At 47.4% G+C, this 71,460-nt stretch overlaps 1 protein-coding gene across 1 annotated transcript; it reads left to right on the plus strand.

Moving 5' to 3' along the window:
• The first annotated feature begins 6,364 nt into the window (after window positions 1-6,364).
• On the plus strand, window positions 6,365-59,250 carry TPRG1 (tumor protein p63 regulated 1). Its single transcript, XM_053390859.1, has 6 exons — window positions 6,365-6,488; window positions 15,851-16,066; window positions 16,978-17,069; window positions 24,966-25,142; window positions 47,003-47,156; window positions 57,985-59,250. Exons 2-6 carry the CDS (start codon window positions 15,860-15,862, stop codon window positions 58,177-58,179), a joined length of 825 nt encoding a protein of 274 aa, XP_053246834.1. The 5' UTR covers window positions 6,365-6,488; window positions 15,851-15,859; the 3' UTR covers window positions 58,180-59,250.
• The last annotated feature ends 12,210 nt before the right edge of the window (window positions 59,251-71,460 follow it).

Consider the following 71,460-nt stretch of genomic DNA (forward strand, 5'->3'; position numbering starts at 1 on the left):
ACCTTCGAGAACACTGCCCACCATCTCGTCCTCTGTCGTCCCCTTCTCCTTGCGCCCTCCATCTTTCCCAACATCAGGGTCTTTTCCAGGGAGTCTTCTCTTCTCCTGAGGTGGCCAAAGTCATAGAGCCTCAGCTTCAGGAGACATCACCTTGCCAACAAAGGTCCGTATAGTTAAAGCTATGGTTTCCCCAGTAGTGATGTATGGAAGTGAGAGCTGGACCATAAAGAAGGCTGATCACCAAAGAATGGGTGCTTTTGAATTCTGGTGCTGGAGGAGACTCTTGAGAGTCCCATGGACTGCAAGAAGGTCAAACCTCTCCATTCTGAAGGAAATCAGCCCTGAGTGCTCACTGGAAGGACAGATCCTGAAGCTGAGGCTCCAATACTTTGGCCACCTCAACAGAAGAGAAGACTCCCTGGAAAAGACCCTGATGTTGGGAAAGATGGAGGGCGCAAGGAGAAGGGGACGACAGAGGACGAGATGGTGGGACAGTGTTCTCGAAGCTACCAACATGAGTTTGACCAAACTGTGGGAGGCAGTGGAAGACAGAAGTGCCTGGCGTGCTCTGGTCCATGGGGTCACGAAGAGGCAGACACTACTAAACGACTAAACAACAACAATTTCCAACACACACACACACACACACACACAGCTTTTTTCCGCTCACACAGAACTGCAGGCCTGTTCGCAAGGTGCAAAACCTGGCCTCTTTCTCTGCAGGCTGCCCAGCAGCAGCTGAAACTGAGCAACTCACATCATTTATCCTTTCATTGATAAGTCAGCCCATCTCTCAAAATCTCCTTGCCAGAGTCCCAGACCTCTCCCTTTTGCCAGCAGCGATCGATAGTCATAAAGTTTCTGTCGGGCTGCCATCTGTTCTTTGGCTACAGGTTTTCAGTTTGGAAAAATCTAGATGCTTTGGAAGGAACAAGTGTTTGGGACGGGCAAGGAAGAGGACGGCTGAGGTGGGGAGGGGTCGGCCTGGAGGCCCAGTGGATCTAAATGGGGAAGGGATCCAGAACGCCTCTAACAGCACTACTCATTTTTTTATTATAAGGAAAAGAAATAAGAGGACAAGGAATGAAATATATCACCAGGTTCCCTTCCATATCCACACCAGCCACTGGGCAGCCGTCTGCTGCCATCTTCTGGACACATCGAGGTATTGAGACTTAAAGGAAAGGTCAATACAAAGACATTCAGCCAATTCACAAAAAGCCAGAGCTCAAGGCAGATGAGTCTTTTTCATTCACAGCAAAGCGGCCCAGCACTGCAGTGCTTTTAGCTGTGCAACTAGCAAGCACAGAGCTTGCATTCTGCAAGTCCTGGCCGAATAGTTCGAGTGCGAGTCCTGCATCGCAGCGGGTTGGGATAGATGACCCCCGGGAACCCTTGGCAACCTGATTCTAAGTCAGCTTGGTTGTTGTTGCTGCTGTTGTTCTTAAAAAGCCCTGCTAGTTAAACGCTGGGAACCCTTCACGATGTATATAGAGAAACAATGCACTGAAAAGAACTCCCTTGCAGGATTTGATTAAGACACTTACAGTCAATTAATATAAACAGAAAATATAAATATGAGGGGGGGGATGTTAAGAAAATGTTAATAAGGTATAATCTTAATTTCAATATATAAGGTATATCAAATTATAGGCAGAAGAAATGTATATGTGATAAACCAGAAAGGGAAGTTGGGGGAAGTTTATAGAAAATATAAAATATAATTTGTGGGGTTTTTTAAATTTAGTATTGAATATGCTAAACTTTGTTGGAAAACTTTAATAAAAACATTTTTTTTAAAAAAGCCCTGCTAGTTATACGCAAAATTATGCATGCAATGTAAATAAACGACTCAAGCCTCATTCTCTTCTGTATTCCTGCAGCATAAATTATAATTATTAATAGCTAAGTATTTTTATACGTTTATATATATATATATATTGCTGTATGTATCTGTTTATGTGCTGGTTGCTTTAGGAACCCGGGAGTGCAGATGCACCTAAAATTAGTGTCTATAAATGCATATAATGCGTGCAAATGCTTCCTATTGCTACATGCCGCCCCCAGTCTCTAAGTGGTGAGAGACCCCAGGGTCTCCAGGCAATTACTGAGATTCCAGTTTCCTTGGAATGAACCTTGGTGGAAACTGTGGAGTCTTTAGGATATCTGGTTTTATTTGCCCATATGTAGAACTTGAGCATAATATGGGGGGGGGGGCAGCCTCACAGGACGAACACCCCAGCAGATCTTGCTCCCCCTTTTACAACCTTTTCTCTAAACCGAAAACTCCCAAATTCTGCAACCGCTCCTCCATCCCCTTAGAGGGTTTCCTTAGAGGACAATCTATGCAGATCAGCCCCTGGCCACCCTAGAGGCAGTTGAGCCCTGTGTTTGGGGCAGGCCAAAGTTATCTGTTTATTTCACAATTCGTTTAGGCCACTGATCATGAAAATACTCAAGTGGTATAAAAAGAATACAAATAAATACATTACATAAACAGCAGCATCTATGCTTTAGTGTGGAGACACCTAAACTGTGGAACTCCCTGCCTCTTGATATCAGGTGCCTTCATTGCACTCTTTCCCGTCTGCTAAAAACATTTTGGTTTAGATCAAAATTCCCAGATATCTTGGAACACTGATGTGTTTTTAGTTCATTTCTGGTTAATTTTTTTAAAATGTTAACATTTTTATTCCTCTATTCTTTGAAGCTTTTTTTTATTAAAAAAATGCAAGTGGTATATAAATTTTATGAAATAAACAAAATATAAGAAAAGACTTCCGGGTTAGCGCCATCGCCTAATGGCGGATTCCCTCCGAGCTCCGGAGGGAATCGGCTCAGCAGGGGTCGGGTTCTGCCGCGGCGGCGACGCGGGGACCCTTAGAAACCACAGGCGCTGAAGCCTGTGGACCTGGTGACTCGGCGGGCACCATTTGCGCCCCCCCGACCCGCAAAGGAGCCTTTTTAAAGGCTCTGGAACGGGGGATGGAGAGCGGCGTGGTGCTGTGAGTCGACTGCTTCCCCTGCTGAGTGAAGCCGCATGCCATGGACGGAGAGCGCTGACTTCTTTCTCTGAACATTTGGATTAAAAGCAACAACCCGTGAGTAACACGGAAATTGGACTTAAAAGGGAAATTTTCTTTGGGAATTAGGCACGACCGGGTAAGGTGTAAAGAGGAAGTCCGCCTACCCGCCTTGTAAACATCGTAAAGCAAGGATTTTATTACTAAGGTTGTGAGAATACCTTTCTTCTTTGTGGAGAAAAGCAATTAACTCTACGTTGGGGCAATTTAAGTGATTGTGCTGGAGGATAAGAGCTAACATTGAGAACGGAATTCACCCCTCCCCCAAGACCCGGGAGCGATCGGTGAGAGAGCCTGCGGAAGAGACATAAAGACTTTGACAGCTGTTAAACTAGCTGTCAAAGTTGGGAAAAAAAGGAGAACTTTGTTTCTGCTGTCTTTGCTGGTTATATTCGTTACAATTTGGTAACAAATTGTTAAAAATAAAGAAGAAAAGGCTAACTTGACTTTTGGGTTGGAACTGGAAGACATTAAGAAACTAGAATCCCTCTAGAGGGGGTTTAGGACATTACAAAAATGGCTGTAAGTGGAAAAATACTGGCTGAACTGGAGAAGACTTTTTCTCTCTTGGGAAAATTGCAGGAACAGACGGATGTTTTGACCATAAACGTCACAATACTGAAGGGAACAGTAAATAAAGTTGCTGAGCCTGGAAGAGACTTGACTCAAGTTCCTGCAGATGAACAGGGAAGCGTTGGTGTTGATCTAAAAATCCTTACAGCCAAACAAGAAAAGAAATTTGAGAAATCTGAGAATGTGATTAAAGAGGAACATGATGATTTGAAGGAAAAAGAAGGAGGAGCTATAATGCCACGGATGAGTGAGGAGAGCCAGAGGCCGATTAAGATGGATATAAAGGAAAACAAGATCAGGATGATGGAAATTTGGTTTGAATTGAAGAATGGAAAATGGAGAGATCTCCCTATATGGAGATCTGAAGACATATGGAATACAAACCTGGCTAAAGTGGAAACTGGAGCTTTTGGGACACTTGGACTTAAGAGAAGTAAGAAACAAGATCTTGGCTCCATTTTTAAATATGGAGGCCTAGCTGGAAGAAATATGGACCTTATTGGGACAGAGCTCCTTTGAGATTCGGAGTTTAAAATAAAGGACTATCAAAAAAACCAGCAGAGAGGAATTGAGAGAGAGTTGAAAGCCTCGGACGTGAGGTCGCCAGGCTGACTGCAGATGGACTGATGGACCTTATGTTGGGGTTCGAAACCGGAAAAGGGGGTGGTGGGGCTTTGGGAATCCAAAGGGTGTATAACTATATTCTGTTTTAATTAATTTGGTTTTGCCACTAACATAAAAATGGGGATTTCGGGGAAGGGAATTGGGGCCGACCTTAGAAAAAGATTTTTAACAATAAGTATTGACGTATAAAGATTGAGGCTTTTAAGTTAAAATTGGTTAATTAAATTGATGGGGCGAATCTAGAAAAAGTTTTTTAAGAATAAGTATTGATGTATAAAGATTGAGGTTTATAAGTTAAAATTGGTTAATTAAAATGAATTAGAGAAAATAAGGTAAAGTGTGGGGACAAGAATTTGCTGAGCTAAAAATTGGAACTGGAATACAAGAAGGGGAGGTGTGGGGAAGTCAAGGAAATTGGTTATTGAAAGCAAGAAATGTAAACTTTATGAGTTTTTAATTGTTCTTTTTCTCTTTTTTTCTTTTTTGTTTTTTGTTTTTGCCCCCTCCTTTCCCTTACACTTACAACATATATTTGATCTAGTTTTGTACATTTTCCCTAACTGCACTGGTGTTGTGTACCATCTGTACATCATCTTCATGTAATTCTCCTTCAATAGGGAACAATCTGTAAATTTTAAGTCAGCTTTCCGTAATTTTTCCCAATCTTCCATCATAATGTTGGACTAAATGACCCTCTGTCCTTCTACTGCTGCTTGCCTGAGCAGGTTGCCAACTTCGCCATAGGGTAGACCTGGAGTGCTCTTGTGCCTTGAACCGAAGCCTATTGCTCAGGAATGGGCAGCTGAAGTTTGCTGTGACCTTTACCTTCAAAAGGGACGCGGGTGGCGCTGTGGGTAAAACCTCAGTGCCTAGGGCTTGCCGATCGCATGGTCGGCGGTTCGAATCCCTGCAGCGGGGTGAGCTCCCGTCTTTCGGTCCCAGCTCCTGTCAACCTAGCAGTTCGAAAGCACACCTAAGTGCAAGTAGATAAATAGGTACCGCTCCAGTGGGAAGGTAAATGGCGTTTCCGTGTGCTGCGCTGGTGCTGGCTCACCAGATGCAGCTTCATCACGCTGGCCATGTGACCCGGAAGTGTCTCCGGACAGCACTGGCCCCCGGCCTCTTAAGTGAGATGGGCGCACAACCCTAGAGTCGGACACGACTGGCCCGGACGGGCAGGGGTACCTTTACCTTTACCTTTTTACCTTCAAAGGGTGCATCCTGGCTGTTTAGCCATAACAAACAAACAAACAAACAAACAAGCATACCCTCAAAGGGCTCAGCTACTGGTCATAAAAACTAAAGTTGGCAATCCTGTTCCTTCCCACTTGTGGCCTGTGAACTCTGCTACGACTGTCGGTTGCAGACACTCCCATCATTTGCATGCAATTCTCCCTTAAACCTTGGTAAGAACAGCAAACGCTCCAGCTTCCCCGTCAGGCGGCGGGGAGAGGTTTTTTCCAGGCATGACACCTTCACACACATTTACAAAGTTGTGGGCCGGGCGCACGGGGGGGGGGGAAGCGCCACGCTCTTTTTGCAAGCCATGCGCCGATGTGGCAACAGAAAGGCGCTTTGTGCATGCTCAGAGGCGCTACTTCACACTTCCCAAGTGGAATTTCTGGCAACCAGAGAAATCGGGCTTCATCAAGGCGGGAGGGATATCTGGGCTGTTTTTTCTTTTCATTGTGCATTTTGTGTTTTTATATTGCTTCGTATGTCGTGAACCACCCTAAAATTAATTAATTCAATTTATATTCCGCCCGGCACCCGCAAATCTCATTACTGCAATTAATTAATAATTGCAAAAGCATATGCTTGCTTAGAAGATTTGCAGAAACCCCGTTCAAACACCCCCGTTTTTAACTTCTTCGGCTCAGGGCGTCGCCTTTCTTCCACCCAGAGATGCACCTTGCAAACCAAACAGGTGCAAACTGACCCGGGGTTCCACCCTCTCCCAGCCCAGGTGCCAATGAGGGCTTCTTCCGCACCTGTGTGGCTTCGATAACAAAGGGAGCAGATCCAGCCCTCCTCCCCTGACACCTGCCTACGTGGGAACACCTTGGCCAGCCTCCCTGGCTCCCAGCAAGCCACTCTTTCCACTTCCTTATCAGGCTTCTCTGACCCGACAGGGCAGTTTGGGCAGGTAACCTGAGCCTTTGTCCCGCTGCAGATCCGTGCAGAGAAGTTGCTGCACACCTGACGCAGGTAAGGGCAGCCGGGGGGGTCTCTTCTCCTTGCAGTTACTGTATAAAAGCTTCTCCTTTGGAAAGGTGAAGCTGCTGTGGTGCTGTCAGGAGAAGAGGTGTGTGAATTTGTGTGTGGGGGAGAGAGAGAGAGATTGAGAGAGAAAGAAAGATTGCAATTCTATCCCACTTTTTTTTCTCCAAAGAGGCGTACATTGTTCTCTTCCTCCCACGACAACCCTGTGAGGTAGGTTAGGCTGAGAATGAGAAGCTGCCCCAAGGTTACACCCAATGAGCTTTGTGGCTGAGTGGGAATTTGAACCCTGGTCTCCCACATCTTCGTCTGACACTCTCCTTCTTCTTTGGTGATCCCTCGTAGCCGAGTAAGATTGTCTTCCATAAACACGGTTTTAACAATGAGTCCGTAAGTGACTGTGGAGGCCAATTCTGGATCCACATGTCCTTCCACAGTGGGGACATTGGTTTATGGGCGAGAGTTTATCATGGTGAGGGTTTGCCAAGCGTGCCTTCCCCTTAGCACATTTCTCCCTCGCATCCTGAGTTCGAGCGTCTTCAAAGGCCACCTTTGGTCAAGGCTGTTCTCCAACTGGAGCGCTCGCAGGCCAGTGTTTCCCAGTTGTCGGTGTTTATACTACATTTTTAAAGATTTGCATTGAGACAGTCTTTGAACCTCTTTTGTTGACCACCAGCATTACGCTTCCCATTTTTAAGTTCGGAATAGAGTAGTTGCTTTGGAAGACGATCATCAGGCATCCACCAACATGACCAGTCCAACAAAGTTGATGTTGAAGAATCATTGCTTCAACATGGGTGATCTTTGCTTCTTCCAATACACTGGCATTTGTTCACCTGTCTTCCCAAGTGATGTGTAACCATTGCACCACACTGTCTCCACACTGAGAGATGGAGTGTGTGTGTGCGTCTTCAGGGCACTGTGGAGATTTTGCTCCAAGTCCGAAACAGCTGCTTGCTGAGCAGGCCAGCACACTTGACACACTTGGCTTGGCTTGCTTCACGGGGTGGATGTGAGAATATAATAGCGATACTTTTTTGGTCGGGGGAGAATCCATACCCAAATATCGTGCAATGCCTTCTCTCTCTCCCCTCCCCAATTATTTATAACTGAATTATCTTATCTGAGCTTCAGAACCAAACTGTCAGGTAGTTTAATCTGAGAGGAAGCAGATTAAGCGATGAAGTTACGTAAAATTTGTCTAGTGAGCTGTGTTGCTCCGTTAGGAAGAATGCAAAAGTCACAGCGGAGTCACAGCTTTCTTGGGATCAGCAAACAATATCAGGCGAGCATTGGGGTTCATTGAGGTTGGATATTAAAGGAAACAATACAGCTTTTTAAGATGGTGTGTGGGAGGGAGGGCAGAAAAACCTGAAGATGGTGGAAATGTTCGATGCTTGCAGCCAACCTAAACTGGGTCCAGAGAGACTTAGATCATGCAAAAAAAAATTCCAGGTTGGGCCTGGGAGAAAAAGCCAATTGTGCTGTCAACACAAGGATTTCCACCTGGGCAGTGGAAATTTCTTGCTTCTCCTGCATGTGGAGGGAGACCAAGAGCAGATATGGGGCGTGGGGGAGTTGTTGCACAAGGCAAGATATCTGATAATTCAATGAAATACTTCTTCATGAAGTTGTAGAATCGTAGAGTTGGAAGGGATGCTAAAGGTCATCCAGCTCAACCCCCTTTCAATGCAGGAATAAGTGCATAGTTAACCTGTGGAACTCCCTGCCACAGGAGGCAGCCATGGCCACCACCCTGGATAGCTTTAAGGGAGGGTTTGACCAATTCAGGGAGGAGGAGAGGGCTGCCGATGGCTATGGTTGCAGTGATGTTTCTGAATACCAATTGCCGGAAACTGCGGGAGGGGAGAGTTGCTCTTGTGTTCGAATCCTGCTTGCAGGTTTCCCACTGAGGCATCTTGCTGGCCGTTGTGAGAACAGCATGCTGGACTAGATGGGCCAATGATCCGGCAAATTCTCATTCTGTCCTTACATTTTTCAGATGCAAAATGGCGGAGGGGGGGAAAATCCCAGTGTATATCTCAAGCTACAATTCTGGAACTGGTGAGACGGGGACACAAGCCATGCTATCCAAATTGCCTCCTCTTCTCTTTTGAGCTCTACTCCCTTCCACCGGCTGGCCGGCCGCTGGCCTCCTGCAGAGCTCAGCCTTGCCAAACTCTGGGACATTGAATATTAGCTAATGGCAGTGAGGCGACTCTCCCTCCCGAGGCAATATCGCTAAGTGTTTCCCCTCCGGGGTCCCAGCCGGTGCCAGGAGAGCCTGCAGGCAGAGGTCACTCTGACTTTGCAGCAAGAGCCCACAAAAGGATGCCAGGGAGACGCTGAGATGCTTTGCAAAGGAAGGGGGGTGGTTGGCTGAAGGTGAACTCCATGAGGATGTGGAGAATGGCAGGCGGGGTTGGCTGGGGGTCTGATGCGGAGCGATGGAGGGGCGCCGTCTATGGAGGGCTCCAAATAAATGGCATGCAGCCAGCCAGGCTTCATCTTGTGCCTCACAGAGATGTTGCTCAAGCCCTGGTTTATCTTGCTCTAAGGAGTGGCCTCAGGCTCAGGATGTGAATCTGTGGAATGGGTGTAATGCAGCCGGAATAGGCCGGAGTTGAGGCTGGGCACCAGAACACGCTTTTGATACCAGGACTCTGCTAGGGGGAGGAAAACAATAGGAAAGGTGACAGTGCCTCTGAGCATGCGCGATGTACCTTGCCAGGTGAGCAGAGAGGGCTCAGTTGAACAGAAGAGGTCCTAGGATGGAAGCTCATTCTGTGATCCTGCTCAGGGATGGGTCATTTACACAATGGAAAATATTTGCTGGGGCTGTTAAATAGAATCATAGAATCATAGAATCATAGAGTTGGAAGAGACCACAAGGGCCATCGAGTCCAACCCCCTGCCAAGCAGGAAACACCATCAGAGCACTCCTGACATATGGTTGTCAAGCCTCTGCTTAAAGACCTCCAAAGAAGGAGACTCCACCACACTCCTTGGCAGCAAATTCCACTGTCAAACAGCTCTTACTGTCAGGAAGTTCTTCCTAATGTTTAGGTGGAATCTTCTTTCCTGCAGTTTGGATCCATTGCTCCGTGTCCGCTTCTCTGGAGCAGCAGAAAACAACCTTCCTCCCTCCTCTATGTGACATCCTTTTATATATTTGAACATGGCTATCATATCACCCCTTAACCTCCTCTTCTCCAGGCTAAACATGCCCAGCTCCCTTAGCCGTTCCTCATAAGGCATCGTTTCCAGACCTTTGACCATTTTGGTTGCCCTCCTCTGGACACGTTCCAGTTTGTCAGTGTCCTTCTTGATATAATTATTAAATAATTAGATTCACGAATTGCCTTGGAGATGTGTCTCCACGTGATTTGCAAACATACCATAAAAAGAGCTAAAACAGTTTTGAAAACAGTGCAAACAACCACTAGAGGAGGTGACCAGTTGGCAAAGCTTTTTTGGGGGGAAATGTCTTCAAATTCTTCCTAGAAAGTGCAGAAAAGAAAGTCCTTTTTCATGCAGTGCAGGAGGCAGGGTGGCCATGAACCTAGATTTTTTTTAAAAGAGCCTTAGACAAATTCATGGAGGAGGAGGACTGTGGAGAGTGTATTAACTTATGGTCTGTGTGTGTGGTTTGGGAGCTGCACGGTCAGGGAAAAAACAATACTGTCCAGGGTTGTAAAGACTGCGGAGAGAATAATTGGGTGCCCTCTTCCCACCTTAGATCAAATCTACGCTTCCAGGTGCCATAAGAAAGCTGCAGAGATAGCGCAGGATAGTGCGCACCCCAGAAATGATCTCTTTCAGCTTCCGCCTTCTGGAAGAAGGTACAGGGTTATAAAGACTAGGACTAGCCGCCTGAGAAACAGTTTCTACCCAAATGCGATTTTGGTTTTAAACACAGTATAAGGTAGTCTCTGTGGGAGTATATTGTATTTAATTATGTGGTATCAGAGTTTTTAGGGGGTTAACCAGGCTGGGATAGCTGGGATAGCAGGCTGGTGGGTTTTTTAATGTCTGGTGTAGATTTTTTCAATTTCGTTGATTCTGTATGGGACAATGACAATAAAGATTATCATATCGTATCGAGACCTTCGAAGGCTACTAGCCAGGATGGTTGGAGGCGGCGGTGCTCCTGAATGCCAGCAGCTGGAAGACACAGAAAAGGAGAGTGTTGCTCTAATAATAATAATAATAATAATAATAATAATAATAATAATAATTTATTATTTATACCCCGCCCATCTGGCTGGGCTTCCCCAGCCACTCTGGGTGGCTTCCAAAAAAATATTAAAATACTATAATACATCAAACATTAAAAGCTTCCCTAAACAGGGCTGCCTTCAGATGTCTTCTAAAAGTCTGGTAGTTGTTATTCTCTTTGACATCTGGTGGGAGGGCGTTCCACAGGGAGGGCGCCACTACCGAGAAGGCCCTCTGCTTGGTTCCCTGTAACCTCACTTCTCACAGGGAGGGAACCGCCAGAAGGCCCTCGGAGCTGGACCTCAGTGTCCGGGTAGAACGATGGGGACGGAGATGCTTCTTCAGATATACTGGACTGAGGCCATTTAGGGCTTTAAAGGTCAGCGCCAACACTTTGAATTGTGCTCGGAAACGTACTTGTGCTCAGATCCTGCTTGTGGGTTTCCTAACAGAGGCATCAGCCCCTGTGAGAACAGGATGCTAGACTAGATGGGCTACTGGCCTGATCCAGCAAACTCTCCTTATGTCTTTATGGTGCCTGTTGTATCTCAACGTGGACCCTGTTCCCCTAAACAGGGGAGGCCACACTGAGAGCCTTGCTCCGACTTCCTGTAGAGCAAGTTTCTGATTTGGGAAACTTTCCAGCAGAATGCAATGACCTACTGGGTATTTAGGTGGTTTCTCATGTTACCTGGTCCTCAGCCGTACAGAGCCTTATATCCTACTACAAATACCTTGGAACCGAACTCGCCAGCGAAGAGCTTGTCATGACTGTGGACACCTGAAATGCTGTTTGCCTTGGCTCTCCCCTAACAGCAAGGCCTTGTTTACCCAGGAAGGCGATCACTGAGTCAATTCTGAGGTCCACACCCCTGATAGCTATTTCAGGTCACTGTTTGTTAGCAGAGAATGGCCAACCCCACCCATCTCTGGGTGACTACCTGTGTTCTCAGGTATGGTCAGTGGCAGGATGGGAGACCTCGTGATTGCATGAAGTCACTTTTCCCTAAGCCAGTCCATTGACCCATCTAGCCCAATACTGCCTGCTCTGGCTGGCAGAAGCTCAGGGGTCCCCAGCAGAGGAAGATCATTCACAACATCTGGTGCCTGCAAGACTTTTAAGTGGAGATGCTGGGGATTTGAACCTTCTGGGTGAAAAGTAGATGGATCTCTGGGAAACAGCCTGGACCGACTGGCTAAACCAGGTGAGGGGAGTCGATGGGTCTCAAACAATCGGAGAATTAGGGACTTCCCCTCCATTCAAAGACAGACTGTGGAGGATTGAGCATATGAGACCAAGAGCAGGTCCAATGGTCAAGCAGCTGGTTTCTGCATGTTCTGTGGAGGATAATGAGGGGCAGATGGGGCTCGTCGGCCTGGGAAGGTAGCCCGTCTAGGAGAAGAAAACCTCTGCTGCCTTGCGGCTACACTCATTCATGAGTGTAGTCTTCAGGAGTAAACCCCAAGGAACAATCCATGCTGAAGTGTAGGTCAGTTCCCACAAGGCAAGACACAGCGATAACAGCAAGAACCTTCATTGAACTGCATAACTGGGAAATGGGGCAAAGCAACTCGTACCTACGGGACCGCCTCTCCTGGTATGTCCCACAGAGGACCTTACGGTCTTCAAATAAAAAAATATTGGAGGTCCCGGGCAACAGAGACGTTAGGCTGGCCTCAACCAGAGCCAGGGCTTTTTCAGCTGTGGCCCCAATCTGGTGGAACGCTCTGTCACAAGAGACTAGGGTCCTGCGGGACTTGACATATTTCCGCAGGGCTTGCAAGACAGAGCTGTTCCACCAGGCCTTTGGCCAAGGCACAGTCTGACCCCCTCCTTCTGTAATCCTCACAGAACTCTAGCCCAATGTTTGCCATTAATCTGATTTGAATTGGTTTTATAATGAAATGATTTTAGAATGTTGTATCATTTTAATCTTGTTAGCCGCTCTGAGCCCGGCTTCGGCTGGGGAGGGCGGGATATAAATAAATTATTATTATTATTATTATTATTATTATTATTATTATTATTATTTACATTCCTGGAAGCCTGGGCCACTCCCACTCCCAACGTGATTGGCTGTCTAAACTTCCAAGCTGTGAATCCCGACTCAGAGTTGAAGGGCCAATGGCAGAGGCCCAAATCCCGAAATGTTCTGTGATTGGACATCATGTATCAAATCAGAATACAGGAACTCAGATTCCTTAGTCCACACTCAAGCTCAGTCAAACACAGACCACTGGACACATGCCTGCTTCCTTGCGGAACATCTTCAGGCGAGAAAAGGACTCAGGAGTAGACACTACACAAATCCCTTGCTCCGCTTTCCTTTAGATCACATCAGCCAGGCAGAGAGGGGGGAGGTCTTGTCATCTGGGTAGAATCATAGAAGAATCATAGAATCATAGAGTTGGAAGAGACCACAAGGGCCATCGAGTCCAACCCCCTGCCAAGCAGGAAACACCATCAGAGCACTCCTGACATATGGTTGTCAAGCCTCTGCTTAAAGACCTCCAAAGAAGGAGACTCCACCACACTCCTTGGCAGCAAATTCCACTGTCAAACAGCTCTTACTGTCAGGAAGTTCTTCCGAATGTTTAGGTGGAGTCTTCTTTCTTGTAGTTTGGATCCATTGCTCTGTGTCCGCTTCTCTGGAGCAGCAGAAAACAACCTTTCTCCCTCCTCTATGTGACATCCTTTTATATATTTGAACATGGCTATCATATCACCCCTTAACCTCCTCTTCTCCAGGCTAAACATGCCCAGCTCCCTTAGCCGTTCCTCATAAGGCATCGTTTCCAGGCCTTTGACCATTTTGGTTGCCCTCCTCTGGACACGTTCCAGTTTGTCAGTGTCCTCCTTGAACTGTGGTGCCCAGAACTGGACACAGTACTCCAGGTGAGGTCTGACCAGAGCAGAATACAGTGGCACTATTACTTCCCTTGATCTAGATGCTATACTCCTATTGATGCAGCCCAGAATTGCATTGGCTTTTTTAGCTGCCGCGTCACACTGTTGGCTCATGTCAAGTTTGTGGTCAACCAAGACTCCTAGATCCTTTTCACATGTAGTGCTCTCAAGCCAGGTGTCACCCATCTTGTATTTGTGCCTCTCATTTTTTTTGCCCAGGTGCAATACTTTACATTTCTCCCTGTTAAAATTCATCTTGTTTGTTTTGGCCCAGTTCTCTAATCTGTCAAGGTCGTTTTGAAGTGTGTTCCTGTCCTCTGGGGTGTTAGCCACCCCTCCCAGTTTGGTGTCATCTGCAAATTTGATCAGGATGCCCTTGAGTCCATCATCCAAGTCGTTGATAAAGATGTTGAATAAGACTGGGTAGCCCAGGACCTCCACACACACTGCCCAGGATTGCACCCTGGGGAGGTCACTTGGGTGCTGCTAACACAGCGGTGTGACTTCACCCTCGGAGGTGCACTCCATTGTATTTCGAGACCGACGGAGGCCAACAGCCACAATAGACAATTAAGTGCTTGGCCACATTAAGAAGGTGGCTGAGATGCATTAGCTGTGGCTTTCTGCCAGCTGCAAGGACTCTGTTTGAAAGAGTCCTGTGTTAGAAGGTTTGTCTTTTCCAAATTCAGATTAACGATAAGGAGCTGTCGGAAGGCAGAGCAGGGGAGGGGCCCTGAGCACCTGCACAGAAGGCTCAGCAGGTAAACAGCTCACCTGGTGGCAAAGGGAAGCAATGGCTTTAGCCTATGCAATGGGTGTCTGCTGTATTTAATCCATTTGCTGCTATTTTCTGCGTTGTTTTTTTATATCTTGCTTTGAGACATGCATGTGTAAAGTGTACAAGGGTCAGCAAACTATTTTGGTAGGAGGCCGGTCCACTGTCCCTCAGACCTTGTGGGGGGCCGGACTATATTTTAAAGGGGGGGGGGGAATGAACAAATTCCTATGCCGCACAAATAACCCAGAGATGCATTTTAAATTAAAGCACACATTCTACTCATGTAAAAACAAGCTGACTGCGAGCTGGATTGAGAAGGCAACTGGCTCGGATCCAGGGGCTTAGTTTGCCTACCCATGGTGTAAAGATTTCTAAGAGCTTCAATCCTCCAAAAACATTAAAAATCATTTTTAAAAACCCCAATAAACATCGAAAGGGCACCAGCCCTGAAATATACTCGGAGTTGAGAGTGGATTTCATGCTCTTTATTCAGCTCACAGTGGTGAGGAGGAATGGAAGTTCCCCCAGAATGTCTGCTTTATATACATTATTTACACAATGGGCCCCACGTGATTGGCTAATTCCGGGATTCTCATGTAGGCCAATCAGGTTGCAGATTCACTACCACCTGGAGCTGGATTGGGTGGCTCCTGTGGACCAATCAGACTGCTGCATTTTGGATCCTATTGTTCTGGGACCAATCAGGCTGCTGCATTCTGGACCCAATTGTTCTGGGACTAATCAGACTGCTACATTCTGGAGCCTATTGTTCTAGGACAAATCCGACTGCTGCCTTTTGAATCCTATTGTTCTAGGACCAATCAGGCTGCTGCATTCTGGATCCTATTGTTCTAGGACCAATCAGGCTGCTGCATTCTGGATCCTATTGTTCTAGGGCCAATCAGACTGCTGCATTCTGGATCCTATTGTTCTAGGGCCAATCAGACTGCTGCATTCTGGATCCTATTGTTCTAGGACCAATCAGGCTGCTGCGTTCTGGATCCTATTGTTCTAGGACCAATCAGGCTGCTGCATTCTGGATCCTATTGTTCTAGGACCAATCAGGCTGCTGCATTCTGGATCCTATTGTTCTAGGGCCAATCAGGCTGCTGCATTCTGAATCCTATTGTTCTAGGGCCAATCAGACTGCTGCATTCTGGAACCTATTGTTCTAGAGCCAATCAGGCTGCTGCATTCTGGACCCTATTGTTCTAGGACCAATCAGGCTGCTGCATTCTGGATCCTATTGTTCTAGGACCAATCAGACTGCTGCATTCTGAATCCTATTGTTCTAGGACCAATCAGACTGTGCAAGAAGGAGGCAGCCAATCTCATATGAGGGAACCTGGTCGTCCTGCTGGACCTGAGCTGGATCTGTTAGAGGCGCAGGTGGGCAAAGGGCAAGCTGCTGTGTTAACCCTTTGTGTGCCTCTGCTTGCTTCGAAGGGGGCCGGAATGTCAGGCGGTGGAAACTACCAAGAGTTCAAAACAGTGGAGATGCAGCAGCAGGAGGAGCTGGAAGGGAAGAGCAAGGGAAAATCCGGTGCTGGAACTGCGCAGGAACTGGATTCAGGATCCTTCCCGCCGTCTGCTCCCAAGACCATGCTGTACCCACGCCCTCACGCCGACCCCTACGATTCAAGGAAATACTTCGCCACAAGGGTGAGTCGACCCCTTTCATTTCTGGGAGGGGTGGCGGGTCCTGCAAGAAAAGGCCCGGAGTGGAATCGTCGAGTGGGAAGGGACCATGAGGGTCACCTATTCCAACCCTCTGCAATGCAGGAAAGAGCCCTCCATTTCAGAGTTGGGCCTCCTTCCCTCTTGCACGGTCTCCTTTTTTTCGCGGGGTGGGTGGGTGGGGCAGGCGGGTTAACAATCTACCCATGATCCACTGTGTGTAGAATTTTGAAGCCAGGGCACAGGCCTGAGATCTTTGCTATGCAGTTAAAACAGGGGTTAAACCACAGAGCCTAGGACTTGCTGATCAGAAGGTCAGTGGTTTGAATCCCCACGTCAGAGTGAGCTCCCGTTGCTCGGTCCCTGCTCCTGCCCACCTAGCAGTTCGAAAGCACGTCAAAGTGCAAGTAGATAAATAGGTACCGCTCCGGCGGGAAGGTAAACGGCGTTTCCGTGTGCTGCTCTGGTTCGCCAGAAGCGGCTTAGTCATGCTGGCCACATGACCCGGAAGCTGTATGCCGGCTCCCTTGGCCAATAAAGTGAGATGAGTGCCGCAACCCCAGAGTCGGCCACGACTGGAACTAATGGTCAGGGGTCCCTTTACCTTTACCTTAAGACAGGGGTGAGGAATATTTTTTCATCCAGGAAGATAGGAAGCTGCCTTATATTGAGACAGCGTGGATTATACTGAGCTGTTTTGTCTTGTTTTTTAACTTGCAATGGTTGTCACCCACCCTGGGACCTGCCCTCAGTTGGAGTTTCTGGTTAATGCTCAACACTTCTTCTGCAATGGTTATGACGGTGCACAAAGACCAGGCAATGCCTGTTATTTCCCTGCGCATGATTTCCCTCTGTTCCTTCTCTCCTGTGATCTCCTCTCTCATTTTGTTCTTCAGCCTGGAGCCTTTGACCAAGCCATGGATGACCTCAGGGCCCATGTGACAGCGAACATGGGGGAAACGGCCCATAGCTTCTGGCTTCTGGCTGAGTAAGTCTCTCTTCCTTATTCATTTTCATTTATTTGAAGCATCTTTGTCCTGTTCTTCAGCTGAAAAAGCTTCCAGAGTGGCTTATGTGCAATCAAAGCATGACAGTCTCTGCCCGCAAGCTTGCAATCTAAAGCAGCGGTCGGCAAACTAAGGTCCGTGGGCCAGATCTGGCCCAATTGCCTTCAGGATCTGGCCTGTGGATCAGTGTGGGCTGTGGGGTTGTGTTCTTTTTTCTCTCTTTTTTCCCTGGCCACCATTTCCCCCCAGCACTGCCATTTCCCCCCCCCTCTCACGCACTGCAGCGGTGCCTCCTCCCTCAATAATAGTAATAATAATAATAATAATAATAATAATAATAATAATAATAATAATTTATTATTTGTACCCTACTTATCTGGCTGGGTTTCGCCCGCCCCTCTGGGTAGCTTCCAACAAAGATTTAAAATACATTAAAATGTCCTACTTAAAGTGCGAGCAAAGGCGGGCGCCAGTCGTGGCCAAGCTGTCATGCAAAGCTGTGTGAGGCCCTGGCCAATGGATAGGCAGTGGCCACGCAGCGGCTCAATGAATGAAAAGCCATGCCGGAGCCCACCTCAACACGGCGCGGGGACTGACCATTCAGTTTCTGCGCCGTGCTGAGGCACGTTCCAACGCGGCCGCTTACTCGCTGAGCCACCGCCAATACACAGTGGCAGATCCTGCTAGGCGCCCCGGCCACTCTCCCCTCCTGCCCGCCACTGCGGCTCAATGGTGTCTGGACCGGAAGAAGAAGAGTTTGGATTTGATATCCCGCTTTATCACTACCCGAAGGAGTCTCAAAGCAGCTCACAATCTCCTTTCCCTTCCTCCCCCACAACAAACACTCTGTGAGGTGAGTGGGGCTGAGAGACTTCAGAGAAGTGTGACTGGCCCAAGGTCACCCAGCAGCTGCAGGTGGAGGAGCGGAGACGCGAACCCGGTCCCCCAGATTACGTGACCACCACTCTTAACCACACCACACTGGCTCACAATTGCATCTGAATGTCACCCTCCAACTGGGATTCAACTCTGCATTAGCTTTGATAAAGCAATAACTGTATGATTCCCCCTCCCCTAAAGGCCTAAACCTGTAGGCTAACCCCTGCACAACCTTGCCCCTTAGCCGATTTGATATCCCGCTTTATCACTACCCGAAGGAGTCTCAAAGCGGCTAACGTTCTCCTTTCCCTTCCTCCCCCACAACAAACACTCTGTGAGGTGAGTGGGGCTGAGAGACTTCAGAGAAGTGTGACTAGCCCAAGGTCACCCAGCAGCTGCATGTGGAGGAGCGGAGACGCGAACCCGGTCCCCCAGATTACGAGTCCACCGCTCTTCACCACCGCACCACGCTGGCCAGCCATGCCATTACCGCCACTACTGCCCCCACCCTCACTATGAAGGAATGTAAGTATGGCAGATCCCGGTACTCTGCCCCCCCACAAAGTCTGAGGGACAGTGGACCAGCCCCCTGCTCAAAAGGTTTGCCAACCCCTGATCTAAACGGACACAACACACAAGTTGAAAGGGATGGGGAGGGAAGAGGAAGGTAACAGGTTGAAATTGATTAGACAGCGCTCTGACATTCCCCCACCCCGATCCTGCTAACGGGGCGAAGTCTACCTCCTTCTGAATTTGAGCAATTTTATCTGCAAATAACTTTGCAAAATAGTTGCAGGAGATCTTGAGGTGCTCACCAGATTCCAATGGCAAAGGTGATTATGTTAGATACTAACCCCCCAAAAGAGTCTCTTGGTACAGTGGTAGCTCGTATTACATATGCTTCAGGTTACCTACACTTCAGGTTACGTATGCTTCAGGTTACAGACTCCGCTAACCCAGAAATAGTGCTTCAGGTTAAGAACTTTGCTTCAGGATGAGAACAGAAATGGTGCAGCAGCGGCGCGGCAGCAGCAGGAGGTCCTGTTAGCTAAAGTGGTGCTTCAGGTTAAAAACAGTTTCAGGTTAAGAATGGATCTCTGGAACGAATTAAGTACTTAACCTGAGGTACCACTGTGCTGTTTTCTGCAGATGCAATAGAGGTGGTGAAGGTCTTCTTCGCCGTCACTATTGCCACTTGGTAGGCTCAACATTGAGCTCTAACCCGTATCCGGTCCGATTCAAAATGAGTTTTCCGCCACCGACGCTCTAGCCGTCTCAATGATTGTTTCATCGCCCTCAGCTCCGAAGAAAACCATGGGGCTGTCCGGGCTCCATGCAATCGGAGAGGGCGCTTCGGAGGCAGTCAGTCGATAGCCCTGGTTAACTCCGCATTCCAGCGGGCCACCAGGGAATCAGCTGAAAGGCCATCAACTTGGGATAAAGCATCCCCTACCACTCTCTGGAAGCCAATTGGATCCATTAAGTGGCGGGGGCGGACCATCCGAATTGGTCCCACCTCCCTGCAGAGGGGAAGGGTCGCGGAGAAGTCCAGTTGCACCAGGAAGTGATCTGACCATGGCACTTCTTTCGTTTCGCTTTTACTTAGTGTCAGATCACCCACGTCAATAGAGGTGAATACCAGGTCTAAGGCATGTCTGCGGCTATGAGTTGGGCCAAACTTATTCAGGGACAGCCCCATGGAGGCCATGCTTTCCACGAAGTCCCGAGCGGCCCCTTGCAAGGTCATGTTGGCATGGATGTAATAATAATAATAATAATAATAATAATAATAATAATAATAATAATAAAAAAAAATAATAATAATAATAATAATAATAATCCCCTAGGTTAAATCCCCTAGGACTACCAAACTAGGTGTCTTCTTCTTGTTCTAGGAAACTAGCAATCTTATTTCTTTCAGCCAAAGGTTTCCAGAAGAGAATTCTGTGTAGAATTTCCTTCTTACATTTTCTAACCCTTCCAGAATCTTCTCTTCCTGCTGCCGCCACTGCAAAAATAGTCTGCAAAATGGCACCCCCAATTTTGCCTCCTGAAAATCAGGCGGGTAGAGAATTTTGGGGTGCTGTTTCCACCCGCCCCCAAATTGCACTCCCACTGAGCCCTTCCCAATCTACAAACACCTTTTGTAAGCTGCTTGGGGCAGACACCTGTCTGTAAGTTATAAGATCTGTTAAGTCACTGCATTGATTTCCTCATGCTTTGCAACCATTTCAAACCCCCCCCCCAATTACCTATTTTTCTTTTAGATTATAGTGGATATTTTTTTCTGTTGCTATGGAGAGAGCTATGCAAACTGACAGGGCTGTATATATAAATAATAGCAATCCCTCCTGACTTTAAAAATCTCCTTACGCTTCCTGCAAAAGTCCTCAAAGTTGTTGCTTTAATTACAATTTCTCTGTTGCCGCTGAGCAGCAACCCGTCCCTCAAGGCAACGCATGGCGATTGGAAGGAACACCTTGGCAGATGTTGTTTTCTCTGGAGACCATGTAATTATAAGCCATGCAAATCTCAAACAGTTGCCTATAAGGAGCTATAAAAAGAACCGTATATGGTATAGATACCTGGTGAATCATTTGACCACGATTTGCTTTTTTGCAGTTTCAATACTGCCCCCTAGTGGGTGAAGTGTGAATTCTTGCATATATCGTTTATTTTATTTATTTCACAAAATTGAGACGCTGCTTGATTGTAAAGAGGAAAAACACCAACTTCAAAGATAAAACAAGGAAATCAAGAGAAATTGGCAACAATACTTTAAAATATATAAAAAATGGAAAATGCTAAAATAGATTAAAATTCACACCAATTTTCTAAGCATCTTTGTAGTTTGTCTAAACAGGAATGTTGTGGTTCAAATAAACATCCAGGGGGGTTTGGGATAATTGGTTATCCAGCACAGAGATTGTGTTTCAGTTTGGAATGAAAAATTTATCAGAGAGTGGGATATATACAGAGTATATGTAAAAGAACACTGTCAAAAGATCAATCCATTGACAGGTGTTGATGGAGCTTCGGTGTGTAAGTTGGTTAATTTTATAAAATTAAATTTATAGTAAGTCAAATAACATAGAGAAAGTAAAGTTTAAGCGTGTATTTAAGGAACTTAATTCGGGGGCACAAGGGGAAGATCGGAGGACTTGTCAAATTTAATCACAAATGGATGTGCAAACCAAGGATTAATAAAAAAATGAATAATGGTTCATTTTGCATTTCTTATTTTGCCTATAACATCTATTGCATATTTCTGCTATAAAGTTTTCAACCAATAAAGCATTTAAAGAAAGAAGAAGGAATGAAGACTTGTGAATGAGGCAGGGGTGTGAAGGTTTACTGGATGGTGCAAAAAAGAATGAAATCATGAACACAGGATTGCAGAATCTTGGCGTTGGAAGGGAACCTAAGGCTCATCTAGTCCAACCCCCTGAAACACAGAAATCACAGCTGAATAATATCTGAATAATCATCAAACCTCTTCTTAGAAATCTCCAGTGGCAAATCACGTTGGAACTCAGAACTCCCGGCACAAATTGGCAAATTTGTTTCTGATAATGCTAATTGTGCAGAATGAATGATCTCTTCCACTATATCAAATTAAAAAGATTTTGCAAGAGGAGATGGTTTTCGCAGAGCCCGGAAGGCACCATTTGCCAGCCTGGTGCAACCAAGGAGGGGGAAGGAAATTCAGTTTGCCTCCTCTTTTTGCGTGAGCTTTCCTACCTCAGACTCCCCCAAACAACACACAAACCTGAATGCTGCTGTTCTGAGATCCCTGTTTCCCATGTGTTGCAGCGGGACAACTCAACAATTCAGTGATTCTGTGTTAACAGCTCTATTTTTTTATTATTATTCATTTTTCAATTTTGTTCATTACATACATCTCAAATTCTGAACATTACTCCCTCCCCTCCAAGACTTCCCCCAACTTGCGTTTCTGGTTTGTTTATATTTTCACCCATTTTGCTATCTCTCAACAGAAAAAGTTATTAATAACATAACATCAAACCTTAAAAACATAAAAATAAAATTAAATACATCATCTTATTTCCAAATATTTTCTGATGCTAATAATGTGGATGTTTATTTAAATCCTGCCATCAAGTCTATTGCCTTTCTTTGTTTCTGCAAATATAATATGAATGGTTCCCAGTCTTTTTCAAAATCTCTGTTGTCTTTTCCTCTTAGTCTTTCTGTCATTTTTGCCAGTTCTGCATAGTTCATCAACTTCATTTGTCGTCGTTCTTTAGTTGGTATTTCTCCAGTCTTCCAGTTTTGTGCAATCAACATTCTTGCTGCTGTAGCGGCAAACATAAATAAAGTCCTCATTTCTTTTGGTATGTCTTGACCTAAAATACCTAACAAAAAGGCTTCTGGGTTTTTTTTTACAAAAGTTATTTTCAACATTTTCTTCAATTCATTGCATATCATTTCCCAGTAGGATTTTACCTTCTTACAATCTCACCACATATGATAGAACATACCTTCTGTTTCACATCTCCAACACTCTTTCTTTACGTTTTTATACATTTTTGCCAATTTTGCCAATTCTGTTTTAACAGCTCATTCCTTCCTTCGGTCTGCCAAAGTTCAACTGGGACTGTGTTGACAGCTAGGACCGTTCCTGGACCGAGAGAGCCTGGCCACCATAGTTTGTGCATTGGTTACTGGATTGCCGCAATGCTCTCCATCTGGGGCTTCCCTTGGGATTGATCCGGAAGCTGCAGTCAATGCAGAATGCTTCAGCACAATTGCGGACAGGAGGGAGGCCTTACCAGCATGCAATACTTGGGCTCAGAGATCTGATGCTGGCCTGAGATCAAGGTGTTATGATTAGAAACTGTTAGAGTACATTGAATTGGCAAAAGTGACAGGGAAACTGAGAGGTCATAGTGATCAAACATTTATTAAAAAATGGGACATGTACAAAAAAAATACCTTAAGGAATACTGTAGTAATATGACGTCAACTGCAGGCCTTGAATGACTTCTGTGATTTTGTGGACATTTATAAAATAATAAGTTAGTAATGAAAATTAACAAAGGTATACGGAACAACTGATTGGTCGAAATTGGGAAAGGAGTCCGACAAGGCTGTATATTGTCTCCCTGCTTATTTAACTTGTATGCAGAATTCATCATGCAAAAGGCTGGGCTGGATGAATCCCTAGCCGGAATTAAGATTTCCGGAAGAAATATCAACAACCTCAGATATGCAAATGACACAATTTTGATGGCAGAAAGTGAGGAGGAATTAAAGAACCTTTGAATGAGGGTGAAAGAGGAGAGCGCAAAATATGGTCTGAAGCTCAACATTAAAAAAATGAAGATCATGGCCACTGGTCCCATCACCTCCTGGCAAATAGAAGGGGAAGAAATGGAGGCAGTGAGAGATTTTACTTTCTTGGGCTCCATGATCACTGCAGATGGTGACAGCAGCCAAGAAATTAAAAGACGCCTGCTTCTTGGGAGAAAAGCAATGACAAACCTAGACAGCATCTTAAAAAGCAGAGACATCACCTTGCCAACAAAGGTCCGTATAGTTAAAGCCATGGTTTTCCCAGTAGTGATGTATGGAAGTGAGAGCTGGACCACAAAGAAGGCTGATCGCCAAAAAATTCAAAGAATGCTTTTGAATTCTGGTGCTGGAGGGTCCCATGGACTGCAAGAAGATCCAACCTCTCCGTTCTGAAGGAAATCAGCCCTGAGTGCTCACTGGAAGGACAGATCCTGAAGCTGAGGCTCCAAGACTTTGGCTACCTCATGAGAAGAGAAGACTCCCTGGAAAAGACCCTGATGTTGGGAAAGATGGAGGGCACAAGGAGAAGGGGGCGACAGAGGACGAGATGGTTGGATAGTGTTTTCGAGGTTACCAGCATGAGTTTGACCAAACTGCGGGAGGCAGTGGAAGACAGGAGTGCCTGGCGTGCTCTGGTCCAGGGGGTCACGAAGAGGAGGACACGACTAAACGACTAAACAACAACAACAACAAAATGGACGAGATAAATAGTAGATGCATGATGGGGTGATGGGAAGTCATTATAGAAGAAAGAAGAATTTATTGTGATTGGATGTAACACTTATTACCGATTTTATTTCTCTGGACGAACTTTTGTTTGTTTGTTTTTTTAAAAAATCAATAAAGCATTTATTGTTTAAAAAACCAAGGTGTTCCTATTAGTATATAAAACCATTAACAACTTGGGACCAGTTTACCTGTGAGATCGCCTTACCCCATATACTCCCACCTGAGAACCTGGAGTGATGGAATTGGCACTTTTGCCACACTTTGGAACTCCCTGCTTATTGACATCAGGCAGGCACCTTCATTGCATGCTTTTTGGATCCACTGAAGACGTTCTTATTTGGGGAAGCCTACCCAGATTGAGAAAGTTTGCGGGAGTTTTAATTTTTTTTCACCTGTTCTATTGCGGTTCTGAGGGATGTGGGTGGCGCTGTGGCTTAAACCACAGAGGCTAGGACTTGCCGATCATAAGGTCGGCGGTTTGAATCCCCACGACGGTGTGAGCTCCCGTTGCTCGGTCCCTGCTCCTGCCAACCTAGCTGTTCGAAAGCATGTCAAAGTGTAAGTAGATAAATAGGTACCACTCCAGCGGGAAGGTAAATGGTGTTTTCGTTCACTGCTCTGGTTCGCCAGAAGTGGCTTAGTCATGCTGGCCACATGACCCGGAAGCTGGCTCCCTCGGCCAGTAAAGCGAGATGAGCACCACGACTGGACCTAATGGTCAGGGGTCCCTTTACCTTTATTGCGGTTCTAATTTTCTGTACGTTTTCAATCTTTTCAGTCTTTTTCAATCTTTTCTGTACGTTTTCAATCTTTTCAGTCTTTTTCAATCTTTTCTTTTATTGCTTTATCTTGTTTTGCAGACTGCTTTGAGGTTTTCTCCTCCATTCAAGTGGTGTATAAACTTTATTAAATAAATGCACTATGCTGGGTCTCCTTTCCTTGCCCTGCTGCAGGATAGACCACTGGAACAACGAGAAGGAGCGTGTCGCGGTCATCACAGACTCCGCCCTCCTGGTCTGCAAATATGACTTCATCATGCTCAAGTGTTTGGAGCTGCAGAGAGTCCCCTTGAGCTACATCAACCGCATCTGCCTGGGCCCTTTCACCTTTCCTGAGAAGTCCTTGGACAGGTGAGGCACACACCTGCGGGTGGTCAGCGTGATAATTCGGGGGGGGGGGGAGGTTGTGATGGCTCCAACCTGCTTTTGATATGTGCTGCTGAAATGGAGTCTGAATGTTCATGGAATCACAGAATCGTAAAGTTGGAAGGGACCCCAGAGGTCATCCAGTCCAACCCACTGCAGTGTAGGGATCTCAACTAAAGCATCACTTTGTGGACTCTCCTTCCTTGGAAGCTTTTAAGCAGAGGTTGGGTGGCCACCTGCCATGGATGCTTTAGCTGAAATTCCTGCATTGCAGGGGGTTGGACTAGATGACCCTTGGATGTACCTCCCAACTCTAAAATTCTATGATTCTATAATAATAATAAATAATAACAAAAAATTATACCCCGTCCTCCCCGGCCAGAGCCGGGCTCAGGGCGGCTAACACCAGTAAAATTACAGTAAAAACATATTAGGGGAAAAAACCAATTTAAAATGCAGGTTAAGATGCAATTTAAAATGCAGCCTCATTTTAAAAGTAGCCCATAGATCAAGACCGTAAGGGGAGGGAAACATGAGGGTCAGACTGAGTCCAAACCAAAGGCCAGACGGAACAGCTCTGTCTTGCAGGCCCTGCGGAAAGATGCCAAGTCCCGCAGGGCCCTGGTCTCTTGGGACAGAGTGTTCCACCAAGTCGGGGCCAGTACTGAAAAGGCCCTGGCCCTAGTTGAGACCAATCTAACCACCTTGAGACCTGGGACCTCCAAAATGTTGCATTTGTGGACCTTAAGGTCCTCCGTGGGGCATACCAGGAGAGGCGGTCCCATAGGCCTATGAAGAAGGCCTTCCTTTTCTCTGTCCTAAATCTTCCAGCATCCTTCTTCATTGGATGCCCATTGCATGTCTCCTCCGCCCGGCCTTTTCTCTAAAATGAAAAGCCCCCAATATTGTAGCCATTCCTCTTGGTGGGGAGTTTCTCCATCCCTTCAATCATTTTGGCTGACCTTCCCTGAGCCTCCTCCAGCTCCCTTGTTAAAGGCTCCCTCTGGAGAGACTACGCAGCTGGCAAAACCCCCCTGTTCCAGCGAAGGAGACTCAGTGGTGGGCAAAGCAAATGGACCTGGCAAAAGAGGAGGGAGACTTTGGCGGGGCACACTCTTCTAGGCTCCACTCCCAACGTTTTCTGGGTTTAGGGTGATGCGGTAATTATACGCCGTTCCAGGCATCACGAGGTTTGCTTTTAAAATATATATTAAAAAGATAATCTTCATCATAATACACGTTCCTTAAGAAAATAATTGCCGAGGTTCTTATGAATGGCTGCATATGAATGGCACGGGCAAGTTTGAACACAGCACACATTCCAGTCATGGAAGAGGCTCCTTACCTTTGCTTCCAACACCCAACGCCTTGTGATTTTTGCAGGCTGCTCTTTTCATTTCCCAGTATGAAAAGGCCCTTCCTTTCCTGTTTGTTTTAAAAATGCCAGGCTTTGTTTTGCTGTGTGCATCTTGGGGCAATCCTCTCTCGCAGAAGATGCCCAGTTTCACGCAGGAGGTTTTCTGCGCTCTTGTGCAAAGCCCCCATCTTCAAGTGCACATAACAAACAAGACTCTGCTTTTACCCTCCTGCCTTGGGAATTCTGCTTGGAGGGCTTTAAGAAAGGATTGGACAAATTGATGGAGGAGAGGACTGTCATTTCCTGGAAGTCCCGGGACGGGAGAGGGCTCTTGTGTTCAAATCCTGATTGGGGGTTTCCTGCAGGCATCCAGTTGGGTGCTGAGAGAACAGGGTGCCGGACTAGAGGAGCCCCTGGCCTGACCCAGCAGGCTCTTATTAGGGTCTTATGTTTTACATGTAAGTCACTTAGTCATAATTAGGTAATATGCAGTTTTCCCATATGGGGATCAAACCTGCAACCTTGGTGTTATCAGCACCACACTCTAACCAACTGAGCTACCAATAATAATAATAATACAGTCATACCCTGGTTTTTGAGCAGCTTAGTTCCCAAACATTTTGGCTCCCGAATGTCAGAAGTGACTGCTCCAGTTTGCGAACTATTTTTGGAAGCCGAACGTCCAGCGGGGATTCTGCAGCTTCTGATTGGCTGCAGGAGCTTTCTGCGGCCAGACAGAAGCTGTGATTTGGTTTTTGAACGTTTTGGAAGTTGGACGGACTTCCGGAATGGATTCTGTTCAACTTCCAAGGTACGACTGTAATAATAGTAATAATAATAATAGTTTGATAATAGTGCAATGTGGAATGTAACATCTCCCCAAGAAATAGGCAGAATCAGGTTCATGTGCTAGGAGAAAGTTCTGGTCTTAATATTCCAGCATTGTTGGTGGACATTAATATATTCATATCTGTTTACAAATAAACTTTCCCCCTCCAGAAACAAGTTGCTTAAAACAGCTTACCAAACAAAAATGCAAGGATATAAAAAATGCTCTTTCCGGAAAGCAATTACCAGGTGCTGCACATTACAGACTAACATGCTCCCAGAAGACTGATTCCCTGCCCCAAGGATCTTCCAGTTTAACACAGCAAAGGGGAGCCTGAGTCTCCTGGCCATTTGAGCTGGGGGTTCCAGTTAAGCTACGTTTCCCAAGCGCTGTGCAAAATCGCCCTCCCCATGCCAGCCATCTCTCGCTTCCTTGGGCTGGTGGAAAGGAGGGGAGGGAGAGAGAGAATTGGCTTGAGGTCACTGTTCCCAAATTGCTCTGTCCACCGCGTGCCAAAGTCGGGCTCCTCTTACTGACTCTCCTCGGGACGTGCCCAAACTTGGTTTCCAAGTGGCGAGGCCAAGCCGGTGGGGTTGTTGTGGCCGTGTTGTGCTAAGGTAAGAGGGGGAGAAGGCATCCTGTTCACATAATGGAAACGGAAGCAGTCAACTTGGCACACCTGCGGAGCCCTGAATGCTGCAGAGATTAACTTAATCAAACATTTGGCCTCATCTCACAAGTGACCTTGCAGTGACTCTCCCATACCTGGAAATGGGTTCCAAAGGGAGAGTGGTTTGCAGATCTGCCCAGCACTTGGAGATTGTTTAGAGGCAGGGCTTCTGGAAAAGAAGGGAAATAACAGAATCATAGAACTGTTGGAAGGGGCCATGAAGATCTCCTAGCCCAAGCCCCTGCAATGCGGGAATCTTTTTGCCCACGGTGGGTCTCGAACCCATGCTCTACATCAGGCATGTCCAACAGGTAGATTGTGATCTACCGGTAGAACACTGGAACTCTGTGGTAGATCACTGGTAGATCAGTGACTCCCCCCAAAGAAGCTACTGTAAAAAACTTTGGCTCCCCTAAAAAAAGCTCAACATCCTTGCCCTGCGCCCCTAAAATGACCTGAACCACCAAAAACAGGGCTTTTCTTCTTAAAAAAAAAAGCTCAACGTCGCTTTCCTCTTCCCTAAAGAACCTCAACAACTTTTACGTGAACCACCCAAAACAGGGCTTTCCTTCCTAAAAAAAGATCCTGAATCCCCCCAAAAGGGGTAGATCACTGCCAGTTTTTAAGTCTGTGAGTAGATCGCAGTCTCTTGGGAGTTGGCCACCCCTGCGCTACATGTATTAGACAAATTAATGAAGGATAAAGATATCAGTGTATTAGCCAGGGTGGCTCTGCTCTGCCTGCACAACTGGAGGCAGCAATGCTTCTGAATATCAGTTGCTGGAAATCAGAGAATGGGAGAGCTGTGTTTGAATCCTGCTTGTGGATTTCCCATTGAGGCATCAGGTTGGCCACTGTGAGAACAGGATGTCAGACGAGATGGTCCCTCTTTGGCCTAATCCAGCAGGCCCTTCTGGTTCCCAAGGTATCTATAGGGCTTTGGATACTGGTAACCTAGCAGTCTGAAAGCATGTCAAAGTGCAAGTAGATAAATAGGTACCACTCCGGCGGGAAGGTAAATGGCATTTCCGTGTGCTGCTCTGGTTCGCCAGAAGCGGCTTAGTCATGCTGGCCACATGACCCGGAAACTGTACACCAGCTCCCTCGGCCAATAAAGAGAGATGAGCGCTGCAACCCCAGAGTCGTCCATGACTGGACCTAACGGTCAGGGGTACCTTTACCAACACCTTGTCTTTAGCCCCAGAACTCGCTGGCAGGCAATGCAACTGTTTCAGCGGTGGTGTAACCTGATGGTCCTATCCTGCCCCAGGGGTTTAAGACTGAGATAGGCCACGGACACTCTGAATATTCCTTGGGACAAGAGTCTGCCTCTCTTGGCGTGTGTGTTAGTGTATAAAACACCAATGGGTTCAAGACTACACACTTTCTGAAACAAAGCACAACCACCCTTCAAAATCCACACTTCTCTGAATTTTGCAGCACACTTCTCTAGCCAAGTAATGTATACATAAATGCACTTATTAGTGAAAGCAGCATGCGAAGTGCATTAGATAAGGGAAACTGCATTGTAAAAAGCGCATATAGCAGTTATACAAAACTTGTGTACACACTATTACGGTACATAACTATTACCGTAAATATGCACTAATGTGCTTTTGAATTTGCTTTTTAAAAAAATAAAATGCCAACTGGTGTAGAGTAGTGAACCTAAGACTGGGAAAATACGAAAATGAGAGAAACCCAAAACTTAGATTTGGTCATCACACAAGTCCTTTGGAGCTGATTAGAATCATTTTTGTGGGTCTTTCTCTACCTCCCAAGACCCAGTTTGCAGTCACAATGTACAACATGCCCCATGGTAGATTAAGGCCTAGTTTGGGGCAATGGGGAGACCCTCTGAACAAGCACAGTACCTGTGCTACGGACTTGCCATGTTTGAGAAGAGATGGCGTCCCACCTCTGCAAAGGTGTGTTTGCTGCAGGCAACTCACACATGAGCTTATGTCAGAGAGAATAACCTATCTGTATGTGTGTGTGTGTGTGTGTTTTGGGGGGAGTGGAGAGGTTTGTAAGCCAAACAGTCTGGGGAAGTCTGTACCACCCATTATTCCACGGATGAGGCAATGCTGTTCGGGGAGAGCCAAAATGCCCTTGGCAAGTGATCTCATGTGCTTGAGAAGGCTGGGTGCCTGCTGGTTTTTTTGGACAGGGGATTAGGCAAGACTGCGGCTGAGTTTCACTCTGTTCTTCAGCAGGTGGCAGTCTTCCCTCTGGCTACAGGAGGGATGGATGTCCCCAAGGGAGGGGCACGCGCAAGGAGAACGAAGGCGCTCCCAAGGGTTATTTCCAGGCAACATGTCAAACCATTTTCTCCTTGCTCTGCCCTTGAGGGCTCTAAATATTCACCCCAGAGCGAGTACAAATTCTAAGGCCGGGGAGAATTTGCTGGCTGAGGTCCTTGCGTTTGCTGGAAGGGATACAGGATTCCTGTCCTTCCTCTAGCCCAACCTCGCTGGCCCAAGGATGGCATGTGCGCAATCTAAGAGTCTTCCACCCCACTGTATAGCATTGCGAGAGATTTGGGGCTGGCGTGGAGACAGCTCTCAGATTGTATAAGACTTAATGTGCATGCCTGAGATGCTCAGATGGTCCCGAGCACAGAGAAGAGGTTGTAGCTTAGGGAACAGAGGACCTATTTGGATGCAAAAAGCTCCAGGGTCAACCTTTGGCAGCATCTGCAGGAGGGCTGCAGCCAGGGGTCAATGCAAACATCAGAACACAAGAAGAGTCTGTTGGATCAGGCCCATCTAGTCCGGTCTCCTGTTCTCACAGAGCAGGACCAGATACCCCAATGGGAAACCAGCAAGCAGGATCCCAGCACAAGTGAAGGTGGTGAAGGTCCTGTGTGAGTGCCTGGAGGCGGTTGAAGGATGGATGGTGGCTAACAGATTGAGGTTGAATCCTGACAAGACAGAAGTACTGTTTTTGGGGGACAGGAGGCGGGCGGGTGTGGAGGACTCCCTGGTCCTGAATGGGGTAACTGTGCCCCTGAAGGACCAGGTGCGCAGCCTGGGAGAAATTTTGGAGGCGCAGGTCAATTCTTTGTCCAGGGCAGCTGTTTACCAGCTCCATCTGGTACGCAGAATGAGACCCTATCTGCCTGTGGACTGCCTCGCCAGAGTGGTGCATGCTTTGGTTATCTCCTGCTTGGACTACTGCAATGCGCTCTATGTGGGGCTACCTTTGAAGGTGACCTGGAAACTACAACTAATCCAGAATAGACTGGTGACTGGGAGCGGCTGCCGAGACCATATAACACCGGTCTTGAAAGACCTACATTGGCTCCCAGTATGTTTCCGAGCACAATTCAAAGCGTTGGTGCTGACCTTTAAAGCCCTAAACAGCCTTGGTCCAGTATATCTGAAGGAGCGTCTCCACCCCCATCGTTCTACCCGAACACTGAGGTCCAGCTCTGAGGGTCTTCTGGCAGTTCCCTCACTGCGAGAAGCCAAGTTACAGGGAACCAGACAGAGGGCCTTCTCGGTTGTGGCACCCGCCCTGTGCAACGCCCTCCCACCAGATGTCAAAGAGAATAACAACTGCCAGACTTTTAGAAGTCATCTGAAGGCAGTCCTGTTTAGGGAAGCTTTTAATGTTTGATGTATTACAGTATTTAAAAAAAAAATTGGAAGCCGCTCAGAGTGGCTGGGAAAGCCCAGCCACATGGGCAGGGTATAAATAATAAATTATTATTATTATTATTATTACAAGAGCAGCTCTCTCTCTTTTTTAAAAAAAGATATTTATTGAAATTTTCCACTTTAATACATTAAAAAAAAAAAAAAGTTAAAAACACATAAAGTTTACAATCCTTATTTTTCAATAACATATTTCCCTGACTTCCCCACACCTCCCCTTCTTATATTCCAATTCAAATTGTTAGTTCAACAAGTTCTTATCCCCAATTTTTAACCTTTTTCTGTTTAGTTCATTTTAAAAAAGCCAATTTTACCTTATAAACATCAATATTTATACATCAATTCTCATTCTTAAAACTTTTTTCTAAAGTCGACCCAAATTCCCTTCCACGACTTCCCCAATTTTCATACAAATAGCAAAACAAAATAAAAGCAAAAACAGATTGTAATTATGCACCCTTTGGATCCCCAAACTCCACCCCCCCTTTCCCGGTTTCAATCCCCAACAAATGTCCATCAGTCTTGATCTACTATCAGCCTGGAGATCTCACGTCCGAGGCTCTTAATTCTCTCTCAATTCCTCTCTGCCGGTTTTTTTGATGGTCCTTAATATTAAACACCAGATCTTGGAGAAGCTCTAGCCAAATGGGATCCATGTTTCTTCCAGCCAGACCTCCATACTTAAAAGTGGAGCCCGAATCTTGTTTCTTACTCCTTTCAAGTCCAAATGTCCCCAAAGCTCCAACTTCCACCTTAATCAGATTTGTAATCCTTGGATCTTCAGATCTCCACATAAGGAGATCTCTCCATTCTTCAATCTCCAATTCAAACCAGATTTTCAACATCAAGTTCTTATTTTCCTTTGTACCCATCATGTCAGGCCTCTGGCTCTCCTTTGTCATCTGCAGCATTACAGCTCCTCCTTCCTTTTCCTCAGGAACAACATATATCTCTTTCTCCACACTCTCAAAGTTCTCAAGTTTCTCTTCTTGTCCAGCTGCATAAACTTCCTGAGTCAAGTCCTTATCAAATTCAATGAATTTATTTACTGTTAAGTCCAGAGTTGCAACATTTGTAGCCAAAACATCAATTTGGCCTTGTAACTTTCCCAAGAGAACAAAAACTCTGTCCAATTTAGCTTGTATTTTCCCTCCTTCAGCCATTCTTGTAATGTCCCAAAACCCCCTCTAGTGGGATTTTGGTTACTTAATATTCCTTCCAGTTCAAATCCAAAAGTCAAGTTAGTTTGTATCAGTTCTTCCTTATTTTCAACAAATTATAACCAAATTGTAACAAATATAACCAGCAGAGACAACAGAAACAAAGTTCTCTTTTTCAGCTTTGACAGCTAATTTGACAGCTGTCAAACTCTTCAATACCTCTTCAACAGGCTCTCTCACGGATCACTCCCGGGTCCGGGGGGTGTGGCACTTCAGCTCCCAAAATTAGCTCTTATCCTCCAGTAAAATTACTTATACTGCCAAATCGTGAAATTAATGTCTTTTATCCAATAAACAAGAAAAAAATTCTCTCGACCTTAGTTAGCTGATCCTTGCTTAAGATTATTTACAAGACGGGGAGACGGACTTCCTGTTTGCGCCTTCCCCGATCGTGCCTAATTCAAAAAAAAATAATTTCTTTGTAAATTCAATTTCCGTACTACTCACGGGTTGTTGCTTTTAAAGTCCAATTGTTCACAAAAAGAAGTCAGCGCTCTCCGACCATGGCATGTGACTTCACTCCGCAGGAGAAGCAGTCGACTCTCAGCACCGCGCCGCTCACCCCGTCCCCCGTTCCGAAGCCTTTAAAAAGGCTCCTTCTCGGGTCGGGGGGCGCAAATGGTGCCCGCCGAGTCACCAAGTTCACAGGCTTCACCGCCTGTGATTTCTGAGGGTCCCCGCGTCGCCGCGGTGGCAGGACCCAACTCCTGCGGAGCCGATTCCCTCCGGAGCTCGGAGGGAATCCGCCATTAGCCGATGGCACTAACCCAGAAGTATTACAAGAGCAGCTCTCGCCTCCCGTGGTCCCCAGAAACCAGGTTTCAGAAGCTGCCTCCATCCGTGGGGGCAGAGCAGAACCAGCCTTGCTAGAGCCATCGATAGCCCTCTCCTCCTCCTCCATGAATTTGATGGATCTTCTTTTCAAGCCAGCCAAGTCAATGGCCATCGCTGTTTCCTGCGCCATAGGAGGGGAGAGGGCTCTTGGGCTCCAGTTCTGCTTGGAGGTTTCCCAGAAGGGTATCTGACTGGCCACAGGATGCTTGGTGAGATGGGCTCCCTATGGCCTGATCCAGCAGGGTCCTCTCAAGTTCCTATCAGGCCAAAGGCCCAGACATCCTTAGTTCATTTGTTAAGAGTATGGCGCTGATAACGCCAAGGTTGCGGGTTTGATCTCTGTATGGGACACCTGCATATTCCTGCATTGCAGGGGGTTGGACTAGATGATCCTCAGGGTTCATTCCAACTCTCTGGTTCTAAGATTCTATTCTATTCTTGGTGATCCTGAGAGGCAGAACGAGGAAAAACCGTTGACATCTACCGTATTTTTCGCTTCATAAGACTCACCTTTTTCCTCTTAAAAACTAAGGGGAAATGTCTGTGCGTCTTATGGAGCAAATGTGTGGTCCCTGGAGCTAAATTGCTGGAGTCCAGCTGTCCTGGCTTCTGGGATTCAGAATATTTTTTTTCTTGTTTTCCTCTTCCAAAAACTAGGTGCGTCTTATGGTCTGGTGCGTCATATAGAGCGAAAAATGCGGTATTTCGCTTGTACTCCATGTCTCCTGTAAAAATACGATGTCATAACCTTGGATGAATTTAACAAAGGACGGGTCAGATGTCTTTTTAGGCCAGCCTGTGATATTCCATGTTAGAAGGCTAAAGTTGGCTTTGCTGAAGTCTAGTCTTTGTCAGTAGTCTTCCAAAGAACTTTTGGAGTTTGCCATTTTTTGTGGCAACTGGCTGTCATTTATTCTGGTGGTATCCTTACATGGTGGTCTGTGTTATACCAAACTGCAATTCAATGTATTCCTGTTGCGTTTTATGATTTTCCTGATATTGTAAGTGAGCCGGAACTGGTCTGTGACTGTAATAATAAAATTCTAATTCTAATTCTATTCTATTCTATCCACCATCCTGTTCTCCCAGTGGCTCAGCAGATGCCCCATTGTGAAGGCCACAAGCTGGACATGAGTGCAGCCCCCAACTTGGTTAGAAGTTTTCGAGCTAGGAAAAGGAAGTGTTAGAGCCCTGTAGACTGGTTTATTGTTTTTGTGGGGGTCTTGTGCAACATGTCAGTAAAATGACCACAGACCATTTGTAGTGGATTTATACCATTGATGGCTGTTGGCTGTGATGGCTATGCTGTGTCGCCATGGTCAGACGCAGAAAGGCTTCTGAACACCAGTTGGCGAAAACCACAGGAGCGGGGAGCTGTGTTTGAATCCTGGAGATTTCCCATTGAGGCATCTGGTTGGCCACTGTGAGGACAGGGTGTTGGGGAAGATGGGCCCTGCAGCCTGATCTAGCAGACACTTCTGATATTCTGTGTGGTGGGTTGATGTGTTGAGGAAGGGGCTGAGCTGGTTGGCTTTTTTTGGTTCCTCCCCACTTTGTGATGATTCAAGGATCCGTTCCGTTGGACGGGGTGCAGGGAAGAGAGAAGCTGGGATGTTCTGGATTGGCGATGCCATTCGGAGCGTGCCCGGTCTTGCTCGTCAATCTGGCGCGAGTCTCTCAGCGGAGGAAAGCAGATGGCTGCCATCACGTTGGAAGAGAAAACACCACTGGGAGCCAAGTTTGTGGGTTTGGTGCTGCAGCCTCCGCATTGCCTCCCCCCTCCAGATTGAGAATTAAAATAAGAAACAAACATCCAACCAAGATCTGAAAGGAGGATCTAGTTAAATGCCCTCCTCGCACCTGAGTCATGCTGATTATTTAGGGTGTGCTTTCTGCCCCTTCAGGGGTTTGGTGTGTTCCTGCCAGCCCAGCCCAGCCAGATAATGCCAAATCAGTCCCTTGGCGATGTCTGACTCCATCTCACTTTCTCTCTACCTCTCAGAAGGCAATTTTAAAAGGCCGTTCCCCCTCCTTTGGAGCAGGGCTTTTTGATCCTCTGGCCACCTCTGTCCTTGACCCAGTCTGGCTCGTCTGATGTTCTTATGACTACCGACAAACCTTCCTTGCAATGTTGGCCATACTGGGTTTCTGGTAGCTGCAGCTGGGACAGAACATCTTCAGTAAGATCAAGTCCTCTCTCCTCCTTATATCACACCAGGCTCCTATTTGGGGCAGTTTCACCAGGTGCTCACCTGTGTTGTTCACCTGGATAGGAGAGAAAGAAGGTGTAGACTAAAGCAAACTGCACATGTGCACTTAAAAAATGTCCCCGGGTTAAATCAAAGAGCAGGTTCAAAGATGCAGGTAAATGGTAAAGGACCCCTGGACGGTTAAGTCCAGTCAAAGGTGACTATGGGGTTGCGGTGCTCATCTGGCTTTCAGGCCGAGGGAACCAGTGTTTGTCCACAGACAGCTTTCCGGGTCATGTGGCCAGCAGGACTAAACCGCTTCTGGCACAACGGGACACTGTGACAGAAGCCAGAGTGCATGGAAACACTGTTTACCTTCCCGCCACAGTGGTACCTATTTATCTACTTGCACTGGTGTGCTTTCGAACTGCTAGATTGGCAGGAGCTGGAGCAGAGCAACGGGAGCTCACTCCATCGTGGAGATTCGAACTGCTGACCTTCTGATTTGGCAGGCCCAAGAGGCTCAGTGGTTTAGACCACAGCGCCACCAGCATCCCTTGAAAGGTGCAGAGCTAAGCCAGGGAACAGCAGCACAACAGAAAGGGGAGAAATCTGCTCACCCCAATCACAAAATCTAAGGTGGATCATGAGCTGGGAAGCCTGAGAATCCCAACTGAAATAGGAGCAAAAATGGCCAGCGTTTGCTCTTTAGTTCCACATTGATCCGTATCCACTGTTATTGCTTTGAGTCCACAAACAAGAGCTCAGTCAGGAGAGCATGAGACTCATAATCTCAGGGTTGTGGCTTCGAGCCCCATGTTGTGCAAAAAGATTCTTGCATTGCAGGGGGTTGGACTAGATGGCCCTCATGGTCCCTTCCTGTTCTACACTTCTGTGATTCTATGTCATTTATTATGCCCTCCAGTTTTGCATTGTGTTTCCTTTGTATAGGAATGAATGGAACAGCAGGATGCTCATTAGTTAAGTGTGTAAAATTCCACCACAGGAGCAAGGCAGATAAGGTAGCTCTTTGATTTCAGAAACCAAACTGCAGCAGAGTTGAAAGAGAGCTGTGTGTGGCCAACCCAGATCAGAAGAAACACTGATGCCTTCTTGCACCCCTATCTATGAGTGTCATGAACTATCCTAGTTTTGTATGATATATACTGTATATAATATAATATAATTTATTATTTATACCCCGCTCATCAGGCTGGGCTTCCCCAGCCACTCTGGGCGGCTTCCCACAAAATATTAAAATACAGTAGTGCATCAAACATTAAAAGCTTCCCTAAACAGGGCTGCCTTCAGATGTCTTCTAAAAGTCTGGTAGTTGTTTTTCTCTTTGAGATCTGGTAGGAGGGCGTTCCACAGGGCGGGTGCCTCCACTGAGAAGGCCCTCTGCCTGGTTCCCTGTAACCTCACTTCTCACAATGAGGGAACCGCCAGAAGGCCCTCGGCACTGGACCTCAGTGTCCGGGCAGAACGATGGGGGTGGAGATGCTCCTTCAGGTATACTGGGCTGAGGCCGTTTAGGGCTTTAAAGGTCAGCACCAACACTTTGAATTGTGCTCGGAAACATCCTGGGAGCCGATGTAGTTCTTCCAAGCCCGGCATTGTATGGTCTCGGCGGCCACTCCCAGTCACCAGTCTAGCTGCCACATTCTGGATTAGTTGTAGTTTCCAGGTCACCTTCAAAGGTAGCTCCACATAGAGCACATTGCAGTAGTCCAAGTGAGAGATAACCAGAGCATGCACCACTCTGGCGAGACAGTCCGCAGGCAGATAGGGTCTTATCCTGCGTACCAGATGGAGCTGGCAGACAGCTGCCCTGGACACAGAATTGGCCTGCGCCTCCATGGACAGCTGTGACTCCAAAATGACCCCCAGGCTGCGCACCTGGTCCTTCAGGGGCACAGTTACCCCATTCAGGACCAGGGAGTCCTCCACACCAGCCCGCCCCCTCTCCCCCCCAAAACAGTACTTCTGTCTTGTCAGGATTCAACCTCAATCTGTTAGCTGCCATCCATCCTCCAACTGCCTCCAGAACCAGGGACTCTGTCATGTGGCCTGCCCTAAAGAACTGCCTTTACAGATTTGAAGTAAGATTCAGATGCTAACACAGTCAGATTTTGTGCATGGAATGTGCAGAAGCTGCCCCTTTATCCTTTGCCTGGGGCTGCAAAGTGTCTTAGGCCAGAAAGACAACTAAGACACACACACACACACACACACATGCTTATTGGACCCACAGCTCTTGACTTCCCTCCCCAATCTCTCCGATTCACGTTAAGCAGTAGTCGTTGCTCACTTGCTTAACTCCCAAACCCGTTTGTTTGCTTCAAGTGTCGCATTTGAATGTCCTCCGAAATGCATTTTGCGGCAAAGGGGATTCATTGCAGGAAGCACCCAAACCCGCAGCCTGAAATGCTTCCCCTAAGTGATTTATCTCCTGAAACCATGTGGGTAATTAGAGGAACACAAAGAGGAGATTCGAAAATCCCGGTGGGATTATCGCCAAAAGGCATTGTCTGCAACGCTGGCCCTTAGGGTTGACAAGAGCAGCAGCAGCAGCAACAGCAACCAAGCCCAGGGCAGGAACTGGACACAGGCCTCTTTCAGGAAGACAGGGGAAATCATGGACGGTCACCCTTATCCGGCCAAACATGGCGTGGTTGTCGTGGCTGATAGCTCTCTCCTCCAGGAAATTATCCAGTCCTTTTTTCAAGTGATCTACTTTGATGGCCATCAGTGCATCTTGTGGGAGAGAGTTCCACAGCTCAACGGTGCGCTGTGTGAAGAAATAAACTTCCAGGAGGGATGGGAGGAAGATGGGGGAGGGGAAATGAGACATAGGCAGGATACTTTGGGCCTAAGGGTCCATTAATTCTAGCTTTGCCTCCCTCTCTCAGGAAAGAAAACGCTCTTCAAAAGCATGAATAATATCTCACTAAGTCGCTAGTAAAGCCCTCTCTCCATTTCCCACTTTGATTTTGGGACGGCACTTAGGCTGCCTTGTAAACTGGGCTGCAGAGCACTGTAATTATCCTGGTCTTTGGCTGCGTCGCTTCAAGGGCGTAGTCTCTGCTCAGAGTTGCACCGCCCTGGAAGGCAGAACCAGTGCATGAGAAAAGGGAAGCAAGAGGCAGGAGAGGGAGCCTGGAGAGAATGGCCACCCGGCGTCAGGAGTTCTTCAGCTGTGAGGGGTAGCTCAGTCGGTAGAGCATGAGACTGGAACTTGGGGTCATGGGTTCGAGTCTGGCATCAGGTTAAAGATTCCTGCATTGCAGGGGGGTGTACTAAATGACCCCCGTGGACCTTTCCAACTCTGTAAATCTGTGCTTCTGTGATTATGCACTGCAGAGGGTTACATGTTGTTGTTTTTGAGTCGTTTAGTCATGACCCCCTGGACCAGAGCACGCCAGGCACTTCTGTCTTCCACTGCCTCCCACAGTTTGGTCAAACTCATGTTTGTAGCTTCGATAACACCGTCCAACCATCTCGTCCTCTGTCATCCCCTTCTCCTTGTGCCCTCCATCTTCCCAACATCAGGTTCTTTCCCAGGGAGTCTTCTCTTCTCATGAGGTGGCCAAAGTCTTGGAGCCTCAGCTTCATAGAATCATAGAATCATAGAATCATAGAGTTGGAAGAGACCACAAGGGCCATCGAGTCCAACCCCCTGCCAAGCAGGAAACACCATCAGAGCACTCCTGACATATGGTTGTCAAGCCTCTGCTTAAAGACCTCCAAAGAAGGAGACTCCACCACACTCCTTGGCAGCAAATTCCACTGTCGAACAGCTCTTACTGTCAGGAAGTTCTTCCTAATGTTTAGGTGGAATCTTCTTTCTTGTAGTTTGGATCCATTGCTCCGTGCCCGCTTCTCTGGAGCAGCAGAAAACAACCTTTCTCCCTCCTCTATGTGACATCCTTTTATATATTTGAACATGGCTATCATATCACCCCTTAACCTCCTCTTCTCCAGGCTAAACATGCCCAGCTCCCTTAGCCGTTCCTCATAAGGCATCGTTTCCAGGCCTTTGACCATTTTGGTTGCCCTCCTCTGGACACGTTGTTTGTCAGTGTCCTTCTTGAACTGTGGTGCCCAGAACTGGACACAGTACTCCAGGTGAGGTCTGACCAGAGCAGAATACAGGATCTGTCCTTCAGAGGCTCCTTCATAGATCACTGCCTTGCCGTGGTGAAGGGGCTTGAATAACTCAGAGAAGCTATGAACTATGCCGAGCAGGGCACCCAAGATGGACAGGTAATAGTGGAGAGTTTTGACCAAACGTGATCCACCTGGAGGAGGAACCGGCAAGCCACTCCAGTATCCCTGCCAAGAAAACTCCATGGACAAAGACAACAGAGGGTTACATAAGAAGGCCCAACTAGTCCAGCATCCTGCTCTCACAGCGGCCAACCAGATACATATAGGAAGCAGGATCTGAGCACAAGAGCCCTCTCGGACCAGTAGACTTCAGTAGCCCTCTCCTCCATGGATTTTCCCAACCCTCTTTTTAAAGCCATCCAAAGTGGTGGTGAGCACCGCTTCCTGTGGCAATGAGTTCCGTAGTTTCATTAGTGTAGGCCAGTGGTTCTCAAACTTTTTTCCCCCGGCCACACTTTCAGAAGAAAAAAATGTTCATGCTGCACCATTTTTTTAATTAATAAGAAATACATTTTGCTGGAGGAGGGGTGGAGTGGAGAATTCCTAGCGGTACTTGATTTATAACCTAGAACACAACTACTTTATAATATGATCACGGGGCATGCAGAAAGTATAAAACAATAAGAAGACGAATAATTTCCCCGATATAATGATAAACGAGCCCCTTATATACATTCCTTAAGTTATTATACAAACTCGATGAGAGGTGTGAGCTTGCTTTTGCCAGGTAATCTCATTTATATTAGGTCTAATTCAAGTCAATTGGGACGCGGGTGGCGCTGTGGTCTAAACCACAGAGCCTAGGACTTGCCGATCAGAAGGTCGGTGGTTTGAATCCCCGTGACGGGGTGAGCTCCCATTGGTCCCTGCTCCTGCCAACCTAGCAGTTCGAAGGCACATCCAAGTGCAAGTAGATAAAGAGGTACCGCTCCGGCGGGAAGGTAAATGGCATTTCCGTGCGCTGCTCTGGTTCGCCAGAAGCGGCTTAGTCCTGCTGGCCACATGACCCGGAAGCTGTACACCGGCTCCCTCGGCCAAGAAAGCCAGATGAGTGCTGCAACCCCAGAGTCGGTCACGACTGGACCTAATGGTCAGGGGTCCCTTTACCTTTATCTAATTCTCCTCTCCTCATTAGCACAAAGAAGCCTTTCTCTTTTCAGATCTTCCATATTTGTCCAAGTTGGAAATCTCTGCTCACAATAATATGTCGTGGAGAACTGTAGCAGAATAGCCAAAGCTCTTGAAGAGGGGCATGGCATGGATACTGTTTTCGGTATTTTTTTATGCTATTCTATGCTGAAATGTTTAAATGTTTCTTTGCCTTTGAGTCTTCCTGCCCCCCCTTGCCATCCTCTCCTTTGAGAACCACTGCTATTGCCTCTGGTGGTCCTTCCAGATCGTCAATGCAAAGTGTCGGTCATGTGTCCCCTGGAGCCTCTGTCTCCCCCCCCCCCACAGCCCACAGCACAGGCTGGACAGCAGATAGTTAACTTGGTTGAGCCCAAAGCCTTTTGGAAGGTTTTTTGGTCGTGCGCCATGCGACTCTGGAGAACATAAAGGCAGCAGCTGCTTTTTGGGTTTTGGAACAGCTCAGGCCCCTGGATAGAATTGTAAGCGCTCTCTGAAAAAAAAAAACACATAAAAATTTGGGTTTGTCTGACTCCATGCCAACCTCTCGGGGGACTGACTTGTCATTATGGGGGGAAGAAAGAAACTTCCCCTGATGTCATGCAGTCAGCAAAACCCACCAGCGCCCACCTGCCCTCCGAGGTGCCAACCTTTCACTTCCTTTGGGTCGCTAACATAAACAAACATGGAGGCTGCCGCGTCCTGCGTTGCTGGGGAGAGAAGCCTTTGTGGGTTTTGACGGAGGAAAGGGTTTGGGCCACCGGTTCTTCCTGCATGTTTGCTCCCCCCCTCCACACACTTTCCCCCTTGCTGTGCTTCCACGCCCAGCCTGCGGAGCAAGAATTCGTGTCTGCATTTCCTCATAAATCTTGGCGTGCCGCCTGGGGCTACCCTTTTAATTCCCTCTCTGAGGTTTGCAGGGAGGAGAGGCTCAGGCAGACAAAGAGGATGGGAGCCACTGTTGTGCTGCTTTAGTCATCGGAATGGGTGCTCCTCTGTAGCTCTGGGTGAGGGAAGAAAGGTGCTTGCATAAAAGGACAATAGGGGGAACTTGGGGGAAAGATGGAAAGCGCAATATCTGAAGAAAGAAAGGAATGGACTCTTGGTGAACTTATTGCTCTGGTGATGACGTTTTGATTTTCGATTTAACCACTAAGCCATAGAATTGATTCCCCCCCCCCCACTTCCCTCCCTGACCATTTCATAGAAAAATAGAATAACTGAATCCTAGAATCCTGGTGTTATGTACTGAGTTGAATAGGATCCAAAATGCAGCAATGTTTGGTCCTAGAACAATAGAACAATCAAACAATAGTTTGATTGGTCCACAAGAGCCACCCAATCCAGCTCCAGGTGGAAGTGAATCTGCAACCTGATTGGCGTACAGGAGAATCCCGGAATTAGCCAATCACGTGGGGCCCATTGTGTAAATAATGTATATAAAGCAGACATTCTGGGGGAACTTCCATTCCTCCTCACCACTATGAGCTGAATAAAAAGCATGGAATCCACTCTCGACTCCAAGTATATTTCACCTAGAGTTGTAGAGTTGGCTAAACAAGAATCTTAGCTAAAGCACCCATGACAGATGGCCATCCAACCTCTGCTTAAAAGCATCCAAGGAAGGAGAGTCCACAACCTTCTGAGGGAGACCGTTCCACTGTGGAACAACTCTTGAAATTTAGTCCAGATCTCCTTTCTTGTAACTGGAATCCACTGGATTGGGTCCTATCCTCTGGAGCAGCAGAAAGCAAGCTTGCTCCATCTTCCATGTGACAACCCTTTTGATCTTTGAAGATGGTTATCTTATCTCTTCTCAGTGTCCTGTTCCCTAGCATCTATGACAGATGACCACCTGACCTCTGCTTGGAAACCTCCAAGGAAGGAGAACCTTGAGGGTTGTTCTGATGTTGAACATCTTTTGCCATCAATCGTTCTTCCTAAGGGTTAGTCTGAATCTCTTTTCTTCTCATTTGAATCCATCGGTTTGGCTCCTACCCTCCGGAGCAGCAGCAGAGAAGATGCTTGCTCCCTCTTCCATGGGACAGCCCTTGAGATATTGGAAGATGGCTGTCATATCTCCTCTCAGTCTCCTCTTTTCCAGGCTAAGCATTCCCTCTACTGTTCCTCATATGGCTGGTTTTCCAGACCCTTGATCATCTTGGTCGCCCTCCTCTGCACACCCTCCAATTTGTCACCATCCTTCTTAAATTGTGGTACCCAGAAGTCCATAATAGAGCGGTACTATTATTTCCCTTCTTGGGAGAAAAGCGATGGCAAACCTAGACAGCATCTTAAAAAGCAGAGACATCACCTTGCCAACAAAGGTCCATATAGTTAAAGCCATGGTTTTCCCAGTAGTGATGTATGGAAGTGAGAGCTGGACCATAAAGAAGGCTGATCACCGAAGAATTGATGCTTTTGAATTCTGGTGCTGGAGGAGACTCTTGAGAGTCCCATGGACTGCAAGAAGATCCAACCTCTCCATTCTGAAGGAAATCAGCCCTCAGTGCTCGCTGGAAGGACAGATCCTGAAGCTGAAGCTCCAATACTTTGGCCACCTCATGAGAAGAGAAGACTCCCTGGAAAAGACCCTGATGTTGGGAAAGATGGAGGGCACAAGGAGAAGGGGATGACAGAGGACGAGATGGTGGGACAGTGTTCTCAAAGCTACCAGCATGAGTTTGACCAAACTGCGGGAGGCAGTTGAAGACAGGAGTGCCTAGAGTGCTGTGGTCCAGGAGGTCACAAAGAGGCGGACACGACTAAACAACTGAACAACAACAAATTATTTCCCTTGATCTTGATGCTAGACTTCTCTTGAGGCCGCCTAGAATTGGTCAGGGGCAATGCTTCCTTTGGCTAGCAGTTTCCGGAAACCGCAGGAGGGAAGAATTGCTCTTGAGTCCGGATTGTGTTTGTGGGTTTCCCAGAAAGGGCAACTGTGAGAAACAGGATGTTGGACTAGATGGGCCATTGACCAGAAGGCTCTTTTTATGTTCTTTAGCTAGATAGAAAATCAGAGGCGGAGCTTGAATATCAAAATACTAAATATCGGAAATTGGCAAAGAGGCAGGAGACGAGATCTGTGCTTTGTTTTCGTTTTTTCACTTATGTTCTGAGCCAGGTGCTTTCTGAATGGGAAAAAAAACAAACCGGGACTTGGGAAACGTTTTGTCCCTGAGACGCTTTTTGCTTTTCGTGTTCCAGAACTTGGAAGCCATCAAAGAGCCCCCGCTTGTGGGATCGTCTCGGGGAGGGAGCAAAATAAAGGTTTATTTAGCTCATTTCTCAGACAATACAAACCCAAGCCAGAGTTTTGGCACCCACAGCAGAGGTGTTTGGGAGGTTTTACAGTAATTACATCTGAAATGGGAGACCTGTCGTTCCCCCCCCCCCCATATTTTTTTTTCTAAACATCTAATCTGTCTTTTTTACTTAAGAAAAATAAAAAGTAGCATTAGTTTCAGTGTACCTACAAATACTTCTTTTTTTAAAAAAAAGCAACCCCCCACAATGCACACACAGAATCATAAACAGTTGAGTCTAGTTCCTTTAAATCGGTGTGTTCCTGTAGCCACCCCCCAAACACTCACAACACACAGTGCTTCTGTTTTCCACCCTTCTCAACCTCATAGAATTGTAGAACTGGAAGGGACCCACAAGGGTCATCTAGTCCAACCCGCTGCAATGCAGGAATCTCAGCTAACAAATCATGGACAGGTGGCCATTCATCCTCTGTCTTCTGCTGCTCCACAGGGTAGGTGCCAAACCAATGGCTTTGATAATAATAATAATAATAATAATTTATTATTTATACCCCGCCCATCTGGCTGGGCCTCCCCAGCCACTCTGGGCGGCTTCCAAAAAAATATTAAAATCCTCTAATACATTAAACATTAAAAGCTTCCCTAAATAGGGCTGCCTTCAGATGTCTTCTAAAAGTCTGGTAGTTGTTGTTCTCTTTGACATCTGGTGGGAGGGCGTTCCACAGGGAGGGCGCCACTACCGAGAAGGCCCTCTGCCTGGTTCCCTGTAGCTTTGCTTCTCGCAATGAGGGAACCGCCAGAAGGCCCTCGGTGCTGGACCTCAGCGTCCGGGCAGAATGATGGGGGTGGAGACGCTCCTTCAGGTATACTGGACCGAGGCCGTTTAGGGCTTTAAAGGTCAGCACCAACACTTTGAATTGTGCTCGGAAACGTACTGGGAGCCAATGTAGGTCTTTCAAGACCGGTGTTATATGGTCTCGGCGGCCGCCCCCAGTCACCAGTCTAGCTGCTGCATTCTGGATTAATTGTAGTTTCCGAGTCACCTTCAAAGGTAGCCCCACGTAGAGCGCATTGCAGTAATCCAAGCGGGAGATAACCAGAGCATGCACCACTCTGGCGAGACAGTCCGCAGGCAGATAGGGTCTCAGCCTACGTACCAGATGGAGCTGGTAAACAGCTGCCCTGGATACAGATTTGACCTGTGCCTCCATGGACAGCTGTGAGTCCAAAATGACTCCCAGGCTGCGCACCTGGTCCTTCAGGGGCACAGTTACCCCATTCAGGACCAGGGAATCCTCCACACCTGCCCGCCTCCTGTCCCCCAAAAACAGTACAAGAAAGGAGTTGCAAGAAAGGAGATTCCGACTAAACACCAGGAGGGGCTTTCTGATAGTAAGAGCTGTGGAACAGTCTCCCACGAGAGGTAGTGGACTCTCCTTCCCCAAATGTTTTTCAGCAGAGGTTGGATGGCCATCTGTCATGGATAATAATAATAATAATAATAATAATAATAATAATAATAATAATTTTTATAATAATTTATTATTCCATCTGGCTGGGTTTCCCCAGCCACTCTGGGCGGCTTCCAACTGAATATTAAAAACAATACAGCACCAGACATTAAAAACTTCCCTAAAAAGGGCTGCCTTCAGTTGTCTTTTGAAAGTATATATAAATTTTATTTATATCCCTCCATCCCCAGCCAAGACCAGGCTCAGGGGGGCTAACACCAGATATAAAAACAATTGATTGAAATACAACATTAAAATGCAGCCTCATTTCAGTGGAAACTCAAATCAAAAACTTTTGGGGGGATGAAAACATCAAGTCTTCACCAAGGCCAATTATCCAGACTGGTCCTACGTGGGCCAGAAAAAAGCCAGGGAAGTCCCCAAGTAGGAGCTCCATCATAGAAGGAAAAAGGAAAAAAGAAAGAGGGGGAGGGGATCAAGTGGATTCCAAGCCAAAGGCCAGGCAGAACAACTCTGTCTTACAGGCTCTGCGGAAAGAAATCAGATCCTGAAGGGCCCTGGTCTCATGAGACAGAGCGTTCCACCAGGCTGGGGCCAGTGTTGAAAAGGCCCTGGCTCTGGTGCATGCTTCAGCTGTGATTCCTGCATTGCAGGGGGTTGGACTAGAGGACCCTCGGGGTCCCAAATATACAACTCTATGATTCTTGTGCCTCCTCTAGAGTTCTCCGGGCCTCATTCTATGGAACAAGAAAGCCATTGTAGCACAATGGTTAGAGCGTTGGACTAGGACCTGGGAGATCAGGGTTCGAATCCCCAAACAAGCCACGAAGCTCACTGGGTGACCTTGGGCAAGTTGCCACCTCTATGCTTAGCCCACAGGGTTGTTTTGAGGGTGAATTGTGGGTAGAGAACAACCGTGTACACCAGTTTGAGATGCTTGGGAAGTAAAGGTGGTATATAAATGAAAGAAACAAACCAATTGTCCTCCTTGGTCTGTCTGCTGAAAAAGACAGGGCCTCCTCACGTTTCCAAATGTTTCGCTTTCTAGGAGGGAGGGAGAAGGCCTGAGAATCTTCTGGGACAAACAGCGAGAGCCATCTCTCCTGGCGCGCTGGAACCCCTTCTCCACCGACATGCCTTACACGACCTTCACAGAGCACCCCGTGAAGAACATCAACCAGAGGTTTATCACCATCTGCCAGGTGGGCCACAATGTGTCAAGAAGACACATAAAATGGATTGGGTTAATAGTAATACTGTGTCAGGCAGGGGAGTTCCCCCTCTCCCTTCGGTATCTCACTGATCAGAATCAACGAGCCGTTGATAGTTTTATAGTCCTTTTTATTACAGCATTGTGTTGCCAACACAAACAGACAACCCTCTTCTTCCTCTTCTGAACTGATCTAATCTGCCTGCTGCTGCATTCCCCAACCTTCGTCTTCAGAGTACAGTGGTACCTCGAGTTACATACGCTTCAGGTTACAGACGCTTCAGGTTACAGACTCCGCTAACCCAGAAATAGTGCTTCAGGTTAAGAACTTTGCTTCAGGATGAGAACAGAAATCACGTGGCAGCAGCAGGAGGCCCCATTAGCTAAAGTGGTGCTTCAGGTTAAGAACAGTTTCAGGTTAAGAACGGACCTCTGGAATGAATTAAGTACTTAACCTGAGGTACTATTGTATTCCCCGACATACCGAGGGTATAATCCAGTAGCTTCCAAAGTGGACATCCCAATGTTAACAGTAACAATTAAAAAAATAACAGAGAGTTCCCTTGCAGCTCATCTTGAGATTAATCTCTCTCTTGAGAGCATCTTGGAGTAAGGCAATTCTGAGTGGGGAAACGGCCGGCAGGGAGAGGGTTAAGCCCCTCTCCCCACGCACCCATTCCCCACTCCCATTTGCAGCTTCCATGGACTGCATTTCTTAAAAATTAAGCTCTGAGGATTGGTACGGACCTATAATTAGAGGCCGATGGATCTGTCAATTTAGGATTCTCATTTTCCCAATCTTAAGCTTGGTTCACACATTTTCACATCAGTTTGTGATTCATTTGGCTTTTTAAAAGAGGCGCTCCCATATTAGTGCACCCGCCTGCTAAAGTACTTACATTATTTTTAAAAATTTGAAGGTAATTTATAGACCACCTTTCATTGTAAAAGTAACAAGGCAACTCCCAAATGAAAACAAATACAAAATACTCATTTTGTTTGCAATTCTGACTGATGGACACATTTTTGCAAGCAAGTATCCCAGGTATAGTATATTGTTATGTTTTCGCTGAGGTATACCCACACGCTTTTCCTAATAGACACGTTCTTGCACTCCTTTGTTAATTATTGGAGAACTACACAACAAATTGCAGGAAAGTGTGGACTTCGAAGGATGCTCCAGTCACAATACCCAGTTTGAGAAATCTGCATAGAAATGTTCACCAATCCAAATTTCTCTCCGCATAAGAATTTAAGAAGAGCCTGCTGCAGGATCAGACCAATGACCCATCCTGTGGGAAACCAGCAAGCAAAGGAGCATTTGAGCAAAGGCGTCCTTTTCCTCCTGTGGCTTCTAGCAACTGATCTCCAGAAGCATTGCTGCGTCCAGCTGCGGTCACTGTGGCTAGTGGCAATTGTGGCCGGTAGCCACCAATAGCCCTTCTTTTCACCTGCGGCTAATCCCAGGTTAAAGAAGACTTGCATGGGCGGCTGAGCCCTCCAAATAAATTTCCAAATGGAGAAATGCAGGAGGCATGTGAGGGCGGTTGCAGTAGCCACAGTGGGCATCAGATAAATGTCATGGCATGAAACGGAGATCATTCAATAATGGACTCCTGGTGCCTTAATGTAAACAGGAAATGAGTGGCATATGCCCCCCTCTCCCCGCAGCATGAAATACAAGCTCCCTAGACATTGATTTGAAACCACACATACTCAGGTCAAAAACAATATTTTCTCCTCCCCGAATTATCTCCCCATCTGCACGCTCGCAAGGATGTCAGTAATCGGATACCCCTGTGGAAAACGGAACGAGAGAAGGAGTGCTGAGTTGCTTGTTCAAAGGGATGCTCCATCGCCTCCGAGTGCTTTAATCCAGCTTTGGGGAGCGTTGGGAAGTTTTCCCTTTTTCAAACCCCCCTCCCTCGTGGGCGCAAGGAAAAGGAGAGAAAAGAGGTTTTATTTTTCTTCAATGAGACGGGCTGGATTTCTCGCCCAAGTGGTTTTGGGAAAACATCCGATTTGGCAAGAATGGAACCGTTCACGCTTCAAGACATGAAGGAGCTGCTAGGAATCCCACAAACTCCGAGGGCAAGGAGGGAGGGAGCTTGCGGGCTCTGAGATCATCTTGGGAGAGCAAGGAGTGAAACCGCACGTGGGTCGGACTTCTCAGGTCGCCCCTCCAGCCCTGAACCTTTTATTTGAAGGACTCCAGGTGCAATCATCCCCTTCATGGATCACTGCCTTGCCGTGGCGAAGGGGCTTGAAGAACTCAGAGAAGCTATGAACTACGCCGAGCAGGGCACACAAGATGAACAGGTCATAGTGGAGAGTTTTGACCAAACGTGATCCACCTGGAGGAGGAACCGGCAAGCCACTCCAGTATCCTTGCCAAGAAAACTCCATGGACAAAGACAACAGGCATATAAAAGTTATGACGCTGGAAGATGAGCCCCTCAGGTCGGAAGGCGTCCAACATGCTACTGGGGAAGAGCGGAGGGCAAGTACAAGTAGATCCAGAGCTGATGAAGTGGCTGGGCCAAAGCCGAAAGGACGCTCAGTTGCGGATATGCCTGGAAGCGGAAGGAAAGTCCAATGCTGTAAAGAAAAATATTGCATAGGAACCTGGAATGTAAGAACCATGAACCTGGGTAAGTTGGAGGTGGTCAAAAATGAGATGGCAAGAATAAATATTGACATCCTGGGCATCAGTGAACTAAAATGGACGGGAATGGGCGAATTCAGTTCGGATGACCATCACATCTACTACTGTGGGCAAGAAACCCGTAAAAGAAATGGAGTGGCCCTCATAGTCAACAAAAGAGTGGCGAAAGCTGTACTGGGATGCAATCTCAAAAATGATAGAATGATCTCGATATGAATCCAAGGCAGACCTTTTAACATCACAGTAATCCAAGTTTATGCACCAACTACTGGTGCTGAAGAAACTGAAATTGAACAATTCTATGAATAATAATAATAATAATAATAATAATAATAATAATAATAATAATAAATTTTATTTATATCCCGCCCTCCCCAGCCGAAGCCGGGCTCAGGGCGGCTAACAACAATAAAACAATACAAAAGTACAACAGAAACAACACTCTAAAATCATTCATTATAAAATTAATTAAATTCAAGCCACTGGCCACCATTGGGCCAGAGCTCCACGAAGATTGCCGAGGGAGGGAGTCAGGCTGTGCCCTGGCCAAAGGCCTGGCGGAACAGCTCTGTCTTGCAGGCCCTGCGGAAAGATGTCAAGTCCCGCAGGGCCCTAGTCTCTTGTGACAGAGTGTTCCACCAGGTCGGAGCCACAGCCGAAAAAGCCCTGGCTCTAGTTGAGGCCAGCCTAACTTCTCTGTGGCCTGGGACCTTCAAGATGTTTTTATTTGAAGACCGTAAGTTTCTCTGTAGACTTACAACACCTTATAGAAGTGACACCAAAGAAGGATGTTCTTCTCATTATAGGGGATTGGAATGCTAAAGTAGGGAGGCAAGAGATAAAAGGAACAACTGGCAAGTTTGGCCTTGGAGATCAAAATGAAGCAGGGCAAAGGCTAATAGAGTTCTGTCAAGAGAACAAGCTGGTCATCACAAACACGCTTTTCCAACAACACAAGAGACGACTCTACACATGGACATCGCCAGATGGGCAGCATCGAAATCAGATTGATTATATTCTCTGCAGGCAAAGATGGAGAAGCTCTATACCGTCAGCAAAAACAAGACCTGGAGCTGACTGTGGCTCAGATCATCAGCTTCTTATAGCAAAATTCAAGCTTAAACTGAAGAAAGTAGGAAAAACCACTGGGCCGGTAAGATACAATCTAAGTCAAATCCCTTATGAATACACAGTGGAAGTGAGGAACAGGTTTAAGGATTTCGATTTGGTGGACAGAGTGCCTGAAGAACTATGGATGGAGGCTCGTAACATTGTACAGGAGGCAGCAACGAAAACCATCCCAATGAAAAGGAAATGCAAGAAAGCAAAGTGGCTGTCCAACGAGGCCTTACAAATAGCGGAGGAGAGAAGGCAAGCAAAATGCGAGGGAGATAGTGAAAGATACAGGAAATTGAATGCAGATTTCCAAAGAATAGCAAGGAGAGACAAGAAGGCCTTCTTAAACGAGCAATGCAAAACAACAGAATGGGAAGAACCAGAGATCTGTTCAAGAAAATTGGAGATATGAAAGGAACATTTCGTACAAAGATTACCATAATAAAGGACAAAAGTGGTAAGGACCTAACAGAAGCAGAAGACATCAAGAAGAGGTGGCAAGAATACACAGAGAAATTATACCAGAAAGATATGGATGTCTCGTACACCCCAGGTAGTGTGGTTGCTGACCTTGAGCCAGACATCCTGGAAAGTGAAGTCAAATGGGCCTTAGAAAGCACTGCAAATAACAAGGCCAGTGGAAGTGATGGTATTCCAGCTGAACTATTTAAATTTTAAAAGATGATGCTGTTAAGGTGCTACACTCAATATGCCAGCAAATTTGGAAAACTCAGCAGTGGCCAGAAGATTGGAGAAGATCAGTCTACATCCCAATCCCAAAGAAGGGCAGTGCCAAAGAATGCTCCAACTACCGCACAATTACAAGGTTATGCTTAAAATTCTACAAGGAAGGCTCAAGCAGTATGTGGACCGAGAACTCCCAGAAGTGCAAGCTGGATTTAGAAGAGGCAGAGGAACCAGAGACCAAATTGCAAACATGCACTGGATTATGGAGAAAGCTAGAGAGTTCCAGAAAAACATCTACTTCTGCTTCATTGACTATGCAAAAGCCTTTGACTGTGTCGACCACAGCAAACTATGGCAAGTTCTTAAAGAAATGGGAGTGCCTGATCACCTCATCTGTCTCCTGAGAAATCTCTATGTGGGACAGGAAGCTACAGTTAGAACTGGATATGGAACAACTGATTGGTTCAAAATTGGAAAAGGAGTACGACAAGGCTGTATTTTGTCTCCCTGCTTATTTAATTTATATGCAGAATGCATCATGCGAAAGGCTGGGCTGGATGAATCCCAAGCTGGAATTAAGATTGCCCGAAGAAATATCAACAACCTCAGATATGCAGATGACACAACCTTGATGGCAGAAAGTGAGGAGGAATTAAAGAACCTTTTAATGAGAGTGAAAGAGGAGAGCGCAAAACATGGTCTGAAGCTCAACATCAAAAAAATGAAGATCATGGCCACTGGGCCCATCACCTCCTGGCGAATAGAAGGGGAAGAAATGGAGGCAGTGAGAGATTTTACTTTCTTGGGCTCCATGATCACTGCAGATGGTGACAGCAGCCACGAAATTAAAAGACGCCTGCTTCTTGGGAGAAGGGCAATGACAGGCCTAGACAGCATCTTGAGAAGTAGAGACGTCACCTTGCCAACAAAGGTCCGTATAGTTAAAGCCATGGTTTTCCCAGTAGTGATGTATGGAAGTGAGAGCTGGACCATCCAGAAGGCTGATTGCCGAAGAATTGATGCTTTTGAATTCTGGTGCTGGAGGAGACTCTTGAGAGTCCCATGGACTGCAAGAAGATCAAACGCATCCATTCTTAAGGAAATCAGCCCTGAGTGCTCACTGGAAGGACAAATCGTGAAGCTGAGGCTCCAAGACTTTGGCCACCTCCTGAGAAGAGAAGACTCCCTGGAGAAGACACTGATGCTGGGAAAGATGGAGGGCACAAGGAGAAGGGGACGACAGAGGACGAGATGGTTGGATAGTGTTTTCGAGGTTACCAGCATGAGTTTGACCAAAGTGCGGGAGGTAGTGGAGGACAGAGGTGCCTGGTGTGCTCTGGTCCAGGGGGTCACGAAGAGGCGGACACGACTAAACAACAACAACAGGTACAATCATTTTCAGCAATCCCAAATACTTGCAGCAGAAAACACAGGCAGAGATGTACCTCCGGTGGAAAGTGACCAGCACGTGAGCCACGAACACACAAAACACTGCCTTTTAGATTTTACAGCAGCAAAATGTGGTCACAATAGGGCAGCCCGCCAGAAAGCATAGAAGCAAATAACACAGTCTACCAGGACAGCAGAGACCTTGGAGACTGAGCAGAAGCAAACAGATGCAGGAACTTGAAGTTTAAGCCCAGCCTAGACATTTTGGCTTCATAAGCTGCTACTACCTAGGCTTGTCGTGTAATAGTCCATTCTGGCTAGATTTTATTGCCCCTTTTAAAAAATCGGGTTTAGTCCAGGTTTCCAGCTGGGATTTGCTGCAGCCACTTAGAGCATCACTGCAGGAAAGCGGGTGGTGAAGGTGGGGAGAATAAATTATTAGTATTTCTGTTTAATGCATTTTTATCTCATGTTTGCGTGGCAAGGTCCCAAACCTTCCAGGGAAGTGGAATAAAGACACATGAAACAGTATTTTTGGTTAGTGGGTGAAAAAGGCCACAACTTTATTGGTTACAGAATGTGAGTGGTATTGGCTTAGGCACTGGAAACCACACGACTATATCCCACTCCTGCCCATCTGCAGGAGTCTTGGAAGGGTTAACCACCAGTAGGGGGAGCCCTGCTGATGCACATCAACTAGGGACTCCCCCAGGGTCACCGCTAGGGGTCGTGCCATGGCCCTAGCCCCCTGTCTGGGGCTTCGGACGGAGACCACGCCCCCGGATTCCTTTAACGGAATACCTTTGGAATTTGGAATTCCCCTTCAACCAAATACTCCAATGCCTAACCGCCAAACCTTACAAAGTTGTGATGATTTGCTACGAGGTAGGCGAAGAAACCAAATGGCTGGTGCCAATTTGCCAAGTGAAAAAATCCCTACCAGGCCCCTTGGACAACCGAGGTGACCAACCGAGGTCCATAGCGAGGTCAGGAGATAATGAGCCTAACCTAAGGGAGGGAGGGAAGGAGAACTGACCAAGCAGGGAGAAAAACGTGGGCGAGTCCTTGGCCATGGGCAGTTTAAATAGCCTGCGCCATGCCCCCGGACCGTCCGAATTGGACGGGCTAAGGGTGACGTGGCCGAGGACCATTCAATGGCACAGGGGAGGGCTTGCTCCCAGCCCGCAATGACATCTCCCCGGGAACAGGACATGGCTTTCTCCCAAGTTGGGATTCAAGGCAACACAGACCATTTTTGAAACATTATACAGTGGTACCTCGGGTTAAGTTCTTAATTCATTCCAGAGGTCCGTTCTTAACCTGAAACTGTTCTTAACCTGAAGTATCACTTTAGCTAATGGGGCCTCCTGCTGCTGCCGCACTGCCAGAGCACGATTTCTGTTCTCATCCTGAAGCAAAGTTCTTAACCTGAAGCACTATTTCTGGGTTAGCGGAGTCTGTAACCTGAAGCGTATGTAACCCGAGGTACCACTGTACAAGGAGTAATAAGAGGAAATAAGTTAAAATATAATAGAACACATTTGGAACCAGCAATTAAATTTCAATTTGTCAGCCCAGCAATGAGCATCTACTGCACTTTAGTCGCCAAAGGCCTTGTCTCAAGATGAGCAGGCGCTGAGGCAGCCATCCACCCAGGACAGGATTTGGTTTGGGGCTTTAGGGTGTGGCGAGGTAGCATGACCCGAATTCCAAAGTGCCCTCTCCTTTCCCAAGAAGGTGTCTGCATCACTTCCTGGTGGGCAGCACGGCTAAGGAAAACCCCGAGCCAATTTCCATTCAGGATGGTGCCTGGAGACACCTGTCTCCAAAGATTTGCATTTGCAGATGACGAATCAGTGACTTTTCTGTGATGTCAGCGTATTTGCGAAGGGTGAGCTGCTCTTGCACTCGAGGGATATTGGCCAACTTCATCACACACTCCTAATGCCTGCAATCGGTTCTTCCGGCTCATCTTGTTGGGATAAGCAACTTTATTGCAGTGCTATATTGGCATGGCAGGGAATCCTGTGGCTGCAACTGGCTCAGCTGAGGGGGGGGGTGTGGCATTGAATGACCACGACATTCCTGCTGCTCAGGGAAGAGACCTCTCCAAACATTCACACTCCAGCTTCTGTGGCGGAAGGAAACCTAGCTGAAATGAAAACGTATTTTGCGCCTCATTAAGGCCTGGAGGGAGTGATAAAGGTTGAGATGAAGGGGACAGATTCCCACCTGCTTCTTGACATTCAGGGCCCTAGAAGCAATGGGATGGGTGAATCTGCCAAAATTGGTTACTTGTTATTTTCAGCCTTAATTTCAGTTCTCCTTATTTCCACAGCAGCTTATTTCCTTCCTTCCTTCCTTCCTTCCTTCCTTCCTTCCTTCCTTCCTTCCTTCCTTCCTTCCTTCCTTCCTTCTTCTTTCCTTCCTTCCTTCCTTCCTTCCTTCCTTCCTTCCTTCCTTCCTTCCCTCCCTCCCTCCTTCCTTCCTTCCTTGTCCTCATGAACATTTATTAGCATTTTTGTTCAGATTTCTCCTAATGTACAGATTTGTGAATACAATTTTGCCTAATATATACATTTTTTTGCAGAGCAATTTTGGTGCACGCTTCACTCTGGCATGTACATTTTGCACAAATTACTGTATTTTTCACTCTATAAGATGCACCAGACCACAAGACGCACCTAGTTTTTGGACGAGGAAAACAAAACAAAACAAAACAAAACAAAACATTTTGAATCTCAGAAGCCAGAACAGCAAGAGGAAGCAGCAATCCCTCTTGCTGTTCTGGCTTCTGGGATAGCTGCGCAGCCTGCATTCGCTCCATAAGACACACACACATTTCCCCTTACTTTTTAGGAGGGAAAAAGTGAGTCTTATAGAGCAAAAAATACGGTACTTTACTGGAGAACTGCATTGAGGGTTTCAGAGAAGTGCAGATTACACGGAGGGCTGTGTTTGGGTTCCTGCATGGTTTCAGAAAGTGCAAATTGAGTAGGTCCTCCTTTAAGTGGGAACCTGAATCGAATTTCTCACCCCACCCCAGCTGAGCATCACATCTGGCCTGGAACTGAGCTGGCAATTCTCACTATCCATTAATTGCTTAGTTCCAGAAATACAGTTCTTTGCACTGAGGAGCTTGCAATCTCCATGGTGAACTCTGAAGCGATGTGTGTGAACCTGCGTGAAGAGGCAACAGGGGGTTAATCATGAGCAACATGGCTTTGTTCCCCCCAAACACCCACCAGCTATTTCTTCCCGAGTTGTGTCTCTCACTCAGGGCCATCTTACCCATAGAGGCTAGTGGCATGGGGTGCCAGGGCACAAAGTTCTGGAGGGCGCCAGGAAAGAGGCGGAGGCTGGAAGTGACACCTCCTGGCATCAGCTCGCTGCCCCTGCCCGCCTCTGCCATGCCACGCTGAAGCAGCGCCACGCCCGGAGCCTCCATCTGCTGTGGCCAACATGGCATGGAGCAGCCAGCTGAGCCGGGAAGCGCCACATCCAGCCTCACCTCTTCCCCACCAGAGGAGCCACCCTCCAGCCACTGCCCCCGTCCTCCAGCCCCGCCGGCAGCGCCATCCTCCCTAAAAAACTCTGGGAAATGGGGGAGGCGCTGGGGGGAGCTTTGCACCACGACGCCAGATATGCTTAAGACAGCCCTGCTCTCTCTGTTTACTCTCGAGATTTTGGCACCTCTCCACGGGGTCTGTCTGCCTGCCTGGCGTGTAACCCAACCTCCTTTGTGCTCCCTGGGTTCTGAGGATGCCTCGGCGTGTTAGAAGTCACTGCCCTGGACCGCTTTTAATCCTCGATCTCTGAATGGGGGCAGAAAGAGCCAGCATCTTTCGTGTGCACAAGAAAGCTCCTGAGACTTTCAGAGCAGGAATTGATGGGGGGGAGGATTTTTAATGCACCCCATGAACCTGCAGCGCATTTCCAGTGTGGGACACAATGTTCTTTGGGGAGGTGGCAGAGGGGTGGTCGAAGGACAAGTGGAGATTCCTGGTTCCTCGGTATTCTCAGCAGCGAGATGGCCGGGATTCAGTTTCAAATGTTATTTGCTGTGGACGGCCAAGCATTGCTTGGTTTCCTAGGCAGGCTCTTGTTTTCCTTCGGTTGCAAAGGGAGCGACCCACAGAATGCACACAGTGGCTGGCCGGCTTTGGCCATTCCTGTCGGGGTATTTTTAATATGTGGGCATCCTTAGCACCCAACCACACTTGAGAAATGGGGATGGGGTAGAAATTTGTTTTGGTTTGGCACTTGTAGGCAAGTAGACCTAATTTTGCAGGGTGTGTGAACCAAAGCACAGAGATCCTTCAAGATTCACACTTCTCTGAATTTTGCAATGCAATTCGCCAGCCAAGTATTGCATACAAGAATGCAAATGTCAGGGTGAAGCATGCATAGAAAGGTATATATAAGAGAGGGTAACATCCAAAAATGTGTTATATTTGAGATTTTCAAAATAAATAAATAAATACATATGTCCGTATTGGACAAAACAGCACGTAAATGTGTACATTAGGAGAAAATTGCACTAAAATGTTGCTGAATTTTCATGTGGACTTTAAAAAAAAAAGATTTGCAAAATGATGTGGAAATTTGGAGAACTGAAGAGTGGAAAAACTGGAATCTCAAGCAAAACTGATGCAGCTATCTTTCCCCGTGCTTACTTCTCCTGTCCTGGATTAGTTCTCCAAAAATTCCAGGGCAGTTCTGCATCCTTGTGTAGAAGGAGTGCGGGAGATTTGCATTTGTATGTATTTGTGGCTTCTTGATTCCTGTGGGAGGCAGTTCCACAGTTTGCACTGTGCAGAGAAAGCCTCCTCTTTCTATCTGCAAGGTTATGATGGCCCAGCATAAATTATTACTAGACCAGGCTACAAATACATTGTCCTGTTCAGCAGCTCCAAGAAAAATGTGGCCAGCCTGACCGGATTCTTCTCCTTCCCTTCTGCAGATCTCTGCCTTCACTGCCATGCTGGTTCAAGCAGTCCAGAATGCCGAAAGAACGGATCCCACAGCTGGCCGAACTGCCGGGGTCGAGGTGGCCCATGAGCCCCTCCTCATAGAGACCTACACAGGGCTGATGTCTTTCCTCGGAAACCGAAACAAGCTGGGTTATTCCCTCGCTCGGGGGAGTTTTGGCTTCTGAAAGTCCGGCGAATTGGGGGCTTTCCTTTTGTGGTGAATGTGTTGTGCTTATTCCCCTTGCATCTTGAAATGTTGCTAAAGAGGGTGGGGGTTGCTAATGAAAGGGCTGTGAGATGCAACACCCCCACCTGGCCTTATAATGTAGGAAACTGTGTGCTGAGTCCAACCATGTAGCTCATCGTGGGCATCACCTCAGGCTGGAAGCAGCTCTCCAAAGTTGCAGACTTTTCCCAGGATTACCCTGGGGATTGGACCAGGGACCTTCTGGATGCAAAGCAGCTGCTCTGAGCTACCGTCCTGGAATGGCAAAACCTCCTTTTGCAGGGTTCAGGGCCACACAGGATTTAACCACAGGGTCTGGAAAGATCTCCCCTGTTGAAAGGAGCCTCTAGAAGCCTGACAGCTGCCTGCAAGACAATGGCCCATCTAGTCCAGCATCCTGTTCTCACAGGGGCCAGTCAGATGCCTGGGGAAAACCCACAAGCAGGAGCTGAGCACAAGAGCAACGCTCTCCCCTCCTGTGGTTTCCAGCAACGGGCGTTCAGAAGCATCGCTGCCTCCAGCTATTGAGGCAAAGTATAGTCATTGCGGCTAACAGCTCCACTAGTGTTCATAGAATTGCAGAATTGGAAGGGTTCTTCTAGGTCAGCCCGCTTCAGTGCAGGAATGTGGTATCTGAGGAACATCTGAACATGATCCTCCTTGTTTTTTTCCATTGCAAGCTTCTCTCCTGATAACTCAGGTGTTTCAAGACCTCAGCTGGATTGCTTTAGCTGAGATTCCTGCATAGATGGCACTCGGGGTCCTTTCCAACTCTATGATTCTATGAGCATTAAGAGAATCCTCCAGAAAAATAATCTCTCAAAGGACCTCTTGATGGCATTTTACCATTGTACTGTGGAGAGCGTATTAACTTATAGTCTTTGTATGTGGTTTGGGAGCTGCACGGTCAGGGAAAAAACAATGTTGTCCAGGGTTGTAAAGACTGTGGAGAGAATAATTGGGTGCCCTCTTCCCACCTTGGATCAAATCTATGCTTCCAGGTGCCATAAGAAAGCTGCAGAGATAGCGCAGGATCGATCTCTTTCAACTTCTGCCTTCTGGAAGAAGGTACAGGGTTATAAAGACTAGGATCAGCCGCCTGAGAAACAGTTTTTACCCAAATGTGATTTTGGTTTTAAACGCAGTATAAGGTAGTCCCTATGGGAGTATATTGTATTTAATTATGGGGTATCAGAGTTTGTAGGGGGCTAACCAGGCTGGGATAGCAGCCTTGTTGGTTTCTGAATGTCTGATGTAGATTTTCAATTTCGTTGTTCTGCACGGGACAATAAAGATTATTGTATCGTATTAAGCTCACTGTATTTAAAATGCAGTGACAAGAATAAAGAAAATCCGTGGCACATTTCGGTGAATCTGGCCCTGTTGCCAAAGCAACACCACCCTCGCCTAGTCCCAGGTTTCCACCTCTACAACCTAGGGATTAGGCAAGCCTACCCAGCAAAGCTGTTGTACGAGGCAACGTGGAGTCCTTAGAATACTCTGCGGCTGCAGTCCTAAGCCACTGAATTCCATGGGGCACAATGTGAATTGCATAGGACTGTGCCCTAGGCTGCAATATAAGTGCTATTATTTCAGTGAGAGTGGCTGAACAACTGTTGTTGTAAACCATAGAAGGAAAGAGTTGCTCAAGTCCTTGCTTGTGGGTTTCCCATAATGGGCATCTTGTCAGTGAAGTTCTACTCAGTATTGATCCAGAGTAGATCCCAATGTATAGTTGGCAGCGTAACAACTTGAACATGTTGCAGGATTCCCAACAAATAGACCAGAGGCCATTGTATTTCATCCAGCTGAGCTTTACTGCTTTGTTGTTTAGTTGTTTAGTCATGTCCGACTCTTTGTGACCCCCTGGACCAGAGCACGCCAGGTACTCCTGTCTTCCACTGCCTCCCGCAGTTTGGTCAAACTCATGCTGGTAGCTTCGAGAACACTGTCCAACCATCTCGTCCTCTGTCGTCCCCTTCTCCTTGTGCCCTCCATCTTTCCCAACATCAGGGTCTTTTCCAGGGAGTCTTCTCATGAGGTGGCCAAAGTATTGGAGCCTCAGCTTCAGGATCTGTCCTTCCAGTGAGCACCCAGGGCTGATTTCCTTCAGAATGGAGAGGTTGGATCTTCTTGCAGTCCATGGGATTCTCAAAAGTCTCCTCCAGCACCAGAATTCAAAAGCATCAATTCTTCGGCGATCAGCCTTCTTTATGGTCCAGCTCTCACTTCCGTACATCACTACTGGGAAAACCATAGCTTTTACTATACGGACCTTTGTTGACACCTTTGTTGGCTTTACTGCTACTGAAGACAAATGAACATGATGGTCACAAATCCATTACATTCAGGATTGGCCCTGTCCATAAGAAATCCAGTTGCAGCAGGCTTAACGTAAACTTACAATAACTTGTAATAAGACTAAACCTTAACACTATAGCATACTATGTATAGAACACCACACCAGAAATAAAAGAGATAGAAAGAGAAACCCAGGCTCCTTCTGGCCTCACTGTTATAGCCAGCATGACCTTGACAGAAAGAGAGAAGAGAACCAATTTAAGCCAAGTGTACTCATCTTCTCTGAAGGAATAACCCAAACAACATGAACCTTCTGCTTGTTTCTTTCACGCATAGGAGCTTCCAGAACCCTCTTGAATTGAGTAGAATAGGAAAGATCTCTACACATCAGGGCAATACTTTCGGCACTAGGAAATGCAAACTGGCACATTGGGTCGGCCACTGTGAGAACAGGATGCTGGACTAGGGGATAAGAGAGGTCATCTGGAAGACAGGTCACACCCACCTGTCCAGGTGATGGAATCGGCTTCGCAGTTGGGTCAGAGAAAGCTAAAGGCGCCTGGGGAATTGGGGATGGGTGCAGGATGGATGGGGTCCCCAACAAAGTACCATCTGGTCCCCATCCTAAGAATGAGACACACACACACTTCCTATAGCAAATGACAGGTCATGACAGCCTAATCTAGGTGACCCTGGTGCCTCAATCTGTACCCCAACCCTGGACCAGAAGTTATTTTCTTCTTATCATTTTATTTCAGTTACGTTTGTGTTATCTAGATTATTAGCTGGTCATTAGAAGAACAACTGTTTAGAGATTGCTGCTTGAGTTTGATTTTCCTCGTCCCTCTTTGTCTCTTTTCCTTTGTGTACTATGTTTTTCTTTTTTCTATTGTACGTCCGTGGGAAGAGACTGCCTTGTTTTCATAGTCTGTAAGCTGCTCTGGGAGCCTTTATTTGCTGAGGAGCGGTGCAAAAATGGTCCCAATAAAGACATAAATATTCTGTGTTACCGTATTAAGAGTGGGTTGAATTATTTAGAATTTTGGGTCAGGGGAAGCATCCATGCCTTTGTTTGAGGGAAGGGCAAAGCAAGGAAACAGTAAAAGGAATCATTAGGTGTTTAAATAAAATGTGAAAACCTTGATAAACTATTGATGTAGGGGGTGGGGAGTTAAGTAATCAATTCACAGATGGGTGGAAACTACATTCAGTTCACATTTAAAGTTAAATCTTCCTAATTTGTACTTTTGAAAACAATTTGAGAACTGAAACACAGCAATCCTTTGGAAGCTGCACTGCTCCAAATATTGGACTGTGGTTCTCCAGCCAAGAAACCTAATGTGATGAAGTCAGCCATCCCTCGTATCCATACAGGGCTTTTTCAAAAATAAAGATGGCAGCTACAAAAGGCCATAGAATCTTAGAACTGGAAGAGACCCCAAGACTCATCTAGTCCAACCCCATTCAGTGCAGGAATTGCAACTAAGTAAGAACTTTTTAGGACGCGGGTGGCGCTGTGGGTAAAAGCCTCAGCGCCTAGGGCTTGCCGATCAAAAGGTCGGCGGTTCGAATCCCCGCGGCGGGGTGCGCTCCCGTTGTTCCGTCCCAGCGCCTGCCAACCTAGCAGTTCAAAAGCACCCCCGGATGCAAGTAGATAAATAGGGACCGCTTACTAGCGGGAAGGTAAACAGTGTTTCCGTGTGCGGCTCTGGCTCGCCAGATGCAGCTTTGTCACGCTAGCCACGTGACCCGGAAGTGTCTCCGGACAGCGCTGGCCCCGGCCTCTTGAGTGAGATGGGCGCACAACCCCAGAGTCTGTCAAGACTGGCCCGTACGGGCAGGGGTACCTTTACCTTTTACCTTTAAGAACTTTTTAAAAGAAAGCCTGAGGCAGGTGCCACCCACTGGGGGTGTGGGGCAGGAACCCTGGCAGTGCCCACAGATACTGATGCCAACCCTGCAAGGTTGGCAGCTCAGAGGTCTGAGACAGACTAGGAGAAATGCAAGTGTCTGTTGCTGGCTTTTGGAGGACGGGTGCTATTTGGGGACTTGAGCTTTTCCAGCTGCTTGACCTTTGAGAACACAAGAAGAAGAAGAGGAAGGGGAGGAGGAGGAGGAGGAGGAGGAGGAGGAGGAGGAGGAGGAGGAGGAGGAAGAAGAAGAAGAAGAAGAAGAAGAAGAAGAAGAAGAAGAAGAAGAAGAAGAAGAAGAAGAATTTATTATTTATACCCCGCTCATCTGGCTGGGCTTCCCCAGCCACTCTAGGCAGCTTCTAGCAAAATATTAAAATACAGTAATGCATCAAACATTAAAAGCTTCCCTAAACAGGGCTGCCTTCAGATGTCTTCTAAAAGTCTGGTACTTGTTTTTCTCTTTGACATCTGGTGGGAGGGCGTTCCACAGGGTGCGTGCCACCACCAAGAAGGCCCTCTGCCTGGTTCCCTGCAACTTGGCTTCTCACAATGAGGGAACCGCCGGAAGGCCCTCGGAACTGGACCTCAGTGTCCAGGCAGAACGATGGGGGTGGAGACGCTCCTTCAGCAGGATCAGGCTCATGGTCCATCTAGTCCAGCCTCCTGTTCCCACAGTGGCCACCAGATCCCCCTCGAAAACAGGACCTGAATGAGTCAACTCTCCCCCTGCCTCTAATGTGCCAGAAAATACTTATCTTAATTTCTTCCGAGTGTAAAGAGCATGTACCCAGCTGTTATGGCTAGTAGCCATGGAATAGCACTCTCCTCCATGAATTTGTCAAGCCGACATTTAAAGCTATCTCCTTTGGTAGTCATCACTGCCTCCTGTGGCAGGGAGTTCCATAGTTTAACAATGTGCCGCATGATGGAGTTCTTCCTGGTTTCTGTTCTGACTCTCCCACCATTCAGCCTTCATTGGAGGTTTTAGTATTAGGAGGGATAGAAAAAGCCCCTTCCGAGCTCGAGAGGGTGGGGGTTGCGGGCCACCCTCTCCCACACACGCGGGGGCTGGTTTTAGCCCCCGTGAGAATAGGGAATCCCTGGGCATGTCTGTGACCCGGCCCGCCAATCAGCGGGCAGGTAAGGCGTGGCCTAGCCCATTTAAGGCCGGCACGCCCGGGGACCGCCCTCTTTGCCCCGTTCCAGCTGGCCGGTTTTCCCATCCCACCCACCCTTTAGGCTTAGCTAGCTTTGACCTTGCTATGGACGCCGGTTGGTCGCCGCAAGGGGCCTGGTAGGAATTTTTCCAACTTGGCGCACTTCCAGCCTTTTGGTTTTTTCGCCTACCTCGTAGCAAACGTCACAACTTCTTCGGTATTGGCGGTTAGGCATTGGCAGGGGTAATTGTTATGCAAATGAAGGGGGAAGGAAGCGCCATCACCTTCCCCCAATGAAAAGGGTAGTCCAGTAGAGGACTCCGGGGGGCGTTGCCTTGTCCGAAACCTAGGGAAGTGAGGGCCTCCGGCACGCCCCCGAGCGGTGACACCCGTGGGATCCTAGTTGGCGTACATCAACAGGACTCCCACGGCTTGTGGATAACCCTTCCTGGTCCCCATGCCGGGTAGTCGATAGGAACCAATGCCTAAGGCCAGTACCTTCCAATTCCTGTAATCAATAAAGTTGTGGCCTTTTTATGCCCATTAACCTTAAATAATGTGTCCTGTGTCTTCATTTCACATGGGGGGGAGAGGTCTCGCCACGCAACAAACATTTGTCTACCAACTTTATCCAGGATTTAACAGCGTCCCAGAGTTTAACTGCTGCATTTGCAAAAAGTGGGGTAGTACCCAGGTGCCAAACATGCACAGCTTTCTATTGCACACTTCTTACATGGAAGCTTCCTAGCAGTTGGGGGAAAGCAGGAAAGACTTACTTGATGCAACCGTGTACAGATACCTGCATATTTTAAGAGGCCTGTTGCAATGGCGCAATTTTTATGTGAGTGCACGAAAAGGCACACCCTCTGCCCCGCTCCCTTGCCTGCAACTTAGCTCGCTCCACCGGCAGCAATCCTGCAGGGAGATGAGGGCAAGCCCACGCCACGTTCCTGCAAAGGACCACAATGTGCAGCAGGATGGAGCCATTCTGGGGCAGCCGCCTTAGCCCTGCAGCGCCAGGAAATGGGACGCGAGCGCAGGGGCCGGCGCAGGATTCAAGCTGGCAAGGGTTGCGCAACATTGCCGCAATTGGGGTCCACCCCTCTTCTCCGCACCTGCTGTGCCGCCTCCACGGTGAAGACAGCCGGCCCTACCCTCGAGGAAAAAAGACAGGGCCACTCCCTTCCCTCTTCAGCTTACAGGAATTGCCTCCGCCTGAATCACCGTTGGCACGAGGTGGGCACTGTATCCTTGGCAATGGGGCCTGGGCGGTGCCAGCTGTTACAGCTGCAGGGTTCGGCCTGGCTCTGACGATATGTCAGGATGAGGCGAGGGCCTGAGACGCGCTTCCCCAAAGCATTTCTCCGTGAAACCCCATGTGGGTCCCTTTGTGGGCCTTTTTGCCAGGTGCCCACAGGCTGGAGAGCAGAGGAATTCAAATAACTCTCCGTGTTTTGTTTTCCCTTCTCACCCACATTTCCCCAGCTGCCAGCAAGCTGGTACTTAGTTGCCTTGAGCCTCATGGGTCACCAGGGCTGGATTTAGGTTTCCTGAAGCCCTAAGCTCTTGAAGGTAATGGGGCCCTTTATATGTCCAGCTGTCCTTTGTCAACAGCAAATTGTCACTGTTTTTGTGTGTGTTGAATATACGCTATGTGGTAATTTATGGACCTCATAGGTATCTAAAGCCATTTGCACATGTGGCCATGAGACCAGTCCATGCAGAATGTTTAGTCGTTTAGTCGTGTCCAACTCTTCGTGACCCCCTGGACCAGAGCACGCCAGGCACTCCTGTCTTCCACTGCCTCCTGCAGTTTGGTCAGACTCATGCTGGTAGCTTCGAGAACACTGTCCCACCATCTCGTCCTCCGTCGTCCCCTTCTCCTTGTGCCCTCCATCTTCCCCAACATCAGGGTCTTTTCCAGGGAGTCTTCTCTTCTCATGAGGTGGCCAAAGTATTGGAGCCTCAGCTTCAGGATCCGTCCTTCCAGTGAGCATTCAGGGCTGATTTCCTTCAGAATGGATAGGTTTGATCTTGTTGCAGTCCATGGGACTCCTCCAGCACCATAATTCAAAAGCATCAATTCTTTGGCGATCAATCTTCTTTATGGTCCAGCTCTCATGCAGAATGTAGGCACCCTATTATATAGAAAGGAGCAAACCAGTGATATTTTAGGGAGGAGGCTAGCAGGCAGGGCCCATGACTCACATCATTGGAGCCTACACAACACAAAACACTGTTGCTGTATGAAGGTTTTATTTTATTTCTTGTTTTATCTTATATTTTGGAAATGTACATCCAGGTTTTTTTCCTTTATATTTTTTGGGGGTCCCCAAGAGAGTGGGGCCCTCAGCTATAGCTTGTTTAGCTTATACGTAAATCCAGCACTGTGGGGCACAAATCGTGGCTCTGGTAACCAGAGAGCTCAGTGCACAATTATTATTATTATTATTATTATTATTATTATTATTATTATTATACAAACACATCTAGTCCTGCAGGAATGAGGAAGTTGGTCCTGCAAAATTCCATCTTCTGTGCAAAGGAATAGAATATGAAAACATAAGAAGAGCTGTTTGGATCAATCAATCTAGCATAGCTTGCAAATATCCTGTTTTAATCAGGACATCCCGGAGTACAGAATCCAGTCCTGGGAGACCGGAAGACGCACCCTTCCTGATGTCCAGGTTTTGGGGACAAAAATATTGGGAGGTACGATCTGGTCCAACATCCTGTTGTCCCAGTGGCCAAACCAGACGTCTGCGAGAAACTATGAATTTCTATCCTTTGGAATTTGCAATCTTCTGAAATTTCCGAAGCAATTCAACAACCAAATAAAAAGTCCATGTTGGGTTCTGTTTTGTTATTGGTATGAAAATTGGGAAATTTGTGGAAGGGAATATTGGCCGATCTTAGAAAAATGTTTTAAGAATGAGTATTGATGTATAAGTATTGATATTTAAGTTTGGATAAGGCAAAATTGGTTTTTAAAATGAACTAAATTAAATGAAAATAAGGTTAGCAAAAATAAATTGAGGAAATGGATTAAAGAGAAAAGGTAAAATAATAATATGTTAAAATAAATTATTAAGTTAAGGTTGAGAAATAAGTAATAAGGATTTGCTGAGCTAACAATTTAAATTGGAATACAAGGAGGGGAGGTGTGAGGAGGTCAGAGAAATAAGGTAAAAGAAAATAAGTAATGGAAATTTTATGTGTTTTTATTTTTGTATGTTGGTTATTTATTGTTTATTTTTGTTTTTGTTTTATCATTGAAAATGCTAATAAACATTTATTTAAAAAAAAGTCCATGTTGGGAAAACAGTGCATAAAAAAACAAACATAAGGAAGAGCTTTTGGATCAGGGCCAATGGCTCATCTAGTCCCTCATCCTGTTCTCACAGGAACCTACAAGCAGGATTCGAACACAAGAGCGACTCTCCCCTCCTGTGGTTTCCGGTAACTGATATTCAGAAGCATTTCTGCCTTTGACTGCGGAGGCCGAGCAGAGCCATCCTGGCTAGGAGCCATCAATTTCCATCTCCTCCTCCATGAATTTTCCTCATCTTCTTTTAAGCCACCTAGGTGCATCCTGCAGGTGTGAGTTTCCTGTCATCCAAGCTGGGGGTCGTCACCACCCCACTTTGAGCTTCCCAGTGGAAGAAAGGATAGGAAGGTAACGAAGGAACAGAGGATAACCCTCAGGCACAGTGCTTTAGTGCAACGGCTCCTGTTCGGTTCCTGCCAGAGCAAAAATGTTTGAGGTGAATTTGGAGATCCAAGTAATGTTTGAGGAAGCAAGGAGGGTTTCCGTAAGGAAATCCCCTTAGGTATTTCCACACATCCTTCACCTCTTCTGCCAAAAGAATTTTTTCTTTAAGAAATCAGATTATAAAAAAATTAAAGAATTGTGGTGTAGTGGTTAGAGTATCGGACTAGGACCTGGGTTCGAATCTCGGCCATAATACTCACTGGGTGGCCTTGACTGAGAGGCCAGTCACTGCCTCTCAGACTAACCTACCTCACATGGTTGTTGTATGACTTAAATGAGGTGTTGGGGGGGACCATGTACACCTCCTAGAGGAAAAGGTGGGATCGAAATTGATCAGTCAATATACAAGATGGAATACAAAATTGATAAATTGATTCCTGCATTGCCTGTGGTTGGACTAGATGACCCTTTTTTGGGGGGGTCCCTTCCAGCTTAACAATTTGTTATATATTGAGTTGAATAGGATCCAAAATGCAGCAGTCTGATTGGTCCTAGAACAATAGGATCCAAAATGCAGCAGTCTGATTGGTCCTAGAACAATAGGATCCAAAATGCAGCAGTCTGACTGGTCCTAGAACAATAGGATTCAGAATGCAGCAGTCTGATTGGTCCTAGAACAATGCAGCAGTATGATTGGTCCGCAGGAGCCACCCAATCCAGCTCCAGGTGGAAGTGAATCCACAACCTGATTGGCCCACAGGAGAATTCTGTAATTAACCAATCACGTGCAGCCCATTGTGTAAATAATGTATATAAACCAGATACATTGGGGAAGCTTTCATTCCCTGCTCACCACTCTCCATAAAGAGCATGAAATCCACTCTCGACTCTGAGTATATTTCACAATTCTATGATTCCAGGAAATACAACAAATAAAAAGAAAGAAAACAGAGAGATAAATTTGCAGGTCTCTGCTCACAGCCCAAGCAACCAAGGAACTGAAAGGAGCACTTATCACTTTCCCTTCCATAAGTGTTGTGATTTTCTTCCCTTCTCCCTCTCCCCTGCTTTTGCCCAGATTTCCTCACTCTGATCTTCGTTTGCTTTCCCCGTCCCTTTGGCTGAGTGACAAGGCTGGCAGTTAACAAGCTGGTCCAACTGTCTCGAAGCATCCGAGCGATGACAGGCTTCCAGAACGGGGAGGGACGGGACGGAGGGAGGGAGAGCATCTAAACACCCTTAATGTTTCCAGGCCTGCAATCCCGAGAATGTGGTGGGGCTCACGGCCAGTCCTTCGCGCCTCTCGCTAATTAAACCTCCAGCGTCTAAAGTTAGCTGCTCACATGCCCGTTCCATGCGCCCGGGGGGCTTTTGCAAAGCTGGCCTCAGAAGTATCTGCCCGGGGGGCTGTGATGAGTGAAGCCTTCACACCACACTTGCAAATGTGGATGGACAAAATGGAATCCGTGTGCATCTTATTGGGGGGGGGCACCAGGGACAGAGGCTGCTCTCCCCAAAGCACCCAGGGGTGTCGGGTTCGAGGGACTGTTGGCAGACATCTGTACAGATGGGTTTTGCAACTCACTGTGGGTCTTTTGAAGGGAGGTGCTTGAATCTTTTTTTTAAAAGAAGGTGTAGAGAAGAGGCATCTCTAAGATTAGGCATAAGCAGAGATGGGTGTTTGCATAACTCCTAACTGCAAGTGTGGGAGAATATATATATATATATATATATATATATATATATATATATATATATATATATATATAAACATAACATAACTGTCAGCGCTGCCCAAGGTCCCAGCTCACACAAGACCAACGCTGCTTCTTGCTCAAGTTAAAAAGTCTTTATTGAAGTTCAGTCTCATTTCCAGACGCGCAGCGCGCAACGCTACATCTATCCATCAGACCGTAGAAGTCCCATCTGAATCTCCTCCGCCCTGACACCAGCTTAAGATTCTAGCCTTACTCCACCTCTTCCTCTGTTCCTTCTTTCTCTGGGTCCTTCTGCTAGTCGGAGTCTCAGCCCTCCTAGATTCTTCTGACGCTGATTCTGCCGACTCTTCCCCCCCCCTCTTTCGGGCTTTAGGACCTGGCTCCCAATCCGGGTTTTCTGCTGTCCCGCGCTCCTCCACATTTGAACTTGGCGCGCGCGCGCAGCCTCCCACTTTCCTTCTGACCGTTACACTTGTGTCACTGCTCCCCCTTTCGGGGAGGCTAGCTGGACCTGGCCTTCCCTCCGTCTCCCCACTCCCCGATGGAGGAGAAGCTGGTCCTGACTCACGTGACTCTTCCCCCCCACTGTGCTCTGGTGGGGGAACTGGTCCTACTCCTCCGCTACTCCTTTGGGACTCCCCTCTGGTTCCTTGTTTATGGATCGTCCCCCCTGGGACTCGCCTCGCCCTTACCATAGGCGCCCCCTCCTGGGAATCTTCTGATTCGCTGGAGAAGCTCATGGAATCTCTCGGTCCACTGTCATATTCCCCTACGCTCCCCTCTGATTCCTCTCCTCCGCTCTCTATTTGCTCTCTCCCCTGCTCTTCTGCTCCTGAGCCTCTGACATCCATCCCCCCCTCGAAGCCCCCCCTTCCCCCCTCCCCCTCTTCGGGTGTGGGTTCCAGGTGCTCCAGCGCTGGGGGTGTGAGTGCTGGCTTCCGTTCTCTCCCCCTGGTGTGCAACCGGCCAGCGGGATCAGGCCCCCCCACGATGGGTTCGCCGACGTCGACTTCCTCTGCTTCCATTTCTCTGCTGTCGTGCTCAAAACCAAGATCCTCCCCCCATACGTCCATGTCCTCCTCTCCACCCGGTCCCTCGGGTGAGGCTGTGTGCAAGGGCCCCCTCAGCAGTTCCCTGCTCCACCCCACTTCTGGTTGAGTGTCCCACCAATAGGAGCGGTCCGTGGCAAACCCCGAGAGCGACCCCTCCGGGGAGCTCATCCCCGGCGTCGGCTCCTCATCTGAGGAGAAACCTTGGAACGTGCTGGCTGACAGTGTGGGTGTGAAAAGCCAGTCGTCGAAATACTCCGCCGGCATGGGTCTGTGTGGGAAGATCGAATGGAACTCGTCTTTGAGATAGTGCTCCTCCACGGCGTAGCACGGCACCCACTCGTTGGCGCTGGCCGGAGTACCCTCCCTGGCGAGGAGATATTCAACTCCCTCTTCCCCCCATCTGGAGTCCAAAATCTGCGTGACCTCGTTGAGTGGCGTCGCCCTCTGTGGTCCCTCCCCTGTTGGCGATGGGCTACGTGAGGCTGGTGTGGTCCCTGGCGCCTGAAACCTGTGGGGTGCCTTGTAAGGCGTGAGCACTGACCTGTGAAAGACTGGGTGCATTCTGGAGCCCTCCGGGAGTGTCAACCGGTAGGCCACTGGATTGATTTGTGCCGCGACCTGGTAAGGTCCCAGCTGCTTGTGTCCTAGCTTCCTCTTAGCTAGCGTTCTGGCCGGCACTGCCTGAGCTGCTAACCAGACCCAGTCCCCTACCTGTATGTCTTCCCCAACCCTCCTGTGCCTGTCTGCCTGCATCTTGTAGGCGTGTTTCGCGAGTTCCAAGTGCCTTCGGAGTTGCTCATGGACCTCCTGTAACTCTGCGGCTAAGTGCTCTGCCCCCCGTGGCTCCCCCTCTGCCTCGGTCTCCAACCCCGGGAAGGTTCTGGGGTGGCGCCCATTGTTGGCGAAGAACGGTGTCACCCCTGTAGACCCGTGCTTCGTGTTGTTGTAGGCAAACTCGGCTAGCGGTAGGTAGTCCACCCAGGTCGAGGGCTGTTGATTGGCGTAGCATCGCAGGTACTGCTGCATGATGGCGTTGACCCTCTCCGCTTGTCCGTTGGTCTGCGGGTGTCGTGCCGACGCTAAGTTGATCTTGACGTTCAGGATGCCCAGCAGCTTCTGCCAGAAGTTCGAGATGAATTGGTGGCCCCGGTCAGACAGGATGGACCGCGGCAGGCCGTGAGCTTTGAATACGTGGTCTATGAACAGCTTGGCGGTCTGTTCCGCTGTGGCCACCTTCGCGCACGGAATGAAATGCGCCATCTTGGTGAAGAGGTCTACGACCACGAGTACCGCTGTTTTGCCGCGCGAACTGGGCAGATCTGTAACAAAGTCCAGGGCCACTTTCTCCCATGGTTCGAGCGGCGTCTGCAGCGGTTCCAGCAGACCC

Source organism: Podarcis raffonei, chromosome 5 (genome assembly GCF_027172205.1).
Source record: "Podarcis raffonei isolate rPodRaf1 chromosome 5, rPodRaf1.pri, whole genome shotgun sequence".
NCBI classification, from domain to species: domain Eukaryota; kingdom Metazoa; phylum Chordata; class Lepidosauria; order Squamata; family Lacertidae; genus Podarcis; species Podarcis raffonei.

Excerpts from the sequence above, each read along its gene's own strand:
- TPRG1 (XM_053390859.1), top strand. The coding sequence starts at position 15,860 with ATGTCAGGCGGTGGAAACTACCAAGAGTTCAAAACAGTGGAGATGCAG. Across the intron at positions 17,070-24,965 it reads AGCTTCTGGCTTCTGGCTGA|GATAGACCACTGGAACAACG; the intron begins GTAAGTCTCTCT and ends GCCCTGCTGCAG. Across the intron at positions 25,143-47,002 it reads CCTGAGAAGTCCTTGGACAG|GAGGGAGGGAGAAGGCCTGA; the intron begins GTGAGGCACACA and ends TTCGCTTTCTAG.